Source organism: Antedon mediterranea, chromosome 6 (genome assembly GCF_964355755.1).
Source record: "Antedon mediterranea chromosome 6, ecAntMedi1.1, whole genome shotgun sequence".
NCBI classification, from domain to species: Eukaryota; Metazoa; Echinodermata; class Crinoidea; order Comatulida; family Antedonidae; genus Antedon; species Antedon mediterranea.
The window spans coordinates 14,526,034-14,582,588 of record NC_092675.1 but is presented as its reverse complement, the minus strand read 5'-3'; the positions used below and the strand labels follow the sequence as shown (position 1 = coordinate 14,582,588).

General features: G+C 35.8%; 3 long non-coding RNA genes across 3 annotated transcripts; 1 reads left to right on the top strand and 2 right to left on the bottom strand.

The window, feature by feature from the left end:
* The first annotated feature begins 7,211 nt into the window (after positions 1-7,211).
* LOC140051368 (uncharacterized) lies at positions 7,212-35,847 on the top strand. Its single transcript, XR_011845511.1, has 3 exons — positions 7,212-7,430; positions 35,378-35,562; positions 35,747-35,847. It is a non-coding gene; the product is annotated as an uncharacterized lncRNA (long non-coding RNA).
* LOC140052601 (uncharacterized) lies at positions 19,511-20,032 on the bottom strand. Its single transcript, XR_011845633.1, has 3 exons — positions 19,983-20,032; positions 19,659-19,741; positions 19,511-19,529 (listed from the first exon to the last, which is right to left on the bottom strand). It is a non-coding gene; the product is annotated as an uncharacterized lncRNA (long non-coding RNA).
* Positions 35,450-37,418, bottom strand: LOC140051369 (uncharacterized). Its single transcript, XR_011845512.1, has 3 exons — positions 37,110-37,418; positions 36,244-36,458; positions 35,450-35,982 (listed from the first exon to the last, which is right to left on the bottom strand). It is a non-coding gene; the product is annotated as an uncharacterized lncRNA (long non-coding RNA).
* Between the last annotated feature and the right edge of the window lie 19,137 nt (positions 37,419-56,555).

Here is a 56,555-nt window from a genome sequence, read left to right as displayed (position 1 = left end):
ATAATATTGAAAAACAAACGTAATAATGGCGTTAACACAATGTAATTTCAACCTTTATTCAATGTTGAAAAAATGTTGTCATTTTAACCAAAAATGCCAAATGCATTTTAACGTTGAATTAACGTTAACATTATATTGTGTTATAAACGTAACACAATGTTCAATTCAAATCATGTTGCCATTTTAACCAAAAGCCAGCTCGATTATAACGTTAAATTATCGTTGAAATGAGATTGATATAGAAACGTAATACTGTAATGGAGTTAAAACATGAAAACATAATTTCAACTTTTATTCAATGATGAAAACATGTTGTCATTTTAACCAAAAATGCCAACTCGATTTTAACGTTAAATTAACGTTGAAAAGAGATTGCTAAAGAAACGTAATACTGTAAAGGGGTTAAAACATGAAAGCATAATTTATAACTACCTCTTTCAATCTTTTTTCAACATTGAAAACATATCCTTTTAACCAAATTCGACTGGATTTCAACGTTAAATTAAATTGATAAATAAACGTAAACGGTTGGGCGATGACATCAACGGCTTATCTGATGTTTATATAGAACGTACCTGTTGCTATAATTTGTAATTGATTCATATAAATGTACAAAATAAAAATTTATGTAAAGATGCCCTTAAACACTCTTTGGCGGACAATTCGGTTACACAAGGTGTAGGCTTATCCCTTCACGTCCACACCATCCCACTCCCCCTCCGTTCAACATATTGACCAACTCTCTCCCCCTCCCCATCCATGCTCAAATACACGATCACACCCAGACAAATTATTAAGAACGTAGGTCCAAAAACTCACTCTGGTAGACAAACTGCATATTAGGCCTATATCTATATTAAAACAAACTGTATTTCTCTGCTATTTTTAAACGGACATTAAAAAAACGGTACGATGTATAGTCAAGACTGATAATTTATCTCAGTCTGGAAGTATCACATTTAAAAAATTAAATGTTATAAATCAAATTTTTTTCGGTGACAGAATATCGTAATTCAATAAACTGTCTCTCTAGTGGACAGTTTGGCTATCTTTACCGTTATAACAAATATTGGAACGTTTTTGGGCGATGAAATCAACGGCTTATCTGATGCTTATATAGAACGTACCTGTTGCTATAATTTGTAATTGATCCATATAAATGTACTAAATACAAATTAATGTAAAGATGCCCTTAAACTCTCTCTGGCGGAGACTTCAGTTACACACGGTGTAGGCCTATCTCTACACACCATACCCCCTCCCACCCCCTCCGTTCAACATATTATCGACCAAACATGAACCCCCCCCCCTCCCCATCCAAGCTCAAATACACGATCACACCTAGACAAATTATTGAGTTAAAAAAGAACGTAGGTGGTCCAAAAACTCCCTCTGGTGGACAAACTGCATAGGCCTATATCTATATTAAAACAAACTGCATTTCTCTGCTATTTTTAAACGGACATTCAAATACGGTACGATGTGTATGTGTATAGTCAAGACTTGTCTCAGTCTAGAAGTATCACATTTAAAAATTAAATTTATATCATATTTTTTTCGGTGACAGAATATCGCCAAATGTAGGCCTATCCCTTCACACTATACCTCCCCCAACCCCATCCATTCCAAATAATGGCACGTTGTTGGGAGATGAAATCAACGGCTTATCTGATGTTTATATAGAACGTACCTGTTGCTATAATTTGTAATTGATTCATAATAATGTACAAAATACAAATTTATGTAAATATGCCCTTAAACTCTCTCTGGCGGACAATTCGGTTACACACAATAATAATAATAATAATAATAATAAATGAAAACTTATATAGCGCCGGTATCCTCCACCCATGTGGCGCTCATGGCGCTTTGTGCATTAACAACGTGCGAGAACATCAGCGAATAGCGACGTCTTTAGGTTGGTCTTGAAACTGTTTAGACTAGTTGAGCATTTAACTGTTGCTGGTAAGCTGTTCCATACACTTGCGGCCGCAACGTAAAAAGATCTCTGACCCCACTGATTTTTCGCTCTACGCTCTTGAAGAAGGTTTTGTGACAATGATCGTAGGCCTCTGCGGGATGATTTGTAACGATCCACAAGGTCAGATAAATAAGCAGGAGCACTGTCATTTAGGATCTTGAATACAAACAACGCAAGTTTGTACTTAATACGTTGTTGAACAGGCAACCAATGCAAATCCATCAGGACAGGAGTTATGTGAGCGTTTGATTTTGTATAAGTTACAATTCTAGCTGCCATATTTTGCAAGCGCTGCAAACGTTGTATTTGAGATTTTGGTATGCCAAACAACAAGGCATTACCAATGTCAATTTTAGAAGTGACAAATGAGTGTACAATCAATTCAGCTGTTTTCTTGTTAAGATTACCGCGAATACGACCAAGGTTCCTAATCGATATGCATGCTGCTTTGGATACAGTTGTTATTTGTGCTTCCATAGTGAGATTACTATCCAGCATGATTCCCAGATTCCGGACCACCGATGAGGGAGCGATGTTAGAGTTTCCGATTCTGATATGTGTGATGTTGATTTTGGAGATGTTACATTTAGACCCGACGATAATAAACTCTGTCTTTCCATCATTCAACTTTAGGTAATTTGTTGTCATCCAATTGCGAACATCTTCTATACAGGCTTCCATCTTACTGATTGCTGCAGCAACATCCCTTTGCACTGGATTTACTGACACATAAATCTGTGTATCATCTGCATAGAAATGGAAATGTAGACTGTGTTTGCGAATAATGTCACCAAGGGGAAGTGTATAAATGGAAAACTGGCCAGGCCCAATTACTGACCCCTGTGGTACACCATATTCCAGGCAAGCTTCATCTGAGAATGCATCATTGATACAGACTAGCTGACGTCTTCCTGTAAGATATGACTGGAACCAGTTAAGAGCAACACCATTTATGCCAATGCGATTTCTCAGACGGGTTATCAGTCTTTGGTGATCAACTGTATCAAACGCTGCTGACAAATCCAACAACACCAATAGCGTTATTTTCCCATCATTCATTCCTTGTAACAAATCATTCTGTACCTTTAAAAGGGAACTCTCCGTGCTATGACATGCACGATATGCCGACTGGTAATTCTCATTTAAATTATGCTTTTGAAGATATGGAGTAATGCGTGATGTCACTACACGCTCCAGAGTCTTTCCAAGAAAAGAAAGATTCGACACCGGGCGGTAATTTTTCAGCGTGTTATGATCCAAGTTTTGCTTTTTTATTAAAGGACGAACGTGAGCAATTTTCAGTTCATCTGGCACTATGCCGGTATTAAGAGAATGGTTAATGATTTCCGTTATTATTGGAACGACTGCGTCTATACACTTCTTCAGTATAGAAGTAGGAACTGGATCTAACCTGCATGATTTTGTTGGTGATTTCATCAGAATGTTGCGGATCTCATCTTGAGATGCTGGTGTAAATGTTGTGAGATGCTGATGAACAGCTGTCACAGGCTCATTAAATGACATGTCATCAATCTTGAAGTCGTCTCTGATGATCTTGCTCTTGTCTGTGAAAAACTGACAGAACCTGTTCGCAAGATCTAAGTCAGAAAGACTATCTGGGAGAGGTGATACCTGGCGATGATGAAGGAGTTGGTTAACAATTTTAAAAAGTCCTTTCTGATCTGCTGCATGTTCTTCACACAAGCCAATGTAGTAGTTGGCCTTTGCCTTTCTTACCATGGAATTTACATTCCTCTTCTGTGCAATGTAAGCTTGACGATCTATTTCCAGATGAGAGATTCTCCATTTCTTTTCAAGCTTACGCTTTGTTCTTTTCTCAGCATAGATGTCACTGTTATACCAACTAGTGTTTGGTCGGACCTTTACTGTTCTCTTTTTCGGTGGTGCGTGTTTGTCAAGAAGTTCACTCAAAGTGGTGACATATAGTCGTACTTTACTTGATAAATCAAGATTTGAGAGCGAAGTTCCGAGATCAGACTGTGTGATATCTTTACATAATGTCTCAAAATTTATAGCATTCCAATGACGAGTTTCGATGGATTTAGTAATTACGGGTGGCTTCTTGATAAGGAGATTACATGTGATTGCATAGTGATCTGATATACCATCAATGACATTAAGGTTTGAGAAAACAGGAGGATCAGATGAACGAGTGATCAGCAAGTCTAATGTATGACCATGTCGGTGTGTAGGTGTAGACACATGCTGTTGAAGACTGCTTGCTACAAGTAGATTCCGAAAATGAATTGCATCTGCATCATTTGGCATATCCACATGGATGTTAAAGTCTCCAACGAATAGTATGGGAGCCGGCTTCAATACATAGTGATCAACCAAAGTTGAGAATTCTTCAGTGAAAACATTTAGACTGCAACCCGTTGATTTGCTTTGAGGACGATATACTGCTACGAGGAAAACTGAGGATGCATTGCTGACTATTTCCACATTTAGCAGTTCAAATGATTTTGGTAATAATCCCGTGTCATAACATTTAACCGCTATGCTTTCCTTGTAAAGAAGTGCAACTCCACCACCTCTTTTAGTACCAGCACGGGGAGCATGTTTGAGAGAGTATCCGTTGGGTGTAATATTTCCTATAACTGATGTGTCTTCTGGTTTAAGCCACGTTTCCGAAAGGGCAACAACATCCAGATTATGTTCGATAACGAAATCCACAAATTCTGTTGTTTTGTTCCGAACGGATCTTGTATTAATACTGCAAAATTTAATATTGTTTTTAGATAAGAGAGAGTTTGATGATAAGTCCGGAAATGATAGATTGTTTTTAGTGTGTTTGTCACGCCCAGCTCTTGTACCACGCCTGGTTTTTCTTTTTGGCCTCCTTGGTAATAGGTGGATACTACAGCTACTGGAGTTCAACTTAAAAGATTGTATAATTAAGCAAGATTCTACAGGAAGTTCACAACTGTTTTTGTTGTTGGTTACACAGCCCTGTAAACCATGAAGAAACTCAGAGCTATAGCTAATTAGCATGACAACAGCAGATCTTCAAGCATGAGGTGTACAAGGTCATTTACATAACAATATGCACAGTCAGATTGAAAGTACAGGGCTAGCTTCCCACTGATGCTAGCAGACCATTGTTCTTGGGCAGTGATGAGTTTGAATTAAAACAATAAAGGCACAAGCAGGGCCTAGCTGAACTTCAGGAAACAACAAGAAAAACAACTGCGATTTACTCCAAGATACGATTATTTCCACATAAGAAATTTGTGAATATATGGTGCTCAATTTGCTATTCCAGCATCCAGTAAAACTTATTTGATGAAAAAAACCATCTGCAAACAGATACGAAGTTGTTATGCACAGAGCAATATAGAGCCGCCATATGGGCGCTGCAACACTCCTCCTGGTGTAGGCCTATCCCTACACACCATACATCACCCCCCAACAACATATTGACCAAACATGAACTCCCTCCCCCTTTGCTCAAATACACGATCACACCCAGGCAAATTATTTAGTTAAAAAAGAACTTAGGTCCAAAAACTCCCTCTGGTGGACAAACTGCATATTAGGCCTATATCTATATTAAAACAAACTGTATTTCTCTGCTATTTTTAAACGGACATTCAAAAACGGTACGATGTATAGTCAAGACAAAATTTGTCACCGTCTGGAAATATTACATTAACAAAATTAAATGTATATCATATATTTTTCGACAGAATATTGTAATTCAATAAACTCTCTCTCTAGTGGACAGTTGGGCTATCTCGTTATAACAAATATTGGCATGTGTTGAATTCAATGGCTTATCTGATATTTATATAGAACGTACCTGTTGCTATAATTGATCCATATAAATGTACTAAATACAAATTTATGTAAAGATGCCCTTTAAATCTCTCTGGCGGACAATTCAGTTACACACGGTGTAGGCTTATCCCTTCACACCATACCCCCGCCCCCCGCACCCTCCATTCAACATATCGACTAAACATAAACTAACGCCCCCTCCCCATCCAAGCTCAAATACACGATCACAACCAGACAAATTATTTGGTTAAAAAAGAACTTAGGCCCGTCCAAAAACTCTCTCTGGTGGACAAACTGCATATTAGGCCTATATCTTTAGGCCTATATTAAAACAAACTGCATTTCTCTGCTATTTTTAAACGGACATTCAAAAACGGTACGATGTATAGTCAAGACTCATAATTTTTAACCGTCTGGAAGTAGGCCTATTACATTAAAAAAATTAAATGTATATCATATTTTTTTCGGTGACAGAATATTGTAATTTAATAAACTCTCTCTTTAGTGGATAGTTGGGATATCTTTTACGTTATAACAAATATTGGCACGTTTTTGGGCGATGAAATCAACGGCTTATCTGATGTTTATGTATCATAACGTACCTGTTGCCTGTTATAATTTGTAATTGATCCATATAAATGTAAATGTAAATTAATGTAAAGAAGCCCTTAAAAGCTCTTTCTGGCGGACACTGTTACAGTTACACACGATGTAGGCATATCCATTGACACCATGCCCCCTCCTACCCCCTCCGTTTAACATATTATCGACCAAACATGAACTCCCCCCCCCCCCTCCCAATCCAAGTCCGTTTTCCTTTGTAAAAATAATAATAAACAATTAAACATAATGTCACATGGGCCTAAAACAACTTAAGATTAAACAATAATTATAATTATAGATAAAATTCGGAGAGCTATATAGGGTGCAAGATAATAATAATAACAATATTTAATAATAATAATGAATAATCATAGGCTTATAATGAGTTATATATGAGTATGAGTTTATGAATAGCCCTTCATCAATGCATGTGAGAGTACTTAGACAAAACTGTCGGGATATCTAAAATGTTAACTAAGCTAAAATATTCTGTATCTCCCAAAACATGCGTACATTTCGTAGGAGCATGCAACGTATTATTGTTGTAATTCAATAGGGGGTTTACTCTGTTACGGGATACTAAAATTGTAGAACAGTGTAACTGTACCACTACCAGAGAGATTTTAAAATCTTTGGTCGTATTACTTACTCTTTCATTATGGCTCTGTTATAAATGTAGAAATAGCGCCCTCTGTTGCCAATATTTTCTAAATCACAATAGACAATTGTAAAAGGTCATTTATTAATTAAAAAGAACACAAAACTACACACAGTATATCAAATACCAGTATAAGTAATACCAATACGAGTAATTGACGCTCTACCACACTGTAGATACAATAATTACCCACTGTAAAATGGAATCGCCGGGCTATTGTACTAGTTACAGTAATTACCCACTGTAAAATGGAATCGTCGGGCAATTTGACAAGGTACCGGTTGGCGGACACAAACTCCCTCTAGTAGACATACCGCATGGCGGACAGTCTGCAGCAACATGCAATTGGATGGAAGGAAGGGAGGAAAGAGAAGGAAATTGAACATGGTATGTTTAAATAGGCTACTCGGGAGGAGCGGGCTCGGGAGGCTACTGTAGCCTATCAATTAGCTAGCATCGGCTCGCTCCGTCATAGGCGCGGCCTAAGCCTACGTTATATTTGTTAGTGTTTAAATACCGATCGTAAAACAGTCTTTAAATCTTCCTTATTTCTGTTTTATAATAAAATCATTTTAATACTTTATTATTCGTTAGTTAGCTAAGTAACTAACTGTTATGTGTAGCCTTTTCACAATTGTGATTCTACCCCCGCCGACTGCATCGGACAACACCAAAAAAAAAACAAATCACGGCCATACATATGCGGCCAGCGAGAGCGCCGTGAAGTTGGTTACTTAAGCCTATTTTACACTAGACGAATTTATTCGCGCGACGCGAATTATTTCGCCGCGAAAAAGTTCGCGCGATTGTATATTTTATTTTACACTAGCAATTCGTGATTCGATTCGCTCGGTAGTTTTCGCGCCATTAGCGGTGATTAGGTGATTTGGCGGCCCCCTGGCCCCCAGCCAACAATGGTGCTCGCTGCGCTTGCAACCTGACCACGCTACGGCCCTGATGATTAACCATCGTTTTCATATTAATCACAGACTGATATTTTTATTTACGAAACTAAAATTATAGAACAGTAGTATACCTAGGCCTAGGCTAGGCCTAGTACTACTTACCGTCTTTGTTAAAGACTTGCCCTATTTTCACCCAGGCAGTTTGTTTCATCGGCCTGTTCTTATAGCCCTCACAGTGAGTGTCCCAGAGACATCTATATTTTCTGACCACTTCCAAGAACAGTTCCTTGTCAAATTCTAGTGCAAAATTTGGCTCTTCGATGTTTTCCTCGATATCAGTAGCATCAATTGTACTACTATAAATTGAACTAGTAGTACTAGTATCACCGAACCATGACATATTATTATCGCCGTGGCTAAAGATACGGTACCGTATCCTAACTTCCGGTTACTAAAGATACGGTAAAATTGCATTACGTCATAATCAGCCAATGGGGTGCTGTGACGTCATCGTATAAGGATAAGGATTTTTTTCACATCGCTTCTGTAGAGAGAATGCCTATCGGCGGCGCCAGGCTGCATGGATGTGTGCGCTTATGATTATTTGACTCAGCCTCGAGGCTAGACCTAGTATTATTACTATGTCTATGATGACTCTATGATGGTTTTATTTTTATTCCAAATTGCCTATTTAAGCCTATATTTTTTAATAAACTTTGTTTACAGATGGTGACCATAAACAAAAAGCAAATGCGGACAATAAGGGGCCCTCAAATACTATGATCTAGCCCCAGGTCTTAGTCACAGAAATCAGTGCACACATGAAGCTGGCTTGCTCGCTCGCTCGCTCGCTCGCTCGCCCGCCCGCGATTTTTTTTTCGTACATAAGTTGGGGACCACCTCATGAAACGTCACAAAATAAACATGAATAATTCATCAGTTAAATTTTCCTGTTCCGTGTGCACCCAAGCGTATTGCGGTACGATTCTAGGCCTATCTCAGACTCCGCTGTTGTTGCGGCGTGCGATTTCATAGAAGAATAGCTGCGTTTTGTGTGGATTGTCGAAATAATCAGCCTTTAGTTTATGGTGTTTTTAATATAATGTATTACTAAAGAATTACGTGTTAAAATTATAGTTTCTATTAATACTATTAGGCCTAATTATTTGTCTCTAAACCCATGTCTATTCTAGTAGTAGCTGTGTGGGTATGTGTGACGTGTGTGTGTTGGTATGACACAATCCGAGTAATAAGTCAGCAAAATTAAACAATAAACTTACACAAAAATACATTTTTTATTCTCGTGGGTCTAATCTTCCCATCTCATGTGTTCATATAAATATACGCGCATTTTTAAAGTTCCTTTGAGTACATGCATATTGTTTGATAATAAAATAGCAGAATTAAAAAAAAGTAAGTATACAAATCATACACATTCTTTATTCTTGTGGGTCTAAGGTTTATTTGGGCTATGTCCAATGAATTACTACTTAGTGTAATGTCTTGCCTAGCTGTCGGATTAGCCTCGACTCGATACATTTTGCATAGTGGTATGTGTGTGAAGAAGAGTGCGCGAAGGCAATCACGTGAATTGACTTAGAATCCTAGGCCTACTGTAGAAATAATCGTATCGCAGTTGTGTAATCACTTCTTGTTGCTATACGCTTGGGTGCACACGGAACAAGATAATTTAACTGATGAATTATTCATGTTTATTTTGTGACGTTTCATGAGGGGTCCCCAACTTATGTACGAAAAAAAAAATCGCGGCCCGCTCCAGCCTGGCAAACAAACTCATATACCGATCCTGGCTATTATGGAACGCCTCCTCTGCCTTCAGTTCACATTTATCATGCAGTACACACCAATCTTCATGCAGTACACACCAATCGTCATGCAGTACACACCAATGGTCATGCAGTACACACCAATCGTCATGCAGTACACACCAATCGTCATGCAGTACATACCAAACATCATGCAGTACACACCAATCGTCATGCAGTACACACCAATCGTCATGCAGTACACACCAATCGTCATGCAGTACACACCAATGGTCATGCAGTACACACCAATTGTCATGCAGTACACACCAATCGTCGTTCACATTTACCATGCAGTACACACCAATCGTCATGCAGTACACACCAATCGTCATGCAGTACACTATGGAACGCCTCCTCTGCCTTCAGTTCACAATGGTCATGCAGTACACACCAATCGTCATGCAGTACACACCAATGGTCATGCAGTACACACCAATGGTCATGCAGTACACACCAATAGTCATGCAGTACACACCAATGGTCATGCAGTACACACCAATTGTCATGCAGTACACACCAATCGTCATTAGACTAAATATAAATATGTAGTTTTTTAACAGTTTGAGCCATATTGTGTGTCTCTCAGATTAGTGGTTGCTAAGATATGATAAATCAAGGTCAAAGGTCAATAATGTTAGAATCCGCCATTTTTTGCAAAAACATGCCATTAGACTAGATATAAATGTGTAGTTTCTGAACAATTTTTAAATTTAAGCCCTAATTTGTATATCTCCGATTAGTGGTTGCTGAGATATGATAAATCAAGGTCAAAGGTCAATAATGTTAGAAATAGCACTTCCATTCATTTTTGGACAAACTTTTTCATTAAAGTGAATATAAAAACATATATTCTAACGATTTTGACACCATAATTAAGTATCTGTGACTAGCGGTTTCCAAGATACAGAGTACGTTATTAAAAATGGCGGCCATCTTTAATTATGCAAATTAGGCTACTTCCTGTTGTCGAAAAATGTCCTAACGTTGATAAATGTGTTCAGTAGGGTCTAAAGAACACTTTTCATCAAAAAACCTTTTCTTGCAATTTGTGTGAGTTAAAAGCCTAAATCCCATTGACTATAAGTAGTAATTGGACATAGCCCAAAGACACAAGTCACACACACCCACACAGCTACTACTACTAGAATATACAGGGGTTTAGAGACTAGTAATTAGGCCTAATAGTATCAATAGAAACTATAATTTTAACACGTAATTCTTTAGTAATAAACTATATTAAAAACACCATAAACTAAAGGCTGATTATTTCGACAATCCACACAAAACTCCGCTATTCTATTATGAAATCAGCGGAGATATACGGGGCGCCGTTTGTGACATTGCTAATTTTGTCGAAATATTACAATTTTGTCTACACATAATTAATTTTGTCAATACAAAATTCATTTTGTCAACACAAAATTCATTTTGTATTGACAAAAATCATTTTTTGTTGACAAAATTTATTCTGTGTGGACAAAATTCATTTGTCTCGACAAAATTAATTCTGTGTAAACAAAATTCATTCTGTGTAGACAAAATTAATTCTGTGTTGACAAAATTAATTCTGTGTAGACAAAATTCATTCTGTAACGACAAAATTCATTTTGTGTAGACAAAATTAATTCTGTGTGGACAAAATTAATTCTGTGTAGACAAAATTCATTCTGTAACGACAAAATTCATTCTGTGTGGACAAAATTCATTCTGTGTGGACAAAATTAATTCTGTGTAGACAAAATTCATTCTGTGTAGACAAAATGAATTTTGTTGCAACAAAATTCATTTTGTCGAGACAAAATTCATTTTGTCGAGACAAAATTCATTTTGTCGAGACAAAATAAATTTTGTCGCGACAAAATAAATTTTGTTAGCCGAGCCTACTCAAGCGTGGGACAAAACGTTTTTTAAAACATTTTGTCCCACGCTTGAGTAGGCTCCGTTTTAATATTTAAATTAGAAGGCGGAGTTTAAACGTGAAAAGGGCAAGACAGGGTGAAGCTATCTTTGACATTTGTTATTGGTTAAGTTATTATGGCTGAGCATGCCTCCGTCTCTATTGCTATCATATTAATCTATTTTATAATATCAGGGAACCCCTGAAAATACCAGATATGATCAGTATTCATACTTTGACAATTTAATATCTACGTCGTCAGTAATAATTATTATTATAATGTATTCTATATTAAAAAAATCGGAAAATGGTTTTCATTAGAGCCCTGCTTATTACTTAAGTAAAATTGTAGTAATGGGGCTATTTAATATTTTGTCGTTTAAAATATTATTTATTAATCTTATAAAATGTATCTACTTTATTTTAAAATTAAAGATGTATTGTCTCCCAAAATCATGAAAAATAAAGAATAGGCCATTATGCAGTTTTAATGAAGTTGTTCACTTCCATAAGAAAATAGAACGGGGAAAAAAATTATTTCAAGACAAAATAAACAGTTAAATTACCCAAAAACTCATTGGCTTCCAGACAATTTGACCATTTTTTGCTTTAAATTACAGTTTTTTTCAGGTAAATAATTTTTTTTGGAGACCCAATTTTTTGTGAAAGTGAATAACTATTATGTGACATTAAAATAACATAGGCCTATTCAACAAAAAGATTTAAAAAAACATTTTTTCAGGGGACAATATATCTTTAAGATAATAATAATCATTGCAGAAATAATGATGCTGAAAGCTGTCCGTTATTGGAAGAAAAAAAAACATTTAAAGAACTGACTACAAAAAATTGTTCACGTTAGTTTTATTATAACAGTCATCCACCCTGCGAAACCTAATAACCTCTAACCTACAGTAGTAAGTAGGCCAGGTAGCCTACGTTGGCTAGGTTCAGGACTGATTGCCCATAAAACATTCGATGTATAAATATCAACACCCCAGACAGTGTAATAATGACCTTTCCAGACCGAAAACCATTCTGCCCGAAATTACGATACTCTCTCGATACAACTCCATATTTTATTAGTGGAAAATGCATTTTTATTTAACATCAATCTTATCAAGCCAGCCAACAAAGACTGAATACGTACATCAAAAGTACAACGAACAATGTAAACCTATAAACAATTATTTGCAATTAGCAATGTATAATAAATAAAATCAACCATGAAGTTGTAAAATAAGCATAGAAACATAACATTTATATCTAGCATTTTTAACATTATTATATTCAAACAACAGCATCGGACTCTGTTTTCAATTTAAATCATTTGATTCGTGAGTCGAGGTAAAGAAAGTGCTTTACCATTTTTCTTTCAAAAGCATTTAGCAAACAAGGCCAACAGCCACTGTAACATTACGCGGACCAGGCTACGTTAGCGTTACGGTTAGGCAATTTGGTTTTGACAAGCAATTACTGTCAGTGCTTTGTAAGTTATTGTGATTTTATTGCCCTGGAGTGTCATTTGAGACACAAGTTCTAACTACAAGTCCTGCCCACTGCTGGAGGTTGGTCTAACCTGAGATGATTCGCATGGAAGAGCTTGAGTCATCCTCTTAAATTTGGCCTTGATGACCTTTTCGCAGGCTACCTAGAATTCTCAAGGGCCATTAAATATTCAGTTTCAACTTTTAGATTTTATGTGGTTTGAGACTTTGTTGAGCATTTTTAAAAATGTGTATAGGACGTACTACAGTACATAATATTAATATTTAATCAAAGATAATAACAATAATGCAATATACATTGAGATATAAATGATGTAAAATAAACCATAAAGATTAATACAATAAACTACAAATAGCCAATTTTTAAGTTTTAATGGAAAAAAATGATTGACAATTATGAATATGAATGAATATGTTATTAATTTAAATAACCAATTTAAATTAATACACATTAAAAAGTGTTATCATCATGTAAATAATTATCTTAAATTAAAAATGAAAGATATATTTAGGTTAACAAATTGAATATACTGTAATATGTTAATTCCTTTTTTCTTATTACTCTTGAAAAGTAATGTTATCTGTTATCTGCCAGAGTCACATGTTCTGACCCTTTCCTTCATTTGTTTAGCTCTGTTGATGAATACTCCGGACCGATACTTTTTTTGTAAAATGCTACAAATAAGTGTGTATGTTTTTTACCCTGCCACTGTTTTAGTACAACACAATTTTGTGTACTCTGCCACTGTTTTGTATCCCTGCCACCGTTTTTGTATCCCTGCAATCTTCTTTTTTTCCCAGAAACTTTGGATACAACACAAGTTTTTGTATCCTAGACCACTGCTTGGTCGTACCGTCTCTGTTTTTGTACCTGACACTGTTTTGTTCCCTGCCACTGTTCTTGTACCCTGCCACCATTTTTGTACCCTGCTACTGTTTTTGTACCATGCCCCAGTTTTTGTACCCAGCTGCCATCGTGTTTGTACCCTGCCACTGTTTTTGTACACTGCCACTGTTTTTATACCCTGCCACTGTTTTTATACCCTGCCACCATTTTTGTACCCTGCCACTGTTTTGTACCCTGCGACTGTTTTTATAGCCTGCAACCGTTTTTGTACTCTGCCACCGTTTTTGTTTCCCTGCCACCGTTTTTGTACCACTAGCTGTCATCGTCTTTTTTCCCAGACACTTTGTATACAACAAAAGTTTTTGTACCCTAGACCACTGCTTGTCATACCCTGTCTCTGTTTTTGTACCCTGCAACTGTTTTTGTACCCAGCTGCCATCGATTTTGTACCCTGCCACCGTTTTTGTACCCTGCCACTGTTTTTGTACCCTACCACCGTTTTTGTACCCTGCCACTGGTTGTGTACCTTGCCACTGTTTATGTACCCTGCGACTGTTTTTGTACCCAACTGCCATCGTTTTTGTACCCTGCCATCGTTTTTGTATATACCCTGCCACCGTTTTTGTACCCTGCCACTGTTTTTGTACCCAGCTGCCATCGTTTTTGTACCCTTCCACCAGGGGCTTCCAGCCTTTAAAACACTGCCTGACATACATACATCATTTTGTGAAAGATATACTTTCCCATTAAATTTAATAAATGGAATATCACAACCACTAAGTATTTATTCCTGTATAAGGTCAGCAATCAGATTTCCCGCGAACTATTGTATAAAATCAGTGACACTGTTTTTGTACCACCCTGCTACCGTTTTTGTACCCTGCCACCGTTTTTGTACCCTGCCACCGTTTTTGTACCCAGCTGTCATCGTTTTTGTACCCTGCCACCGTTTTTGTATCCTGCCACTGTTTTTGTACCCTGCCACTGTTTTTGTATCCTGCCACTGTTTTTGTACCCAGCTGCTATCGTTTTTGTACCCTGCCACCGTTTTTGTACCCTCCACTGTTTTTGTGCCCTGCTCATTTTTTTGTACCCAACTGCCATTGTTTTTGTACCCTGCCACCGTTTTTGTACCCTGCCACTATTTTTGTACCCTGCCACTGATTTTGTACCCATCTGCCATCGTTTTTGTACCCTGCCACCGTTTTTGTACCCTGCCACCGTTTTTGTACCCTGCCACTGTTTTTGTACCCATCTGCCATCGTTTTTGTACCCTGCCATCGTTTTTGTACCCTGCCACTGTTTTTGTACCCTTCTACTGTTTTTGTACCCAGCTGCCATCTATTTTGTACCCTGTCACCGTTTTTGTACCCTGCCACTGTTTTTGTACCCTGCTACTGTTTTTGTACCCTGCTACTGATTTTTTACCCAGCTGCCATCGACTTTGTACCCTGCCACCGTGTTTGTACCCTGTCACTGTTTGTGTACTCTGCCACTGTTTTTGTACCCTGCCACTGTTTTTATACCCTACCACCGTTTTTGTACCCAGTCAATGTTTTTGTACAAAACAATTTTTTTTTACAAATGTTTTGTACCCAGAAACTGTTTTTGTATCCTGCTACTGTTTTTCCTGTCATTGTATGTTGTCATCGTTTTATAACAATTTTATACAATGTAAAATAGAACAAAATATGTGATAATTGCAAATAAATATAATTTCAATTTCAATTTTATTTTATTTATTTTATTTTATTTCCACAATATAATAACATACATACAGGATAATAAATGCAATGAAGTAATCATGTGGGGAGAGAGTCATAATAAGCCAGTCAGTAAGTTTTACCCACCCCGAAATATAACATTAAATACGAATACGAAAAATAAAAAAATATGTATACATAAACTAATAATAAATAAAAGAAAACAAAGCTACAATTTATTGCTCCCCTTTTTTAAAAATCTATTCTGAAAAACGTATGACTTTTAATTATTCATGATCTAACGTTATTACATAAAAGGTGGTGGCCAAGCTAGCTCTGCAGGTGACGGCCGCCGCATGCAGTTTCCCGAATTCTTATGTTGTTCGTTTTGGTAAATATGCGGCTGCACATGTATCCAAACGCGTAAATATCGCTGTGCTCTGATGGTGCTTCGACACCAGAAATTACTTCTGGTGCAGTCCATGGAAAGCATTTCTTCCACCTAATCTTTTCCTCCGATGACAACTTTAAAGGAGTACTCCATCCGGTCCGAAATGCCTTGCCATACTCTATTGTTACAGGTATAAATTAATTTTACCATCAATCATGAAGCACGTACCACGTTATTACCTGTAAGAGAAAAGACAATTGGGAAAATGAGAAAATAACTGTAAAATAATCACTGAATTATGTATCATGGTATAATTGAATTTAATGTATGATAATGAAAAATTAGTGGCTTAATAAAAAAAAATTACGCATAGGCCTATAACAGAATCTTACTATTGATATCATTATGGACATAATCCTGAGTTGTGGAAATTAGGATATTTTATACGAATATATATTAGGCCTACTGATATACTGTAAATAAGACCTCTTTAGTCCTACTTCACACATTTACGTAGATCTATCTGATAAGAATTTGTTAATTATTTTATTTTTATTGGCACTGTTGATTTCTACCTACCATGCAAGTCAGATTTTCCTCCACAATGAATCTTCCGAGAAAGATCTTTTATTGATTTTCGATGCGCTTCCATTCAATTTTAAAATCGCTTTGAGGCCTGCCGCCTCAATCCATCAAGAGGAATGGCGGGGGATATTTGAACTCCATGGTATATCTGGCTTACCGGGCCTAACCCTTTTGCGATTAATTCTTTCTAATAGTTCTGTTGTACATTTTCTTCCAGGTAATTTCAACCACGGGCTCGTCGTTTATATTATCAAGTAGACGGTCATTGATGACCGAGTCTACGCATTTATCTCGTATAAAATCGCGTAGAGTTATCAAATTTAAATTGTGTTCATTTGTATCCATTATGTATGTTTGTTGCTGCTGTACATATTGTCTACAAGATGTCCACCACCCAACAACAGGTGAATAAAACATGAAACACTAATATGCTTTCGTGATACATTTATAGCACTGTTCGGAAGTACTCATGATTGCCTATCAATCCATTTTGTTCCCAAAATCGACCAAAGGGCTTCCATGGCCTTTAAAACGCTGCCTGATGACATACGAAGATATTTTAAGTCATTTTGTGAAAGATATATACTGTACTTTCCCATTAAATTTAATAAATTGAATATCACACGGCCATCCCAATTCCCTAGCAAAACTATTGTTCATGTTTAAAAGTATTTATTTAATGTGTCTGTAGTTCTAGTTAAATTCCTTTGCTTTGCATAAAGCAGCATTGAGAAATATTTAGATTAGATTATAAACAACCACTAAAGTATTTATTCCTGTATAAGGTCAGAAATAAAATTTCCCGCAAACTATTGTATAAAATCAGTGACCTATCTAATAGTAAATTGATTGGTTAATACCCAGTCAGTGAGGACCTGATTGACAAGCAGTGCCTGTTTGCTATTGGTCATTGGTAAGAGGAAGTTGAAAATGGACAGCAAGTTATTCTTAACACTTGCAGTCTTAAATAAACACGCTGGCATTTTTATTACACCACAGAGTATTATTCCTGTCAACTTATACCACAATTGACATGTTGAGGGGATAGGTCATCCACTGATTCAGTGGATGCCAAACGTAACGCTAAAGTAGCCTGGTCCGCGTAATGAGTCGCGTGCAGTTCAAAGAGTACAGAAAACGCGATAAAACGCAAAGTGATACCGGACCGACCGACAGACCGACCGACATAGTGAATTATAGAATCGCTTTCACGCGACTAAAAACAAAAGTAAATATAAAACCTAACTAGATAGAAAAACTAAAAACAGTTAATTTAAATATAGAATCATATAAACATATACAGATACAAAATTTACATATTTGTAACAAAACATATTTTAAATTTAATACAGACCACGTAAATAAATCGAGACAGAATTAGTAAGTTTGCGTTTGCTGGGTTTTACAAAATAATGCTAATACACGCGTCCACACAAATGGTGCACGTGTAATACGTATCAACAAACCTAACCCTGGGAAGGTTTTAAACAATATACTGTACTTCAAAAAGTCACCCGAGTGCAGGGAGTTGTAATTACAACTCCCTGGTGTTAGGAAGTGTAGGGGTGGGTGAGTATTACGGAGATACTAAAGTTATGTGGGTAATGATCGGTATCAAAGTGATCAGAATTGTACTGGGAATGTTTTAAATAACATTTGAAACCCGTCCTTGGGCAGGTATACTTGCAAGTAATAACAAGGGGCTATCAAAGTTAGGTCTATAAATTGAAAGCAATCGTCATGGATACTCGATTTGGCGTGTATCTTGCAGTTATGAAAGCATGTAATTCGAGACCACTCGAACAGCACCCTTGTACATGGCTCTGCCTTGACTGAGGGTCTGGGCTTCTCCAAGATTACGCAAGTTGTCTAGGACCTCTTCAGGTAAAGCTTCAAACTGCTCACACGTTACCTGCTGGAGTGGCCTCTCTAGTGATGTTGGGTCCAAGTACGGAAAGTCCACACCACCATGTGTTGCAATTGGATTTACCTCATATTGGTTTTTCAGATGAATATATTCAGCCTCCAGCTGAAAAGGCGTGCGCTGTTTTTCAGTTGACAATTTTCTTTTATTTAATGACTTCGCTAGTTCAGTTAATGTGTTTTGTATTAATGGTAAAAAAACCCAGTGTAAACAAAGAATGTCCGTTTCATTTTCAACATCCAACTCCCCATTAACTTCCATGTCTCTAAACAATACTTTGAATTGGGAAGTACCTCTGTCATTTATAATCCCCCATAACTGTTCAATTGGTTGGTTGTGGACTGAACTCCCAAGCAAAGCAGAAGATTCACCTCTCTTAGACACCATATGGTCCCATACAATTGCGTTTTCTCCGCCTTTGTCAGTGCGTACTCGAATGGGCCAACCAAATTCGTTAGTTGCCTGTAAAAACCCGGCTTCGACTGTCGTTGCTCGGTTATTAGGTGATATGTTCATGAATACAACAAGTCTTGTAAAACCATCTATTCCTCCGTGTATGACCATTTTGTATTTTATCAGCTTATGGTTTCCATCAACATGCCACATATAATGTGGACAAGGCACGGAGTACTGCCGACGTCTGATGGCAACACTTTTTCTCCTTTTAACTCCCTCTGGGTCAACCAAACGTATTGCCGCTCTCAGTCTTTGTCTTCGTATCTTAATTGGGGGAATTCTAGCTTTTAAATGGCCATCCATTAGTACTTCCCCATCGTTCGGGTGTGTCTTCTTTATATGTCGAATGATGTTGGCAAGTTCATCATCAGATATATTTGTAAACCTCTCGTAATTAAGACCGTATTTTAACAACCACCTATAAATTGTCTTTCTGCACACCTAAACAGAAAAAGAAACATAATATATATATATTGTACTTTAGGCCTATACCATTTTTAGTGTTTATGATTTATTAGTGCTTTTCAAATGCAAGTGTTCTTTCTTTTTTAGCGTTCATTTTATACATACCTTGTGTATTCCAGCGATTCTTGTTATCGGAATGTTTTCATCTAGTAAACCATGCAAGGCGTTAATGTCGGGCGGATCCATATCTAAATTAAACCGTATTAATAATTTTAGAGATGGTTAAACAATCTAAAATTGGGCCTACATCGAGCATTTATTTTTAGACAATTCAATTTTAAAGAACATGTAGGCCTGCGGTAATATTATATATAGGCCTATACTGTTAATATATGTTAATATATATATATTGTTATATATTATATTGTTAACGTTCGTAGTCCTAAGAACGAACAGGTTGTAAATTTATAGAAATTTTAAAAAGCTTACCGTTTGTCTTATTCTAAAGAAATATTTCCTCACTCTTTTTAGTATATTTAATCTTCCTGTATGCTGTGGTTTCGACTCTTCAGTCAAGGCGCTTGCTACAGTACAACTATAGCCAATGACAACTAAATGATTTCAGACGCCCCGCCTCCATTATAATAACAGTTAACAAACCATTTTGTCGCGAGTTACAATTGAAATTACAATAATATTTTGAGTTTAAAATGAAGATATCTTAAATTAATGCCTGTAGCTTGTAGCTTATAGCTTTAAAGTAATGAATACTGGAAAACCAGTCTTTGTATACCGCAGTTGTTGTGTACAAGTTATTGTTGAAAAAGAGACCGGTTTTAAAATAATTAAATTTACTAGAAAAGTTATCAAAATCAAAATTGCCAATGTGGGTATATCAAGTAAAAGAGATTTAGTGAAAAAGCACAACTACTAATTAATTGTTTCAAACACGTCATTAGGTTGTATTGGTAATTTTTTTTATTTATCATATAAAACCAGGCAAAAAATAACAGTAATTTGAATTTTGTTCTAAATCTTATAACGTTTTGCTCAATTCATAATCTTCAGAATTTGTCACGTCCAAGTTTATTTTGATAACGTCATCATACCAAAAAAATTAGAACATAATGTGGGTCCCCTAATTTCACCTATCCTACACTGTATATAGATATACAGTGTATACTGTATAGGCTACATTATCTAATCATACATACAATAATAGGCACAACTCAGAACTGTAAGAGTATACATAATCGGGTCATAGGATGGCTTACGTCAACATTTTACGATCGTATTTTAACGTACGTGCATCGTTTTAAAAATTAAATGTCATTAAAATTATAAAAATGATCACCTATAATTTGTCAAAGTGACGAATTAAATTCTAGTTTTGTATTGTTATTTTAAAAGAAATAAACGTTAATTTGTTGAAAAAAATATATATATAGTTTAACAAAATCAGTACGTTAAAGTTGCAATAGTTATACAAATAAGAGTATAGTACAGCATATACTCCTTACAAACTGAAATGTCTGGTAATTGCAACTACATTTAGGTATTGGTATACATAGGCACACATTACGAGTCCAATTAGAAAAATGCAAATATCAAAAGCATTAAAACAAATGTATAAATTGGGAAAATCAACAACATACACAAAAAAAGGAAACGAAATCCAAGTAATTTTAAATTTTGTTAAACACGAAAACAATGTGTGACCAATAAGAGGTCGTTTGCATGATTTAGGTGGCAGTTTTGCATCTAGAAACATTCCCTCTGATGTACACATTTTGTTTTTATCGTTTAGAAAAATTGCAATTGCATGTCACAATTCCTGAACATAATTAATCACACAGCTCCCACAAAAATACGGATTAGTGTAATCAAATAGCAACCATTGAAAATAGAAATGAAAAGACCATGCGGAGCACAGGTAACTGCTAGTACATATAAAATTAAGAACAGTTGGTAGAACTGAGTGTTAAAGAGGATATGAAAGGGTTTTGAAAAATTGAATAAATAATTGATTATGAATCTTTCTAATGTAAATAAGCAACACAACAAAAATTAGCTTTAAATAAATAAAGTTTTTAATAAAAATCTTCGAAAAATGGCCGACCAACTTGCACGCCATATTGGTTTTTAAGAACGTTCTAAACACACGTACGTCCGATCGCTCAGTTACTGTATTTGAAATACCCGCGGTAATATCCACGGCAGCCGTATTGAATCGTGTTTGACATTGTGTGTCACACAACATGCGACGACGAAAATGTGTGACACAGTATATTTCAATCATTCATCATAATAATATTTACATAGTAGTACTACTTTACTACCTCCACCTAGCTATGAATATCCAAACCAACAACATCAATATGAATACTAGTCTCATCCTCGTCTTAAATGTATATCTATTTTAAATCAATAAAAAAACAAGGCAAACAGCCATAAGTCGCCTGCTAAAATGCATAGTGATACCGGACCGACAGACAGACAGACCGACCGACCGACATAGTGAACTATAGAGTCGCGTCCACGCGACTAAACAAAGTGGTAGGAAATTCAATTCAACGAATTATGATGTATAATTCATTTAAGAATAAAACTGCCAAGCGGATAAGTTTATATCGAAATAGTTTTGGCGTAGTGGACGATTAACCAAAAAATTCCTATGTTCCCTGTACAAAAGTTTCCGCTAGTGACGTCACCAGCGGGTTTTTTTTTCATTTCTTAGGGCTGTTTACTATGCTTTATCGTCATCTACGAAATTTAATATTTCAGTCAGGAATATTTAACAGTATGTACTACGTAAATTTGGAACCCTTTCATATCCTCTTTTTTAATACGGTATGTGTAACAGAAGACTCGTTTTACTAAGAGAAAAAATTAAAGTGGACCGACAGCTGACAAGTCATTTTCCGGCTCGACTTCGTCATCGTCAAAGCACGGACTGCATATCACAGCTTCTCTAAATGCTTCTTCCAACTCCCCAACTTTGCTTCGTCTTGGAATACGAAGTAGCCCTGCACATGTGTTGGAAGAGGGTAGCACGCCGTCTACAAAACAGACCTTTAAAACCATTCCCAGTCCTTGAGGGGGGATGGCATCAACCGCAACCCAGAACTGTAGAAGGTCTTTTAGGTCTATTTTTCCCTCGTCACGTTTCTTAACCATTCCATTTAAAATATAAGAGCAAACTTACATGATACATGTCATACTTCCTACTTACTGGGTAGGTCTGCCATTGCATTAATTTAACACTTGGCATGACAATCAAGAATTCTATGAGTGGGGAGGATCTGATGCAGGAAGTTATATTTAAAATGTATATCAAGTACAAAACCTTAATGTTAAATACGTCTTTGTTGATCCCCCTACTATAAATTCCTACGTCCTCCCCAAACAATCGTCACTAACCAACAGTAGCCTTCTAAGACGATAATTCCCCATTCATTGAATAGTAACAGCACTGGAAAAGCAAAGCTTTGTAAACTGCATTAATAATTTAGGCCTACATACGTTCTAAACTTTTAGTCAGATGCACAAATGCCATGTGTGCCTGTTCCTCCTCCGTTCGTTGGTTACTGCCATTTTCCGAGTATTCAAATGCTACATTGTTTTCATCTAGAAACCACTCGGAGTCCAATGCATGTGGGCGGCTGAAAAATGCTCTACCGACCTGTTTATCCTTTATTAAATGGTCTAATAGCCCAAATGCATTTAAACCTGAAAAATATTGTTTTGGGTATTAGTGGCTAATGTCAAAGAAGATACAAGGTTAAACAAAATTCTACCTATGTGTGTGAAAACAATTTAACAAACAAAATAATATTTTAAAAGAAACAATTTATATATAGCTCGCAGTGACAGTATAGAGCTTACAGTATTTGATAAATAAAATATGGAACTAATTAGAAATTACTGTACCTTCTGCAAATTGTCTTAGTTCAGTGTGAACATTTAAGACAGCGAGTTGCTCGACAGATTGTCGCAAGATAGTTGGAAAGTCCTCAATACAGACACTTCTTTTACTTGTGCATATGCCCCAGTCATCCAGTGGTAGACTGTTGGACAGTTGCATAAACTCATCCTCCGTGTTAGATGCACACATCTAAGAGCGTGATAAAAGATTAATAAACATCCGAATTTGGAAATTGATGTATGTAAACAATAATTATCAAGCTTATTGATAGAAGGCAGTATTTTAAAATTGTGATTATAATGCACTCACAGCTGCTTGAAAGAAACATATGCACAGTTTTAGATCTGCATATTACGTTCGACATTACATTTTAATGATTGTTTTTGGGCCCATGTTTACATAAGATGTTGGTTCACACCATAAGTTACAGTACCTTAATCAGATGCTGTCTCGACTCCATACACGGTACATCATTTGGGTCGGTAGATCGGTATTGAAGACCTAGGAGATGGGCTACTACTGGCTTACCAAAGATCCCGGGGCAAATTCCATGGTTAATTGCAATGTTTGCAATCACATTGCCAAGCACCATGTACCCCCTCTTTTCAATTATGTCTTGGCTTTTTCGTAGAGTCGAGCAATTTAGGTAGTGGGATTTGGTAAGGCCATTTAAAAATAATGTGGCCATCTCCCTTCCGAGACCAGTAAGATCAATTCCAGATTCGCCTAAAAAATAAAAGATACAGTATATGATTTATAAAAATAAATATATGCACTGGTCATGCTTAACAACGAAAAACAAATGTTTAAAATGTAATTAAATATTAGTAGTTGTGTACAGTATATAAGTTTAACAAATCAAAAAAGCATACAAATAACGACTTGCCAACCACACAATTTTTTTTAAGTCGATGAAAGTGTAACACACATAAAATGTGTTGTAACTCACCAATAAATTTCACTCTGTAAGGCTGTTCTAGCCATTTACCACTAGGATCAATTTGTAAATGGAATTGGAAGTGACTCATAATATCTTCGACTACAAAAAGGCGTCGGCACATCACAAAATTTGGTTGTTTTGAATAACCTTTCTGAGCCTTCGTTTTCAGTTCTTTTAAAAGCTCTCTCAGGCGATCTCTTGTATCACTATGACAAAAAAAGATAGTGTTAGGTTTTCATTTAAAATTGTATCATTTGTTTATTTTTATTGTGTTTATTATCTGGCAGTTTATTATCACACTAATGTATAACAGTAATACTGCAAAAGGTTTCAGGTACAATTCTGTTTTTTTTTATTGCTAATTTTCCATATTTCAGGACGGTTTAGTGTTTATCTATGCCTGTACATCATTAATAAAAAAAACTCACATGTCTATATCTGCGAAATTTTCAGTTGATGTGTCCATATCTTCTTTTAAAAAATGTTGATAAGGTTTGTCACACTTTTGCATATATCTGAAAACGATTTAAAATTTAGTGATTTTTTTTTTACTTAGCTTGCTAGTGGTATGCTTTATTTTCTATCTCGAAAAACGAATTGCCGTGTTTTACATGAACATTTTGTGAACTGTTTCTATATTTACAATTTTTAACAAGAGTCAATGTATTTCTTACGTGGTCAGGCCTTCAGAGTCGTCGTTCCTATCTCCAAGCCATTGCACATTTAGAATTGTCCCAAATACCGATAAAGGAAGTGGTGTTTCTAGACACACGTCAGTCCTATTTGATGTAAAAAAGTTGTGTCCACTAACAGAGAATAACTCTGTAGATGCTGGCTGCGCCATTATGTAATTGAATAAGTCCTGCAACGGAATTTATAAAGTATTGACCTCGGCTTTTATATATACATATATATCATAGTCTCTCACTGATGAAGGGCTAGTATTGCCCGAAAGCTCTGCTAATTTTTCTGGCTGTTTTACTTTATCGTTTTGTTTTACCTTGTATAATGCATTTTCTGGAAACGTGTGCGTTGCCTGTGCATTTTTAAATCTGAATTTTATATTCTTCCCACACTCATCTGTCATGACTGCAAGACGGGCCTCTCTCCGTCTTGATTCTCTTTCTTCCAGTCTCGTGGATTCTTCTTCCGCTTGCAGTTTCATGATTGAATCGTCTCTTTCTTTCTGCCGTTGTTAGAAAGTAAAATATTATAATATCAGATAGGGTTTGGCTTTCTTATGTGTTAGAACAACCAAAAAGAACTGAAAGACCGTGCGCGATGGAAAATAGTGCATTAATGTAAGTACTGCTACATACAAGACTAAATTAAATATATTAATAAATTTGATGGTTATTAGGTTTTATTTAAATCGTTTAAAGCTACGATGCAATGCTACTGAATCACAATTATTGTTTATTGTTACACTTTGAGTTTTATTAAATACGCCGTATTAGTTGATATAAAGAAGTTAAATCTACGCCTAACCTGGGCATTAACATAGGCAGTCTTAAACTTATTTTCCATGGCACATTTTGCAAATTCGTCATTTTGACTGCAACGTAGACAGTTTCCAAATTCATCTGTATATGTCGTACAACAATTCGAACAAGGTTCTGTTCCCTATAATGACAAAACGTTGTGTAAGCATGGAGGAACAAAATAATGATGTAAGGAAGAAACGTGTTATTACGTAAAACTGTCTCCTTTAACAGGAATTTAGTAATGGTATATTTTTAATTCAATATTCTGTCAAAACTTTCTAAAATAGTTTTAAAAATGATATAGTGTTATTAATCGGTAAAATGTTTTAATAATAAGGCCTATGTGATCAATTAATTACCCCAACCTTATACTAAACTGTACTTTATTATACTTTCATAATCACTATCTACACTGATTACTTCATAACTTTATTGTACATTTAAAAAATTAACTGGTATATAAATCGATTGGTTACACAGCAAAGCACTCTAGCAATGTAATTGGTATAATGCTCTAGTAATATCACTTATAGTCGAATAAGCCCAACCTACATAAAACGACAGTTCTGGTGGTGGTGGAGATGGTGACCTTGGCTCCGAAGATAGTTCAACATTCTCCTGGAATGATAATAGGCCTAAATGAATAGCTTTTATCGTTTTTTAATTCTGTCACTCACAGAACGAAATACATAGTAATACGAGTCAACTGGAACATCAACAAAACAAAGCACCTTAAACCAACTACAAATATTTCTTAATTTGGATTTAAACAAAATTAAACTATTAAAGAAATTATCAATATAAGAGAGTAAGGAAAAATAAGAATTACATATGCTCGGTAATAAAACCATTTTAAGAAAATCTTAAAGTCTAAAAAAACGAGTGAAATATAAAAAACAAATTTAGTAAGTCTGTTGTACAATGTCTAATTTATCAGCTTGACTATATATAGAGTATTAAAACATATCGAACAATTTGAAAATCAAAACATAAAAAGGCAAAAGTGCTTTAAAAGAAGTTTATGTATTGAAAACAACTCAGAATAACTCAGATAGAAATATAAATCAACTTGGCTAAAGATTTATTCTAACACAAAGTCGCAACAAAGAGGAACTTACTATTGGTGGTGGTGACCTTGGTTCTGGTGGTTCACTGATAGATTCCTAAAATTTATAAAAGATAATGAATTCAAAATGTATGAATTAATAGTTGTATTATGATGTTATATTCTTATCAGTATTATTCTAGAAGTCATCTACACAATAATACACATTACATTCAGTTGTAAACTTTAAAATCGCAACAAAGAGGAACTTACTATTGGTGGTGGTGACCTTGGTTCTGGTGGTTCACTGATAGATTCCTAAAATTTATAAAAGATAATGAATTCAAAATGTATGAATTAATAGTTGTATTATGATGTTATATTCTTATCAGTATTATTCTAGAAGTCATCTACACAATAATACACATTACATTCAGTTGTAAACTTTAAAATCGTACCAGAAACGTAACTGAAGATGGCGAAGCAAGAGGCGAAGACGCCAATGGTTGGTCAGTAAGCCTGTCTGGTTCTAGTGGTTCGTCATCGGTTATGTACACTTCTTTGTTAGTATTTGTAGTCTGAAATATAGTTTAATTATAGAATCATAATACATAATAAACAACTATATATTTTTCAGAGTATATCTGTTTAGAAAATAGTAATGCTATACCGAGTACGTAAAGCGTACTGTAATTACAATTTGAATATGTTTTTTTAATTTTTATTTAATTTTGTAAGTCCACGAGGTTGTTAAACACTATCAAACCCTCTCATTTAATTTGAATCGTTCCGCATGTTTAAGTAATATTAGGAAACTTACCTCTTCTAGTGCCAGAGAATAGATCCTGCCTTGTGGTGAAAGAGACAGAACGGTCTCGCCGTTTAACTGGCAATTTTTCGAAAATAGAGGTTTTGACAGTTTTTTGTTACCAGGTAGTATCTTAAAAAAATAACACAAAATATAACGCATTGTAACACAATTGTTATTATGAAAGTACCGTAACTTGTTATAGGCCTACATGTTTTTTTGTTGTTTTTTTCTTTTTTGTGTTTTTTTTGTGTTATCATTACCTGCAGAAATGTGTATGCCATACTTCCAAATATCGACTCCATTTGCTCCCTAACTTCATCAGCAGAGTCTGACCGACGGAGCGCAATTTTCGCTACCAATTTACGGTGGATCAAATCACACCTTCTTTCTGGTTTGGGAACTTCGTAGTCTCCATTGTGGTCTTTTTGCGAATCCATTGGTAGCATTACTATTTCTTTAGTTATAACCTTTGAAACCTTCTTTTTTTTTTTGCTTTCATTTTTCACTGTATGTGCCCTTTTTCGGGATGATCCAAATCGAAGAGGAGGCTATACGAAAATATAGATACATTTTGTGTTAAAAGTGGGAGCGGGATAAACAAATAACTTACTGTAGATTTCAGTAGCGAGGCGCGGGGCGGGGGACGGATTTTACCGGGCTGACAAAACCTTCACCGGGCTGAGAAGGAATGCCCACAGTAGAAATAAGTACAGCAACAATGACTTTTTTATTCCAAATAATGTTTCATGGGGAAAGTGGAGCGTATGTTTGTAAATCGGTAAACAATTAAATGAAGAAAAATTTGATTTTATGAACTATTTTTAAAACTTACAAATTGCCTACAACTCCCGGGACGCGATGGTAAAAAGTCATTTCCAGAGTCGTCTTCCTCATCATTTTTATTCTCCATCAGCGATGGAAGCCGTGATAAAGAAGATGCGGGCCTCCTTAATCTTCTCGGAACGAACGTTGATGTTGAAGATTGTAATGATGTCGAGGACCCAGCAGCTGCAGTGCTCGGCAAAGGCCTGGACGCTGACGTCTGCTGGATGGGAACCTGCTGCCTGCTTGGCAAAGGCCTGGACGATGGCGACGTCTGCTGGGTGAGAGTCTGCTGTCTGCTTGGCAAAGGCATTGACGCTGACACTGGCTGGGTGGGAATCTGCTGGAAACACTTTTCAAGCAATTCCTTAAAAAGCTGATAAATTGTAAATTGAGTGTAAATATGAATACAGTACAATTTCTCTTGTATTTTTATTTTAAAGATCCATGATAACTAATGATAATCTTATTTATTTTGAAATACATCTTTAAATCGTTACTCAATTTACAAAGGTACTTCTTTCAAAATAACAAATACACTGGGAATGGAAAAAAATGAATGCGAGCCTGTCATGCAGGTTTTTGTCTATGCCTTTACCTTTGAAGAAATCTGAATTGTGTCATCTGAGTCTTCCATTGTTGTAATACTGTAGTATCATACAACCTATAGTATTAAATTTCTGTCTTGAAATAAAAATAAATGTTTTGCTTTTAGAAACTTTGTACAGTACGATACAGGGAACATTTTCGCCAGTGTAGCGTAGCAAAAAGCTATACAAAACAACCTTATTGCTACTCATTTTGAAAATTGTGTAGCAAAAAATACAATACAAAACTATGTTTCTCGACTTAAAAATAAGTTTGATTAGCAATATTGCTAAACAAAATTTTTAAATGAAAATTTTCCCTGACGATATACATGCCTAGATGCTAGATAAACTTTTTTTTTCAATACGAATGTCATCTGTACAATAACTGTTAATAATTTTGTCAACTATCACACTTTTAAAACAGTATAAACACAAGTAAAACAACATATAACGAATAATTTATAAAATAGACAGGGAATAAATGACATATCATGAATTTATTAGGTTATAGAATAATTGTCTCATCCCCAAAAATGCAACAATCTATTCATAGTGTAGTGTCATGTCACAATGTATAAGTAGGTACGTGCAGTCTAAATTATTTATACAGTAACAACATTTTGATGGAAGGAATATAGTTCATTCAGATATGTGAAGGAAAGTAGGTTTCACAATAATGGATTAAAGACTGCACCAAAATAATGATGTATAAGTAATATGGTATATACAAAAAGAATATGGTTGGGTGGTAAGCCAGGCAACTGGTCCTTTAAGGTGATTAATTATCTTTGATCGCTGTTGTTGAAAAAACTGTCATTTCTACTTATTTTACGATGGAGAAGGTGGAGGGGTTATATACACTGCCATGGGAATGGATACTTGAGAGGCGCCATATGTCAGTTGTGTGAACATCCATATAACTATTCGGTCAAAGTTGAATTATATCTTTCGAGGGTGTAAATATGTAATAATATGCAACCGAGAGTAAAATTATAGTTAAACGTAAATTTGAAATTAAATTTAACTCTTTAACGACAATTTGCAATATCATAATCTATGGCGTATCAAATCATTTATTTAGGCAACTAAAATATCTTAGTTTTTAATAGATGTAATTAGTTTACAATAGGCCTATAGATCTTAGGTTCCAATAGATATATCCCTATTTTTAACCAAGATATCTTTTCAATAAAGATATCGCTATTATTCCAATTAGAGACAATTAATATATGTCTTAAGAGATATATCATAGTTTTGTTCCCTTGAATTAGACCTATTAGCAATTTAGTATTCCTATCAAATAAACTTGGTAGGCCTATATAGACGACGCATTCTCATAAGAATAAATAGGCCTATACTAACTATTATATTAAAATAAATGTATTAACTAAAATCATTTCATTACTACTCAACTTATCAGATGTTATCGTAAATAGTGTTGTCATTTTCTTAATCAATATTATCGGTATCGATATAAATCTTCAACCATCTTTAATATTTATTACCAAAATTGGTAGGCATATATAGGGCTACGTGTTCCGTTTTGCTGAATCGGAATTAATTTTAAGTATACAACTGTTATACGTCAGTATAAACTGTACTTATACTCGACGCAAAAGTATTCAAGTTCCATATTAGACTGTTGCTTAATTAGTTTGCTTTTACTCACGGTGGATAAATTAATTTAAATTGCTTACCTATTAACAATTTGTTGGCACCGGTGTAGAGGAGGTCGTAAAATGATATTCGCGCGCTGTTTGATCGTAGGCCTATAACTGTCAATCTTCAAGTTTCCAATAACAACCCCGCCTTCTAATTTAAATGTTAAAACGTTTTGTCCCACGCTTGAGTAGGCTCGGCTAACAAAATTTATTTTGTCGCGACAAAATGAATTTTGTTGCCACAAAATTAATTTTGTCTACACAGAATGAATTTTGTCTACACAGAATGAATTTTGTCTACACAGAATAAATTTTGTCTACACAGAATACATTTTGTCGCCACAAAATGAATTCTGTCCACACAGAATGAATTTTGTCTACACAGAATTAATTTTGTCCACACAGAATTAATTTTGTCTATACAAAATTAATTTTGTCGTTACAGAATGAATTTTGTCGCCACAAAATGAATTTTGTCGTTACAGAATGAATTTTGTCTACACAGAATTAATTTTGTCAACACAGAATTAATTTTGTCTACACAGAATGAATTTTGTTTACACAGAATTAATTTTGTCGAGACAAAATGAATTTTGTCCACACAGAATAAATTTTGTCAATACAAAATGAATTTTGTCAATACAAAATTAATTTTGTATTGACAAAATTAATTTTGTGTTGACAAAATAAATTTTGTATTGACAAAATTAATTATGTGTAGACAAAATTGTAATATTTCGACAAAATTAGCAATGTCCCATACGGCGCCCCGTAGAGATAGGCCTAGAATCGTACCGCACTTGTGTAATCACTTCTTGTTGCTATACGCTTGGGTGCACACGGAACAAGAAAATTTAACTGATGAATTATTCATGTTTATTTTGTGACGTTTCATGATGGGGTCCCCAACTTATGTACGAAAAAAAAAATCGCGACCGGCTGGCCCAAATTCGTACCAAAGTAGACCTACCAATCTAGTGTAGATGTACCTCTTTTATCACAGATTTACATTTTTTAGTTCCGATATTACGACCATACCAACGCATCGGGCCGGGTTCACAATAGTATAGATTGACGTAGTATGGTCCTGGCATTCCAGAAATGTGCCACTTGCCCCGGCCCAGTGCGGGCAAGTACGTATTTTAAAGAAATTTAAAGTGCGTATTTTTAGCATTAATTTAGTAAAAAAACACCACTTTTCAATTGGAAATATGACCACACCCGACGCCTCGGGCCGGGTTCAAAATAGTACAGATTGACCTAGTATGGTCCTGGCATTCCAGAAATGTTCCACTTGCCCCGGCCCAATGCGGGCAAGTACGTATTTTAAATGAATTTTAAGTGCGTATTTTTAGCATTAATATAGTAAAAACACCACATTTAAATTATCAATATGACTACGCTCAACGCCTCGGGTCCGGATTCACAATAATACAGATTGACGTAGTATATGGTCCTGGCATTCCAGAAATGTGCGACTTGCCCCGGCCCAGTCCGGGCAAGTAAGTGTTTTAAAGCAATTTAAAATGCGTATTTTTAATGTTATTTTACTAAGTATTAATAGCACCACTTTTAAAATGGCCATGACCACGCCCCGACGCCTCGGGCCGGGTTCACGATAGTATAAATTGACGTAGAATAGTCCTGGCATTCCAGAAATGTGCCACTTGCCTCGGCCCAGTGCGGGCAAGTACGTGTTTTAAAGCAATTTAAAATGCGTATTTTTTGTGTTTTTTTACTAAGTATTAATAGCACCACTTTTAAAGTGGCAATATGAGCACACCCCGGCGCATCGGGCCGGGTTCACAATAGTATAGATTGACGTAGTATGGTCCTGGCATTCCAGAAATGTATCACTTGCCCCGGCCCAGTGCGGGCAAGTACGTGTTTTAAAGCAATTTAAAATGCGTATTTTTAGTGTTTTTTTAGTAAACACCACTTTTAAAGTGGCAATATGACCACACCCGACGCCTCGGGCCGGGTTCATAATAGTATAGAATGACGTAGTATGGTCCTGGCATTCCAGAAATGTGTCACTTTCCCCGGCCCAGTGCGGGCAAGTACGTGTTTTAAAGTAATTTAAAATGCGTATTTTCAGTGTTTTTTTACTAAGTATTAATAGCACCACTTTTAAAGTGGCAATATGACCACACCCCGACGCCTCGGGCCGGGTTCACAATACTATAGATTGACGTAGTATGGTCCTGGCATTCCAGAAATGTGCCACTTGCCCCGGCCCAGTGCAGGCAAGTACGTGTTTTAAAGCAATTTAAAATGCGTATATTTAGTGTTTTTAGTCGCGTGAAAGCGACTCTATAGTTCACTATGTCGGTCGGTCTGTTTGTCTGTCGGTCTGTCTGTCTGTCGGTCCGGTATCACTATGCGTTTTATCGCTTTATGACCTTATCTTGATATCAGTTTACTCTAGCTATGTCAATTTTTCACAGAATATTCCTTATGGCCAGGAATCGATGTGGTTATGTTTTCACGGTGCGCAATAAAAAATTACGCGGTCTACGCACGATTTAACGAAATCACGTTTGTAATCATTATCTTAAAGCAGAAATGTCACTAAAACATTAATAAAATCCATATAAAGTAATACACTAATAAAAACGGCTCATCCATAGCGTTACTTTTAAGATTTCGCCGTTATCACGAAAAAGCAAATTTAAAATAGCCACTTGAGCAATTCAATTACTTCCGGTTCGTATGCAGAAATATTTCCGTGACGTCATCTCGGGTGCTTCGCTTGGTTAGTTACACACACGAGTTGTTGGACACTGTATTTCTCTATTGTATTTCGCATTCTTTTGTTCAAGTAATCAATCTCTTGAGGCACTTTTGTTAAAGTTAACTTTTGTTGGTGTTAAATCAAAACACAATGCCGTATTGTGCAGCATTTAATTGTACCAATACAACAAGTGGAGGATAAAATCGCGACCGGAATATAGGATTTTTTTCCTTCCCAAAGTCTTCGGGTCTGAGAAAGGCATGGATCCACGCCGTCAGACGAAAACATTTCCAGCCTAGCAAATTCGCAACGATATGTTCGGAGCACTTCTTGGAAGAAGACTTTGCGAAATACCCACCTAATCTTCGTGAAATGGGATTCAAAGAAAAAGTAAATTTGAAATTGAAAGACGGGGCAATACCTTCGAAGGTTACATTGCCTTCAGAAAGCACCGCCACCGAGAAGATCCCAGGCCCAGCTGCTAGTCGTAGTAGAGGCGCCTTTCAAAAACGTAGGCGAAGAGAAGTAAGTGTTGTTTTTACTTTTTCATTATTGTGTTATGCGCGATTTGAACGATTTGCGCAATTTGAAATTGCGCAAAAAAAATCCTTGCGCAATTTGAATTGAAACATGTGTTTCAAATTGCGCAAGCAACGTATTAAATTGCGCAAGTAATCTGCAAATTGCGCAAGGTTTTTCGACAGATTGTGAAATCATGCACACCCATATTTTTATAGTAATTTCTAAGAATGATTCAAAATTAAAGATAAATATCGCATTTCCTTATTTTAGTAGTGCAAATATTGTTATAAGTTAGCATACCGTCGAAGAACCGACGAAGGAAAACGAAGCGGTGGTGTTCCACCAGGCGGGCGCGGCGCGGGCGGCCGGCTATACTACTCTAGCCTAGCTAGGGTCTGGACTACTGATACTGACTAGGTTACATGGCCTAGCTTAAACTAATATTAAAAACTTAATTTTTACATTTATTTTGATTTATTTCAAGTTACAGTGATAATATTATTTAATTGTAATAATAAATGTTATGTATTTATTATACACATGTTATCTTCGCATTTATTATGTTTTATTTTGAGTTATTTAGTTTCCAATAAATTATTATAATACCGATTGTCTGGTAGAATTTTGTTGCGCAATTTGAAAATTTACAGTTTGTTTTCAAATTGCGCAAAGGTGTCATATTGCGCAAGAACTTTCTTGCGCAATTTACAAATTGTGCAGCGCAATTTAAAATTGCGCAAAGATTTTCTTGCGCAATTTGAAATTGCGCAAGTTGATTGCGCAATTTGAAATTGCGCAAAAAATTCTTTGCGCAATTTCAAATTGCGCAAGGATTTTTTTGCGCAATTTCAAATTGCGCAAATCGTTCAAATCGCGCATAACAATTGCACTAACTAGGCTTACCACCACCGCCGAATTTACCTGCCTGGATCGACAGGACAGGCCCCCTATGCCTAACCTCCACAAATTCTCATTTTAATGATAATAATAATAATAATGCCTTGTCAGTTTGGATTATAATATAAATGATGTGAATGAGAGGATGGTGTGTGCTGATCAGATAATGCAACAATTTTAAGTAGGCCTAGGCCTATATTATTATTTTATTTATTATATGTCAAACAACAATATGTTTTATAAAATAGCTTATGTACTTACAATAAAAAATAATTCAGGAAGGTTTATTTTTTTTTATTGCTAATTCGGTTCATTCAGTAGTTAATTTATTCATGTTTGATATTATTTGCATAATAATAGTAATACAAGTTACTTTTACTTCTACAGAACTAAAGTGGTTTATTGAAAATAATATGTCCAGTGTAAATCATTTCTTGTATATTTTTTTAATAGAATATATTGAAAAGTTGCTAACTGAAGTGTTTGAAAGAAGACGAGCGAAGTCAGTCAAGATGCTCTTATGAATTATGCAAAAGCACCACCGGCCGTTAACGCCACATACCAACCGTATGACAAAGCAGACTTGGTCAAGAAAAGATGTACTCGTTTTCCAACTAAATAACATTTTAATAATCAAGGTAATAAAGTCCTTATTTGCATGTCTTACAATACACATGGTGAAACATACAGTAATTATATATGTTCTTGTCATGTTCTTGTCAGTATAAACTTATAAAAATAGTTTTCAAAATTTTTTTTCTTTATCCTCAATCATGAATAAACTTAACTAAATAACTCTTTTGTTTATTGTTTTAATTGTAGGAACTGAACTTTGGTGAAACTGGTCGATTTCCAATCTATGCAACTGTACAATGTGACTGTACAATGTGCTAATTAGTCATGGAATTTTGGGATATTTAAAGCCTACATATTGTTGCGCAGGAAATGCATTCCTAATAGTTGACACTACGCAAGACGGAAGTATTTTTCTTTTGCCCTTCCCAAGTAGCTTCCATACCCAAGTTGTAAACCTCCGGTAGGCAACATGGCGATATAGTCTGAAAACATAAAGAAAATTGGGATTATTTAACAAAATAAATTTACCATCTTTAATGTCTCATTACAAGACAAGAAGTTGCATTGTTTTTATGGAAACTTGCCGGACCTTTGGGTCGGTAGTTGGTTTATTGAATTTGTTAATTTAATGTTGTCAGTTTTGTCATTAAAAATCTGATTTCCACTACAATACTGTTATACTTACAAACTGTTTCGTAATTAATTTGAGCGTTAATTCAAATATAGTATTTTATCAAACTTACTGATTCACTGGATGATCATCGTCAAATGGACCTTCCTGTTTAACATAATGCCAGAAGGACACTTCAAGAACATCGCGGTCCAGACAGTTGTTTTTTAACCCAGTATGCTGTGTTATGCATCCAACCGCTCCCCCATTTTCTCTACCATCTCCTCTGTCTCATAACAACATACAGACTCAACAGCAGTTGTTGCTGTACAATGTGAGCACTTGCATCTGCATAGAATCAACATTACAGCACTCAAATATATACTATATGCTGTTACTATACTAATTAATAGATGAAAATCAATATAAGCAAGGTCCTCCCAATCCCACCAAAAAAAGCCCCAAACAAAAGCTAGGCTTCTGTAGCTAGCCTAGTAGAAATAGAATAAAGCCTATTACTGTGGCTAGCCTATTAGTATTGGCCTTAGTATTATAGAGTGTAGCAGGCCTATAATTACGAAAAAATAATTACATTTTATTACAGTAAATATACTCAAAAGCCTAGTAAAATCAACAAATTTGATCCAAAACAAAATGTCTTTCCCACCACCTTCCTCGCTGGCCGCATATGTATGGCCGTGATTTGTTTTTTTTTTTGTGTTGTCCGATGATGCAGTCGGCGGGGCCGGGGTAGAATCACAATTGTGAAAAGGCTACACATAACATACTTAGCTAACTAACGAATAATAAAGTATTAAAATGATTTTATTATAAAAACAGAAATAAGGAAGATTTAAAGACTGTTTTACGATCGGTATTTAAACACTAACAAATATAACGTAGGCCTAGGCCGCGCCTATGACGGAGCCGATGCTAGCTAATTGATAGGCTACAGAGCCTCCCGAGCCCGCTCCTCCCGAGTAGCCTATTTAAACATACCATGTTCAATTTCCTTCTCTTTCCTCCCTTCCTTCTGCCTCAACATCGTCTTCTTCTTCCTCATCGTCATTTTCAAATTCCCCAGCCTTTCTCAAAGGCTCATATTGGTATGGCTGAATTTCTAACGGAAAAGTTTCTTCTTCGGAATCGGAATACATTTTGCGAGGATTGGCTTTTTCATGTACTCATCCAGCGTGATCGTTTTCAGGGAAGATAGCGAAACCCGATATGACGTCACGACTGTAAAGTTAATGAGTTGGCTCTAAACGCTCTAAATCGTATTTTCAAACGTCGATTTTAGCGGTAAAAATTGCATAAAAAATTTCAAAAAACCTAATATATATTTTATTATACCTAAACAATCATCACAAATATACGAAAGCCCATTAATGCCATTTTAAGTATATGTTTTTCGAACGTAATCCGTTATAACGAATTAGTAATTCGTTTGAACGGATTAATAATCTGTTCAAACGAATTAGTAATCCGTTCAAACGAATTGCAACATATACAACAAGTGCCATTTAAAGTATATGTTGTAATTCGTTTGAACGGATTACTAATCCGTTCAAACAAATTACTAATTTGTTTAAACGGATTACTAATTTGTTCAAACGGATTACTAATCCGTTCAAACGAATTACTAATTTGTTTAAACGGATTACTAATTCGTTCAAACGAATTACTAATTTGTTTAAACGGATTAGTAATCCGTTCAAACGAATTACTAATTCGTTCAAACGAATTAGTAATCCGTTTAAACGAATTAGTAATTTGTTTAAACAAATTAATAATTTGTTTAAACGGATTATTAATCTGTTTGAACAAATTAGTAATTCGTTTGAACGAATTAGTAATCCGTTTAAACAAATTATTAATTTGTTTAAACAAATTAATAATTTGTTCAAACGGATTACTAATTCGTTAGAACGAATTAGTAATTCGTTTGAACAAATTAGTAATCCGTTTAAACAAATTACTAATCCGTTTGAACGGATTCCTAATTCGTTTTAACAAATTATTAATCTGTTTAAACAAATTAGTAATTCGTTTGAACAGATTAGTAATCCGTTCAAACGAATTACAACATATTCTTTAAATGGCACTTGTTGTATATGTTGCAATTGGTTTGAACGGATTACTAATTCGTTTGAACAGATTACTAATCCGTTCAAACGAATTACTAATTTGTTTAAACAGATTAATAATCTGTTCAAACGAATTAGGAATCCGTCCAAACGGATTAGTAATTTGTTTAAACGGATTACTAATCTGTTTAAACGAATTACTAATTCGTTTAAACGAATTAGTAATCCGTTTAAACAAATTATTAATTTGTTTAAACAAATTACTAATTTGTTTAAACGGATTACTAATTCGTTCAAACGAATTACTAATTCGTTCAAACAGATTAGTAATCCGTTTAAACAAATTATTAATTTGTTTAAACAAATTATTAATTTGTTTAAACAAATTATTAATTTGTTTAAACAAATTACTAATTTGTTTAAACGGATTACTAATTCGTTTGAACGAATTAGTAATCCGTTTAAACAAATTATTAATTCGTTTGAACGAATTAGTAATTCGTTTGAACAAATTAGTAATCCGTTTAAACAAATTAGCAATTCGTTTGAACGGATTAGTAATCCGTTTAAACGAATTACAACATATACTTTAAATGGCACTTGTTGTATATGTTGCAATTCGTTTGAACGGATTACTAATTCGTTTGAACAGATTATTAATCCGTTCAAACGAATTACTAATTCGTTAGAACGGATTACGTTCGAAAAACATATACTTCAAATGGCATTAATGGGCTTTCGTACAAATACTCAAATAGGTGTTGACATTTCTACTTTAACAACCATGAATCACAATTAAATAAAATTTGGTACTCATAAATTTCAGGGCATAAATCATCATATGGCAATACAATTACGTGCGTAGCGCATGTAACGCATGCGTACGCGCGCTTAAAATTTAAAAAATTTATTTTCGATGAAATAAGAGTACGTTTCAGGCAATTTTAAGCGTTTACAAAATTGCCATGAGTGCGCAGATTTTTGCGCGCGCACTGCGCGTTAAATGTTATTGCGCACTCTTTTTGCCCGATTTCTGTTTTCTTGACTTACTTTTCAACTCGAAATTACGTTATACGAGCACGTCAAAAGTGACAGGCTACGCACGTGTAAATTAAAAAAATATAAATGTTTTTAAACATTTCAACATTTTTAAACATGTTCAGTAATTTCGGTCAGTATAGTTCACTATGTCGGTCGGTCCGTCTGTCTGTCGGTCTGTCTGTCTGTCTGTCGGTCTGTTTGTCTGTCGGTCCGGTATCACTATGCATTGTAGCACGCGACTTTATGGCTGTTGGCCTTGTTTTTACTAAGTATTAATAGCACCACTTTTAAAGTGGCAGTATGACCACACCCGACGCCTCGGGCCGGGTTCTCAATAGTATGGATTGACGTAGAATGGTCCTGACATTCCAGAAATGTGCCACTTGCCCCGGCCCAGTGCGGGCAAGTACGTGTTTTAAAGCAACTTAAAATGCGTATTTTTAGTGTTATTTTACTAAGTATTAATAGCACCACTTTTAAAGTGGCCATATGACCACACCCCGACACCTCGGGCCGGGTTCACAATAGTATAGATTGACGTAGTATGGTCCTGGCTTTCCAAAAATGTGCCACTTGCCCCGGCCCAGTGCGGGCAAGTACGGATTTTAAAGCAATTTAAAATGCGTATTTTTAGCATTAATTTAGTAAACACCACTTTTAAAGTGGCCATAATGATTAATTAATGTTAAAAATACGCGAAACCTATTTCGCTTTATGGTGAAATATACTGTATACGTAATATGATATAGAGTATATCTCGTTTTATTACTCGGGGTACCTGAGTCTAGGACTCTCTCATCTTTTCCTCTTCTTCTACCATCCACACACTATTGAGCAAAAAGTGCGATTTATAAAGTACTACTCCTCCCTTATTCGTTGTAGTATTGAGCTCGGATTTAGCATGAATATACTACAAGGACATGTCCTCAAAGCTATAGAGAGCCGGATTTTTGATGTGTATGTGACGTTACACATCCGGTCTTATGACGTCATTACAGCTTCTTTCGCTGTACCACGAGTATTGCACATTCGTGCTTGTTTCTTTTACAACGACAACATTTAGCGTTACCTATCGAAATTTGTGGATATCACAGGGTTATTTTCACACACTCGCGCTGTTGTTCAACTGGCTTCCGGGTCCGTCACTTCCGGCAAAATGGCCGTTGGTGGCGCCATTCAATATTAAATAAAAAAATATTTTAGTGGTTCAACGTATCGTGAACTACTGAAATTAATTTGTTTTAGATATTCAACTATCAATTATATTGATTAAAGGCATTTACTTTACATGAACTACAATTTGTTTTAGTAATTTAACTTTTATTGTAGGCCTTTACTTTTATGTGAACTACAATGTGATTTTAGTGATTCAACTGAATCATGAACTACAATTTTTGTTTTAGATATTCAAATATCAATTATAAAGTCCTTTACTTTACGTGAAATACAATTTGTTTTAGTAATTTAACTAATTATTTATGCTATTTATTAATAATTTTATCAAATTTAGGTGCGATTCAATGTTACTATAGGAGGCCATGCCTACCAGGGAAACACCTTTACTGTTTATCGATTATTTCTGTTGCTTGCTCTATTTATAATTATAAATGGTGTCTACTACGACCGAAATATAAGTAGGCTACGAAAGTTGTTATTTGATCATTTTGTTCCAAAATTAACAAGATGCTGTTATCATGATATATTGTGATACAAATGTTAAAGCCCCGCTCACTGTCACCCACGTTGATAAACTATGCTTTTAGTCTCTTGGTACGGTCACGTTAGAGACTGTTTCAGTGATTGATGACCCCTATTAACGGTTTCCTCCTGTGTGTAACGTTCAGATAATATATATAATAATATAATATGTAGCCTATATTATACATATACTGTTCTTTACAATTATATTATTTGCATTAATACCAATTGTTGTAATACCAATTGTTGAAAGTTTTTACATCATTTACAGGGAGAATTAATGTACATTTTGTTTACAAATAAATAAATCTATTGAGTAACTTTTCCCCTTTACGTTCCTAACCACCGATTGCTGTCAAGTGTCCATATATCATTGCTGACAGGGGACGTAATCAATCATAATTGGTATACATTTCGCATCTTAGTCCAGTCAATCTAGTGATATTTAGAGGTAAACCCACCACAAATTGCAATAGTAACGAAACATTAATTTTTTCATTCCAAATGTAGTTTATAATGACATATTAAAAGTCACCGAAAATTGAAGCATTGGAACACATTATTTTTTACGTAATCTCAACAACTATATAGTGATTTTATTCCATAAATATTTTGGGGTAGGGGGGTAACATTTATGCCCATAACTTGTGGTTTTATAATCCAATCTCAATAATCTTGATATCAATGTGTAGAATATATATTTCTTTCTAATATGCAATTTAAAAAAACAAAATACAACATGTATTTATATAACTAGAGGTCAAAAGGTTATTGACCTTTTACAAAAACTCATTTTTTTCCTTAAAAAAAAGGATTAACTGTAATATTGTGCCATAATTGTATATGCATTTAATCAAAATTGTGTTTTATCTGTACCTATCGATATATAAAATAGGAAACATGATGTTAACTAGAAGAATTTTAAAAGTAATGATGTAGGCTACTATTCTTATTGAAATTGATTCTTGATCAAATGTAATGTAAACAATTTTGGGGTAAGGGGTAGCGTTTATGCAAATTTGTTGACGACACTGTCTTGCTGTCTCTCCTTCAAAATTCACAGGACGGTCATGGTTCCGCATTAGATGGTTTTATCCAATTTTGTGGAAACTCCTACTTGGAACTCAATGTGACCAAAACCAAGGAGATTATTGTAGATTTTAGGAAGGAGAAAGGACGCAGCCCTCTGGTATCCCCCACAAATGACGAACCAGCGATATTGTCCATTCCTTTAAATACCTAGGTACTATATTTGAGGACATTCTCAGCTGGGAATTAAATAAAGAGGCAATAGTAAAGAAAGGACACCAGAAACTTTATCTGTTAAGGAAGCTGAACCATTTTAATGTCGATAAAAGTAATTCTCATGGTTTTTCATAATTCCTTTATTGAGAACGTTTTAACTTGTTTCCTTTATATGCTGGTTTTTTAGTCTTAGGGTCAAAAAGAGAAACTCACTACAAAGAATTGTTAACTTAAGTTCTAAATTAATAGGTTGTCAACTTCGTAGCTTATCTTCCTTCTGTGACATGCAAACTCTAGAAAAAAGTAGAGCTATTCTTGTTAACCATGCCTTGTTCAGTGATTTCGAGCTCATGCCTCATGGGCGTCGCTTTCAATGCCCGGCATGTAGAACAAACTGGAAAAGAAATTCGTTTTTGCCAATTGCCATCCGACTCTTAAATTCTTGAACTTTGACTCTTGTTATATTGTACTGTATATTGTGATATTTTTGTATATTTTGTAAGATCATTTTAATCCAGACCTTTTTATTTGAATTGCTCCGTGTGGGATGATATTGTTTAATACTTCAAATAGAAAAGGACTCACAACTTATATGTCATCAGTATCACTTTCTTGTTCGGGTATTAGTACAGTGCAATGCCATTGCATTCACCACATGTAGTTCTAGTTACCCTGAATGCTTCAAGGAGATACTTGGGTTCTGGCTTTAAGTCTGTGTGTAGAGGAACCATGTTTCCATCATCTGATCTTCCATCCCCAATCCTCGGTACACATATCAACCCCACTCTATTGCTAAAAGATAACTTGAACTTGAACATGATGTTAAGTACCTTGGTTGTGGTACGATTATGAAGTTGGCGATATGCGAGGTTGTACTTGTAGATGGGATGGAGTCATTCCACGTTGTCCAGGTAGTCCATTGTACAGACGCACTAAACCATTTTCTCTAGCAACCACAATGTCATCCTTTGTAGCTTGTTTGCATCTGAAGACTACAGCATAATGTCAGAAATAAGTGCAATGACAAGCTTTTTTAGAGCCACTTGTTTTCCAATTCCGAAAACTTTGGATGTTGTGTCACCAGTATCGCATGAGCAAACAGAAGGTTATCACAGATGTCTCTCAAAAGTACTGTTTGAACCAGTTTGATAGTCCAGCATCTCAGCTCCAGTCTAAAGAATATCACAAGATGTTTTAAATGCTTGACTGCAGAGGAGCACTAGTAGATCCGTGTCATCGGATGATGTTTTCCTGTTTGCTGATTCAATGGTTTTTTGTACTATCCGAAAGTTCAAATACTAGTTACGAAGATTTATAAATTGTTGTTTGTTACAGAAAGTGATCCTATTTTGTGGCACATGTCACTGGTAAAATGTACAGGGATACTACCACCTGACCCGCCTTACCATGTGCGCCGTCTTTGGTGGATGAGCCGCTTTCATAATTATCAAAGACTATGCAGAGCAATATTTTTTACAGATCTCTACACTATTCCATGGAATGCTGTGCAGGAGAGCACTACCATCTAAAATGTAGGCCTACTGGACATCATTCAGTGAGTTGGATGTATTAGACTATTCAGAAGAAGTTGTTTCCACGTGGCATCATGTTGGTTTATTAGCTGAAAGTATTGTAAGTTGGTAGTTTCAAAAAGTGGTGGTGGATAACAAAGTCACCTCGAGTCTCCTCTGGAACTGTAGGATTGATGCACACATATGACTTTATTGCCAGGATCTTGAATACATTGCAAGACTTTCTGGCCAAAATATTCAATGCTTAATACCACATTGCTAATATTCCGAGTCACCTGCAGTAACTCCCGTGTCAATGGTATGAAGTCTCTGAGTCGTAACCAAATGGATTTTTCAATTGCCATTGTGTTTCTGACGTGTGGCCATAAGGTCTTATGTTGGCCGCTGCTGGAGATACTATTACAAGGCATTACATACATTTCAGCGCAGATTTGGTCTGGATGTACGCATTCCTATTCTCTTGCCAAACCTCTGGTTTTCTTTGAGGCTTCTCATAGAAACTTTTTCAATCACCAGGTCTGTTGACAATCCAGCCTAGATGGTCCGAACGTCATACAACATGGAGGTCATTGTCAAACTGCTGTTGAACATTTTGTATTTCCACTGGTTAAAAAATAGTTATACATCCCAATATAAATACTGTAACCATGGCAACACAAATGCCATCTGGAAAAAATGGAATGTAGATCATCCAGAAGCAACAGGAACGGAGATGTCACTCATCTGCATCTTGAACTGGTCATGTGTATCGCGTTGGACTGAAATGTTCACCCCAGGGTATCCCTCCTGTGTGTATACCATTGTTGTTTACATTGAAAACAACATTTTTAGCCAAAATTGACACATTATGTTGTGTTTTTCCGCAAAAATGACATTCTAAATAAAATGTTATGACTATAAGTCTGATATCACTGAATAGGAAATTTAATAAGCTTTCGGAGACATAAATCCCACTTGTATATAATGTATTTTAAATGGTTAAATTTATGTAATTAATGGGGCATATTAATTTTGACTTAAAATGACCTTTATTGACCTCTGACCCCTTGACCCAATGCTTGGATTTTCGGTGACTTTTAGTATGTCGTTCTACACATTATATAGAATTTAAAAATACTAGCTTTGTTACTATTGCAATTTGTGGTGGGTATATCATTAGATTGACTGGACTATCTTACCAAACTTATTTTCAGTACAGGTTCAACTCTCACACACACATTCGGCGGAAGACCGAATATAATAATTAGCCTATATTGTTCTCTATTCGTACATTTTTTTAACTCTAATTTGCTACATTACCCTGGAAGCGATATTTTTGGCGTACCTAATTTATGGACCACCATGAAACATCACAAAATAAACATACATTACTCATCAGTCATATGCATAGGTGTCACATGGGCTTCAATTTTCAGAGGCGTTGGTCATGTTTTCGATGACCATTCGGGTACACCCACTAGAGGATGCGCGAGCGAACCCTCTAGTATAATACAATTGATAGATGCCTACTACGTATACTTGAACATAGTACTTATGAATTTTTGAGACTGACATTTTACAGTTTTCTTTCCAGAATTATGAAAAGCAAACAGAATGTTAAATTGTATATTCATAGATAACATGGTTAGATTCCAGAATGTATTTTAAATGGAGAGGCACTATGTCAACAGATAATTAATTGGTCCTCTCTCCATGACTTTCTGATGGTAGTACTGTAGTTATATTATATATGGACAGTTTGTCTGAAAACAGTGAAATTAGTTTTACTAAATGACTCATGTCTGTTTCTAATCATCATTACCCTTATAATATTCAGTATAAGTTCGTTTCAACAACATTTATGTTAAATAAAACAACCACTAGTCTTTAAACAGGTTAATTATGGAAAAATAAATCTTTAAAAACTAAATTTAAATTGTAATTTATTTACTGATTTTTTGGTTTATATTTTTTGCGTGTATATATTTGATTTTTAGTCGTGTGCAACGCTACTCTACAGCTCACTATGTTGGTCGGTCGGTTGGTCGGTAAACACTAACATGAGCACGCGACGGCAGCCATGTATATGGCCTTGTTAATGATACGACATCCTTGAAAAATAGTTTTCGGTGAACAAGTTTTCGCATTTTCCGACTCACATTTTCCGACCCGCATCTCGCATATTTCAACTCATAACTGGCATTTTCCGACTTGCAACTCGCAAAAAAGAAACCCTCATCTTGAGATTGATCAACAACCAATATACTATTGTAATTACATTAGGAGGATTAAAATGTATTGTCCCCTAAAAATGTAGATTAATAAAATCAGATTTTGAATAAAGCAAAAAGACTGTAAAATAAAATAAATAAACTAAAATGTTTTGCTTTAAATTAAAGTTTTTTCAGGTAAATAATTTTAGTTTCGATCCAATTTGAAGTGAATAACTATTGAAAAATGGCATATAATCAACAAAAACAATTTTAAACAAGTATTTTTTTTATGGTGTTCTTGAATAAATTTTTAGTATTAAACAGGCAGTCCAGAGACATTTGGTTAGATATGAGCTAGGTACCAATATTTGACTATTTAAGTGTGTAAATGGGAAGTCAATGTAAATGGGAGTCTGCCGGGAACCCCCTGCTGCGTCTAGACCGGGGGACCCTGAAAGGTGCTAAAAAATCGGCACCAATTAGATGAGAGAAATACCACCAAATTTCACCACCATGGGATGCCTATTGGCATCCTTATACCAATATCACCAACGACAGACATTTTGTCTGCTGCAATACTGTATGCCCGCCAGCGATTTTTTTTTTCGTACATAAGTTGGGGACCCCCTCATGAAACGTCACAAAATAAACATGAATAATTCATCAGTTAAATTTTCTTGTTCCGTGTGCACCCAAGCGTATAGCAACAAGAAGTGATAACAGTAGTTTACACAGTGCGGTACGATTCTAGGCCTATCTCCGCTGTGGTTGCCGCGTGCGATTTCATAATAGAATAGCGGCGTTTTGTGTGGATTGTCGAAATAATCAGCCTTTAGTTTATGGTGTGTTTAATATAATTTATTACTAAAGAATTACGTGTTAAAATTATAGTTTCTATTGATACTATACTATTAGGCCTAATTACTATTCTCTAAACCCGTGTCTATTCTAGAGTAGTAGCTGTGTTGGTGTGTGTGACGTGTGTGTTAGAGTCAGCAAAATTAAACAATAAACATTACACAAAAATACATTTTTTATTCTCGTGGGTCTAACCTTCCCATCGCATGTGTTCATATACGCGCATTTTTAAAGTTCCTTTGATTACATGCATATTGTTTGATAATAAAATAGCAGAATTAAAAAAATACAGTACACAAATTATACACATTCTTTATTCTTGTGGGTCTAAGCTTTCTTTGGGCTATGTCCAATGAATTACTACTTAGTGTAAAGTCTTGCCTAGCTGTCGATTAGCCTCGACTCGACACATTTTGCATAGTGGTGTGTGTGTGTGTGAAGAAGAGTGCGCGAAGGCAATCACGTGAATTGACTTAGAATCCTAGGCCGACTGTAAAAGTATCGTATCGCAGTTGTGTAATCACTTCTTGTTGCTATACGCTTGGGTGCACAAGGAACAAGAAAATTTAACTGATGAATTATTCATGTTTATTTTGTGACGTTTCATGAGGGGGTCCCCAACTTATGTACGAAAAAAAAAATCGAGGGAGGGCCTAAAAATGGGGATAGCATAGATGAGTGAGGTACCACTCAAAATTAATGCCAAATGAACAAGTTGTGTTCATACAATACTAAATGGGTAACGACAGACTAATTGTCTGCTGCACCGCAAGTGCCAGACACCCTAAAGTTTGACTAGAGACTCCCCTTCCCCCAACTGGCCTAGATTAGATATTGTAGATACTGTACCACCATCAACTAATGTTATATGATTTAGCACATTGTAAGAAATGCTAAATTACCTATTACAGACTATCTGTACATGTCTTGGCCCTGGCAGACCCCTCTAAAGTTCGACTAGAGACCCCCTTCCCCCAACTAGCCTAGCTTAGATATTGTAGACACCACCAGCAACCAATGTTGTATGATTTAGCACATTGTAAGGAATACCAACTGTTGTATATAGTAAATTATATATGTAAAGTAAGGGCTCTAGGTACACAGCGTGTACAACTAAACATTTTTTCAGAAGAGAGAGAGAGAACAATTATGGCACGCCAAAGGCGTCGTTACAACATGCATATATAACACATCCTCCCTACCATTTTAAGAATAGTAAAGACTATGAAGTTTGATTTCTAAAACATGTAATTAGAGTTCTGTACTGTTCTGTAATCATTCGTAATTATAATGTTTCAATCAAAGTTTTCTGTATAGTATCTTTCAATGCAAATCACAAATAATAAAGTTCAACTAAAATCAACCTCTTGTTTCATGTCTATTTACAAGTGTAGTCTCTTTGGTGGGCGAATATTATTTCTTTTTTGGATATCGACGTATGGGTGCAGTTTCTTGTGTAAGAGATGCGCTGCCAGTTGTAACAGGTGTGTCGGTGTTAACATTTCGAGTAAGGTTATCTGATTGTGGAGCGTCTGTTGGATTTAGTATTTCTGGAACATGGTCATCCGGGGTGAATATTTCTGTAGGAGTGACATTCACCATAGTTGGGTGTAGTTGATCAGCATGACGCCTCCATAGTGTTCCTCCAAGTCCTGTGTCAACTGTGTAAGATAGTGGACCAGTTTTTCCATGTATTTGAGCTGATATCCATTTCTGGTTTGTGTTACGATAATCACGGACCATTACTGATTGTCCGGGTTGAAACTCTCGGATGCTGGTTCCACAATGTTTTGCAAACTGCATACGATCTTGACCTTTCAAGACAGTAGCTGTTAGATCCGGTTTCAAAAGATCCAAACGTGTTCGTAGATTGCGTCCGTAGAGTAATTTTGCAGGTCTTTCCTTGGTAAGTGTATGAGTTGTTCTGTACTTAAACAGAAATGTACTCAGATGTTGCTGTGTAGTGAACGACAACTGTTTCCTCTTGATTGCTTAATGGCCAATTTAAACGTTTGCACAAATCTCTCTGCTAGGCCATTTGTTCTGGGGTGATATGGGGATGATGTGGTATGTCAAATACCATTTGCTTTCATGAAATCTGTAAATTCCTCCGACTTAAATTGAGCACCGTTGTCCGATACAATTTGTCTGGGAATACCATATTGGCTAAACATAATTCGCAATTTCTCAATAGTCAGTTGTGCTGTAGTAGATCTCATTGGATAAACTTCTGGCCATTTGCTATGGGCGTCAACAACAATTAAAAACATAGAGTTCATGAACGGCCCTGCAAAATCTATATGTAAGCGATCCCATGGGGCAGATGGCCACTCCCAAGGGTCTACCGGTCCGGATTTTAGCATTTTGCTTGTTTGCTGGCAACCGATACAATATTTACAAACTTGTTCAATTTCGCAATCAATGTTAGGCCACCAGATGTAAGAGCGAGCTAAGTTTTTCATCTTAACAATCCCAATGTGTCCATCATGTATTTCATTAAGAATAGCAGCACGAAGTCTATCTGGAATTAGTACTCGATTTCCCCACATTAAACACCCTTGATGGCAAGTAAGTTCTGTCAGGAAGTTTGTTAGTCCCTTTTAAAACAGTATCTAATACGTGTGACAGAATCTGATCTTTCTGTGTTTCTTTCCGTATTTCTGTTACTTGATATCGGCAACCTTTCAATCTGGGAGGTGTAGAATGTAGATGCCTCATCGACGTAATCAATCACATCTGTAGGTATAGGCAATCTATACTCAATCCATCAGCATTCCCATGAGCGTGCGTGTTGTGATATTCGATATCATATGTATGTCCAGATAGGTAAAGGGCATATCTTTGTAGTCTTGCAGCAGTCATTGCTGGAATTGACTTTTGTTGATGCAAGATGCTTACTAGCGGCTTATGATCTGTAACCAAAGTAAAATGTCAGCCATGCAGGTAAGTATGAAACTTTTGTATTCCCCAATAAAGTCCTAATGCTTCCTTGTCTATTTGGGCATAGCCCTTTTCAGCTTTTGTTAAGAAGCGAGAAGCAAATGCAATTGGTCTTTCACTTCCGTCTGGCATAATATGTGAAAGAACGCTACCAAGGCCGTATGGCGATGCATCACAGGCTATTTTAACTGTTAGTTCAGGATTATAGTGGCATAGAACTTGATCTGAAGTTATAAGTTCTTTGACCGCTTTAAAAGCTTCATCACATGAATGTGTCCATTTCCAAGTTTTTTTCATTTTGTAAAAGTCCATTCAAGGGTGCGACTATGGACGATAAGTTTGGCAAAAACCTACGATAGTAATTTATTAAACCCAAGAATGATCGCATTTGCTGTTTGTTGTCAGGTTTTGGCGCATTGATAACTGCATGGATCTTGTCAGGGGATTTCTGTAACCCTTTTTCAGTTATCACATGACCACAGCATGTGATGTCTTCTTTGAAAAACCCACATTTCTCACGATTTACTCTTAAGTTGTATTTCTCTAATCTCTTTAAAACTGAGCTGTGTCCAAGTTTTTAAAGTGTTCCTCAGTTGTTTTTCCGCCATCATATCATCCAATATGCAAGATGTAAAGGGTACATTTTGCAGTACCTGGTCCATCGCTCTTTGCCAGATTGCAGGAGCTGAGGCTACACCAAATGGAAGTCGGTTATATCTAAATAACCATTTATGCGTATTAATAGTTAACAGTTCCTTTGAAGTGTCTTCCACTTCCATCTGTAAATATGCTTGTTTAAGGTAAATTTTTGTAAATTTCTGACCTCCTGCTAGAGATGCAAAGATATCTTCTATTTTAGGTAATGGGTACTGTTCTACTTTCATCACAGGGTTAATTGTAACTTTAAATTCACCACAGATTCTAACTTGCCCTGACTTCTTCTGTACAGGTACAATGGGAGCTGGCCATTCGCTGTATTTCACAGGGCTAATAATCTCTTGATTTTGTAGTCGTCCAAGCTTTTTTTCGACCTTGTCCCTCATTGAATATGGGACATTTCTTGGCTTGTGGTAGAGTTGAGAACTTGAGCGGCGTTTTGTGGGTACCTATTTTGTGCTAGACAGATAGCAATAAACAATGGATACCGATTTCGAATAAGAACCGAAATGTATTTATTATACGTTTTCGTATTGTTTCGGGCTTAAACCAGTATACTTTTGACATATGATTTGCATATAGCATAGGTTCATAGTTGACTTCCTCTCCCTGTACATACTGTACATTTTTTTTAAGGTTACCAGTGTTAGGCTTTGACAGATTATTGTCTTTTTTTTCTTCATGCATACTTTTTCTAGATGTCCTTCCTTGGAACAGTAATTGCAAACAGTATGTATGTGCCTGCAGCGATCTGCTTTATGGCCTGTATTACCACATCTGTAACATGCAGTGTGTAGATGCTTTACTTTGTTTATGACCTTGGTGTCTTTTAGATTGGTAATTTTTTGTAGTAAATTTATTTACATTGCTCTCACCTGAAGTATTTGGTGTCCTTGTTTTCTGAAATTCTGTAGCATCACGACTTGCTGTTTCCATAGCTACAGTGGTTTTAATTGCATCATCTAATTTAAGGTCATGAACCGCCATTAAACGTTTCTGAATGTTCTCTTGACGCAATTCAACCCGCAGACGAAAATGTCTCGCAGTGTCGAGGTCAAAGTGTTTCCAAAATTGCAATGAATGGCTAACCTTCGTAGTTCAGCAATGTATGAAGCAATGCTTTGGGTGTCACGAAACCTAAGACCACGAAAGCTAAGACCCCCTAAGACCTAAGATCACGAAAGCTAAGACCCAACACCTAAGATTACAAATACTAAGATATACTACAGCTTAAAAACAATACTTGTTTATCCATACATAATTTTAAACACATTAGGTTTCATTTATTACCATAAATATGATTTAATACTACCGCAAAACATAGATAAACTCACATTATTTTCGCCCGTTGAGTAATTTTTTTTTTTGTCTTTACAACAAACAAACTTGACGGGTTGTTTGTTGGTATACATTTACTCCATTGTGTTGGTTCAGAGGATGTTTTTCTTACGCACCTGCCTTTCTTGTATTTTGACTCCAAATTTGTTGACTAACTTTATCCTTAACACCACACTTTAAAATTAGGACTTATAAGTACTTTCAGAAGGAGAAACACATAATAACAAATAAATAAATCCTTTAAATTGATGATTTTACAGATGTGTTTCTTTGTATACTGAAATGTAACTCCTCGAGCTCCCCATGCCCAATGTTTTTGTTTCTATGGAGCGCCAAAAGAGCAACAATAATAGTACAAGTATAAAAACAGAAAAAAACGAAACAAAAAAACTTATCATGATTTTTAAATTAAAATTTATTTGCCAGTATTTATTTCTTCGTACTTGCATGATTATACTATTATCATTACAATTTTAATTTTACATTGTTCCATCCACACTGTAGATGGACTCCACAGAGTTTTCAGCCCTCTATATAATTTTTGCTCTTTTGACGTTCCATAGAAACAAAAACATTGAACATGGGGTAGGCCTACTGTACTGTAGGCTAGTCATTTTGTGTGCGAGAAAAACGTCTGTAAAATCATCAATTTAAAAATGTATTTGTTACTTTTTATGTGATTCTTTTTCATGAAAGTGCCAATTCTAAGGTGTGGTATTCAGAATAAATGTTGGGAGTTAAAATACAAGGCAGGTGCGAAAGATAAATATTTGTAATCTTAGGTCCTGGGTCTTAGCTTTCGTGATCTTAGGTCTTAGGGGGTCTTAGCTTTCGTGGTCTTAGGTTTCGTGACACCCGCAATGCTTTCCCCGCTATGCTGTTCTCTTTTGTAGATGTGTCGTGAGCTTTGTAATTAAATCTGCGTAAGACAGTGTCGCTGGTTTCTCCGGTGAACACAAATTCTTTAGTAGCGTGTACGTTTTCGGTCCGATGAGTGCATAGTACAGGAAAACTATGAAATATGATTGAAAAAATTGCAACAGAATTTATTTCACCACAATAAATTTCTATAAGGTCCCTATATGAACATACTAAAAGTCTAGAAAAATCCAGGTAGGGGAAATAGGTTTTTTAAAACAAAATGGCCGCCAATGGCGAAAATTCCTAAAAAAGGACAAAAAAACATAAATGATAGATCTAATTACCACTTTATAACAGTTTTTACAATGGTTTATATATTTCTTTACAATTTTGAAGATCTGACCTACAATAAACACATTATTTTAAGTGCAGTTAATTAGAAAATGGCCGAAAAACAAATGTTTAAGTATCTAGATATATCCCTATTGTTATAATATATAAAACGCAGTCCTTCCTATGCTTAATGCATATGATTACGGTGTCTATTAATAAATCAGTTCATTTACATTTGTACTGTTATAACAATATATTACAACATTGGTGGTGCCAGTGGGGAGGGGTATAGGGATGGGAGATCAAATGGGAAGGGTGAGGGAGTCTGTCCGTCCCCCCATCCCCTCTCCCCAATTGGCTATTTTTTATGTAGACAATATGATGATATTTCCTAATATAAGACAATACCCCACTGAGTGCTGTTTCAAGGATTTTCATTTTTAAAAGTGTGTAAAACTACCCTTTACCGGTATAATATTGTCGGAACTTCTGGGTGCGCTCCCATTGATGGCCCAGCCAATTGATGCTGGCTGCGCTCTCCATCCCCCCCCCCCTCATCGGGAAAATCCTTTCGCCACAATCTATTTAATTACCTTTTTTAATTCGGATAAACGCTACATTTAGAAAAATCGATAAATTCCCCCTCTCCCTCCATAGGATATCATTTTGAATAACCTACGCCACCGCACCCCTCCCCCGCTCCCATCGGACATCATTTGGAATTTATTTCCTCGAATGCCACATGCATATTATACACAATATTGTATTTTAACACATCTCTATTTGTAATAGAATTCACTGAATGACATGATGGTGTTGTATTTGTTCATATCTAAAGGGTGTATTTATTTGATTATACAGGTTACCACATTACACCCACAAAAATATACGCCTCTCCGAATAAACTCCTCACGACGATTACACGCCCCCACTACCCTCCTTAAAAATCAACCACCAAGGGCATTTATTCAAATAAATGCGGTAATTTCACTTTCATCTTGTCAGTATCTCATCCTCCATCTATTGGTGGGGAATTGAGCATGTGCTGATGCCGTGGCATTCTTAAAAAATAGTGGAGCAGCAGTCCAAACCATATTTTCTGCAACTGCAATTCATTTTACTACAACCTTATTTACAGGTACATCTAATCAACTTTAATAGTTTCTCTGGTGCTGGTAGTAATTTCACTTTCAATATTTTTGGAAATCAGTAACCGCTTGTCGTAGAGAGCTGTATTTGGTGTCAAATTGTTCAGAATATATGTGTTTATATTTACTCTTTTTAATATTTTGTTGAAAAATGAGAGTAAATTACATTTATTGACCTTTGACATATATGGCACGACATTTATATACCTACGTAACTACTAGTCATAGAGATTTGATATTGGTGTCAACATGTTCAGAATATACATATTTATATTTACCCTTTTTGAACATTTTGTTGGAAAATAACCAGAAATTCTTATTTTTGACCTTTGACACATAGCATGACATTTTCGTATCTACGTATAACTACAAATCAAAAAGTCTTGATATTAGTGTCAAAATGTTCAGAACATACATATTTATATTTACTGTTTTTGAACATTTTGTTGAGAAATAACCGAAAACACGAGGTTTTGACCTTTGACACTTAATGCATGACATTTTCATACATCCTTTACAAATAGACCGAACCTTAACAAATTTGCAATAACATGCTTTTCAATAATTGTTGTATCATAGCGTCCAGGAAACAATGTCAAACGTTGACTCAATTCTGCGGTCGAAATCTAAAATTTAAAAAAATGTGTGAACATACCTTTAAATTCTTGCAACAGTATTTATGTTAAAAGTCATGGTATTAATCTTCGATTTCATCATCGTCTGAAACTGGCTCTTGGTTCATGTTTTCACAGTTATCACTTTGACAAGGTCCACAAGCGGTGGTGCATTCGAGTGCATTTTTTCTGCAGGTACACTTCAATGTGCTGCATCCTGTAGAGCAGTTGCATCGAATAATCTTGAGCAGTGAGTCTGGTGGTGCCGGATTAATGTCCATCATGATTGGAACAAGTCTGTCCTCTTTTGCACTCCAACCCCATTCAGTTGGATCCATGACGTGGCCCTTGACGATCCACTGCATAACTTGCAAGTAGGTCCTCCGAGAATGTTGATTTGTAGCAGAGCTTGTAGGAGGTTGTCTTTCGGGCTTTACAAAAGTCTTTGATGAGGCCACCTTCTTACAGAGATAACTGTACCGTAAAGATTCGAGCGACTGGGTCCCATTAAACAAGGACATCATTGCTTTACACCCAGTTTCTTCTATAGTCACTGGATCTATCTTTGGTGTACAAAAAATGTTTGCACAAGCATGTAATATAGAATCGCCTTTGTGTACTTTTTGGAATAAAGATCTCTTGCCAACCCCAAAGATTCTTGAAGTAGTGTCACAGCCTGAGAATGCATGGAAAAACAGCAGATCATAGCATACATCATCACCAAATCTCTTTTTTAGAACTTTGATGTTGTAGACAAAAGATTTCTGTTTGTCTTTGTCAGAACGAAAGTAAAGATCGTTGCAATCTTTTACTGCGTGATGTAATAGCAAGACCAACAAATCTGTGTCTTCTCCAATAAGGGTTGTTGACGTGTAAGATGACATGGTAATGGCTGCTCTCACTATATCTACATCTGCATCACCTTCAGCATGAATGACTTGACAGCCTTGCTGACGCAAGCAGTTTGCAATAAGGTAAATTTGAGCCTGCTTGTTGAAATCATTCGATAAGAAATCATCCTTCTTACCAACAAATGTGGTTCCATCTGATATGTTGACCTTATTTACAATCTGAGTTTTACGACGCAGATGAGTGCTGTCCTTTGTGTTAGGGCCTTTATTGTACCTATCGAAGACAACAGTGGCCCTGCCATATAGACAATACGTCAAAGATGCATAGGTGTTCGCAATTGAGCTGTACGTACTTCCTTCCATTTCAATCGATGTAAAAGTGAACCTCCGTCAAGAACATAGTGATCTATCTTTGGAATAGACTGAATCACAGCAGAATCTAATGAAATAAAATGTTCTCGTATAGCACTTAAAAGCTGCGCTTTCTCGGCCTTCCTCAAAATGTGCTTTCCTTCAAACAAAAATGGAGGATAAGGTGAAAGTTCATACTTCATTACCTCCTCTAAGCAGAGATCTCAAGATTGAGATACTACTAGAAACCTCTGAAACAGTGTACTGTACACTCTGTTACTGAAGTCTTGCATGGCGTAATTGTAGGCCAGCGTTGCCAGCGATAAAATTTAAATTATGCCGTATCCTGTCTCAAATAATGCCAGATTGGGAAAAATAATGCCAGAGCCCCAAAATGTGGCCCTAAACAGCGCCACCAACGGGTGTATGTCTAATAAACGTTTGTAAAACCCCAACTGACACAAAATAGGGCCTAAAATTGTATCCCCATGTCGTACAAAATTTATATTTTTAGTTTTGTGAGTAATAACTAATAATTCTAAATATCTGGGGTGCGAAAATGGTAATTGCAAATGACACCAACATCAACCCCCACCCCTCTCCCCACCCTAAAAAAAAAAACAAAAACCTGTTACAGCCATGGAAATTTATAATTTTTTAGCTGAAATAGGAGAGCTGCTCGATGGCCGGGATCTTTGC